The 72,089-nt window shown below is 33.1% G+C and overlaps 4 protein-coding genes, 2 long non-coding RNA genes and 1 other non-coding gene across 10 annotated transcripts; 3 read left to right on the forward strand and 4 right to left on the reverse strand.

Moving 5' to 3' along the window:
- Window positions 1–1,079: 1,079 nt before the first annotated feature.
- Window positions 1,080–3,443, reverse strand: LOC112746865 (uncharacterized). 3 transcript variants are annotated; one of them, XR_011873114.1, is made up of 3 exons: window positions 3,264–3,443; window positions 3,049–3,149; window positions 1,080–1,226 (listed from the first exon to the last, which is right to left on the reverse strand). It is a non-coding gene; the product is annotated as an uncharacterized lncRNA (long non-coding RNA). The 3 variants fall into 3 exon arrangements; XR_003174651.3 differs by lacking the exon at window positions 1,080–1,226 and adding an exon at window positions 2,613–2,746; XR_011873113.1 differs by lacking the exon at window positions 1,080–1,226 and adding an exon at window positions 2,685–2,822.
- A 904-nt stretch (window positions 3,444–4,347) lies between these two features.
- LOC112748635 (mitogen-activated protein kinase kinase kinase 20-like) lies at window positions 4,348–5,754 on the reverse strand. Its single transcript, XM_025796863.3, has one exon. It carries the CDS (start codon window positions 5,664–5,666, stop codon window positions 4,488–4,490), a length of 1,179 nt encoding a protein of 392 aa, XP_025652648.1. The 5' UTR covers window positions 5,667–5,754; the 3' UTR covers window positions 4,348–4,487.
- A 6,253-nt stretch (window positions 5,755–12,007) lies between these two features.
- Window positions 12,008–13,412, reverse strand: LOC112748637 (mitogen-activated protein kinase kinase kinase 20). Its single transcript, XM_025796865.3, has one exon. The coding sequence runs from the start codon at window positions 13,212–13,214 to the stop codon at window positions 12,165–12,167; it is 1,050 nt and encodes a 349-aa protein (XP_025652650.1). The 5' UTR covers window positions 13,215–13,412; the 3' UTR covers window positions 12,008–12,164.
- Window positions 13,413–29,070: 15,658 nt separating this feature from the next.
- Window positions 29,071–34,923, forward strand: LOC140179465 (uncharacterized). Of its 2 annotated transcripts, none has more exons than XM_072218368.1 (6): window positions 29,071–29,453; window positions 32,833–32,919; window positions 33,005–33,270; window positions 33,357–33,724; window positions 33,807–33,926; window positions 34,035–34,923. In XM_072218368.1, exons 3-6 carry the CDS (start codon window positions 33,180–33,182, stop codon window positions 34,233–34,235), a joined length of 780 nt encoding a protein of 259 aa, XP_072074469.1. In that variant the 5' UTR covers window positions 29,071–29,453; window positions 32,833–32,919; window positions 33,005–33,179; the 3' UTR covers window positions 34,236–34,923. The 2 variants fall into 2 exon arrangements, with proteins under 2 accessions (XP_072074469.1, XP_072074470.1); XM_072218369.1 differs by having other exon boundaries at window positions 29,099–29,453; window positions 33,372–33,724.
- Window positions 34,924–41,493: 6,570 nt separating this feature from the next.
- LOC112747824 (protein FAR-RED IMPAIRED RESPONSE 1-like) lies at window positions 41,494–53,777 on the reverse strand. The gene is made up of 4 exons (XM_025796020.1): window positions 53,487–53,777; window positions 42,658–42,708; window positions 41,822–42,558; window positions 41,494–41,728 (listed from the first exon to the last, which is right to left on the reverse strand). Exons 1-4 carry the CDS (start codon window positions 53,775–53,777, stop codon window positions 41,494–41,496), a joined length of 1,314 nt encoding a protein of 437 aa, XP_025651805.1.
- Window positions 48,804–48,911, forward strand: LOC112752913 (small nucleolar RNA R71). Its single transcript, XR_003177321.1, has one exon. It is a non-coding gene; the product is annotated as a small nucleolar RNA R71 (small nucleolar RNA).
- Window positions 53,778–59,511: 5,734 nt separating the features above from the next.
- LOC140179466 (uncharacterized) lies at window positions 59,512–61,053 on the forward strand. Its single transcript, XR_011872937.1, has 2 exons — window positions 59,512–59,833; window positions 60,731–61,053. It is a non-coding gene; the product is annotated as an uncharacterized lncRNA (long non-coding RNA).
- Window positions 61,054–72,089: the final 11,036 nt, after the last annotated feature.

The following is a 72,089-nucleotide window of genomic DNA, read 5'->3' on the forward strand; positions in this document are numbered from 1 at the left end:
CCCGAGTAGTATACTCGAACCCAAATCTTAAAGAGAAATTGGGCTCGAGTAGGGGCACTGTTCATACCCTGGCCCAACGATTAAGGCCCAGGGTCCAAGTAAAAAGGCCCAACCCAAAAGGGTTGACCTCACCTTTCACCAGATCAGCCACTACGAAGTCGGTGCTCGTCACGACTTGCTTTAAGGAAGTCGGGAACGAGGGTTAACTAGCAGATAAGCACTCATTTGAATGAGTAACTGCCCCTAGAATCTCTCTAACCATTTCCACAAGTCATATCTTAACTTCCCTAAGATAAAGGGGCGGTTAACTCCCTAAAAAAGTGGCACTACTCCAACGGTGGTTATTGGCTCACTACTATAAATACCCTGACACCCCTCAGGTATCTCTAAGTCCCAATACTCTCTAGACCTGCTAATACCCTTGCTGACTTAGGCATCAGAGTGTCCTTACAGGTACCACCCCCCACTCATTCATACTCGCAAGTCGGACGGAGGCCCTCGAGGCGAAGACCCTTTCAAAGGCTTCCTCCCTCAGACGATTGGGCCAACCAACGCCATCCAGCCCATTAATCTCTGGTTATCCATCGTAACACCTTTCTTGTGGATTTGTGATTGAGTAATCTGTAATCGTGTAGTCAACATATTATTTTAAATTTTATCGATTTTGTTAGAAAATTATTTTTTTTAAAAACAACAATCAAATAATAAAATAGTGAAGAAATAAATATTAAAACAGAAAAAATATTAACTGTTATTGATTGTAAAACCTTTTTTTCATAATATTTTTTCTTATTCTATTTGCATGGAACGCTATACTGCCTGTGCATTTTTTTTTAAGTGTATTTTGCTAAATAATATAGCAACTTCAAACACTTTTTTGTTTCTTTGTTTTTATGGTTTAGTTACGGACAAAATATGTTTAGCTAACTATCTCATGCAATCATTATTTCGCATTTGGCACGTTGTTCAATTTATCAAATTAAAACGGTAAAATTACTTCAAAAGAATGCGTTGAGATTGGACAAGGGAATCACTTGTTTTCTTTTTAACGTTCTTTGCTTTTTTTTTTGGATGGGTACCTTCTTTTAATTTCTTTTGGTCCTGGAATCGTTTGTCTTTCTGGGATCCAAGTTTTGGGTCGACAGTAAGCTTATGCTGATTTCACAGAGTCGATGTATAAAAAACCTTAGCTTTGGGCCTGGCCCAATTGAACATGGACTGCCATACTGCATCAAAACACACACACACAAATGAAATAGGATATGGACACTTTACCAAGAAAACAAAAAGGATATGGACAAAACGAATCTCTTACAAATTGTTTAAATATGAAATGTACTAGAAAGATGAGGATAGCTGCAAAGAGACCAAGAAAGGGTGGCAGCCGAGGCCTGGATCTAGTGGCAGAATCTACTGCCTCACGAGGAGCTGCACAAGGGTTCGAACCCTGACAAAGCTCAGGAGGTTATAGAACCCATAATATTATAGTTTTGCAACAAGCTTTTCATGCTCTAAACCTAAACCAAGTCAGAGGATCACATGATTTGGCCAACAAGCAGACTAGAGTAGAATTTTCTTGAAGTGGTTATGAAGGCGAGGGATTTGATGTGAAATGGACCAAATTGACTATGGAAGAAGAAGTATACCAACTCATACAGTCTCATGTCAAATGGTTAATCTAGAGATGTCTGGAATTACATACGGTCATCAAGTGCCTATATAGACAAGAGTAAATATAGAAAAAAATTTGGGAATCCCAACTTGGGACAATCCAGGGACGTACTTGGGTCAACCAGCAAGATGAAGGCAGAAAGAAAATCCTAATTAAAGCAGTTATCCAAGCCATTCCTTCTTATGCAATGAGTATTTGAAAAACTAAGTGTTAAAATTACCAAATTATGATGGAGAGTATTTGAAAAGGAAAAAGAGATCTATTGAAAAAGTTGGGAGAAAATGTGCATAAGCAAGAAAGAAGGGAACTAGGCTTTAAAGATTTTGAACACTAGAATATAGCACAACTGGCTAAGCAAGCATGGAGAGTCATGCAAGATCAAGAAGCACTATGGTCTATGGGTAATTCTGAAGGCTTTCTACTTTTTCGATAATATTTTTGGGAAGTACCAAGTCACACAAAAGGAAGTTGGGTGTGGAAAAGCCTTATTCAGATCTTAATTTCATCAAAAGAAATGAAAATGGTGCTTGAGCAAAGAAAACAAAGTGGATATATGGCAAGATAATTGGATCTATGAGATGAACAACTCATTAGGAAGAAACAATCCAAGACCCCAAGAAGTTGGAGAAATTATTACAAGACAAGGAAAGTGGCATAAAACTATTATTCAAGAGAAATTTCTCCCACTAGTGGCTGACCTGCTTTTTCAAACCCCAATAAGTAAATTTGTAGGTGAAGATGTGTTAGTTAATTTGGCCTTTTTTTTTTTTTCAAAAGATAGAGATTACTCAGTCAAATCAGATTGTCATGTAGTAAAAGGAGAGAAAAGTGCAAGAAAAGGAATGCACCAAACAACAAGTAATAATTATAGGTAGTTATGGAAAGGAAATTGGGGGATGAAGGCTCCACAAAAAAAAATAAAATATTCATGTGAAAAGTTGTCTACAACATAATCCCAATAAGGATAAACCTTGTAAAGAAAAGAATAATCATTAATCCTATTTGTCCTGTTTGTATGCTGTAAGAAGAAGCAGTGGGGCATGCGCTATTTCTTTGTGAATGGACCAGAGTTTCCTGGTTTGGATCACAAATCCAGTGCATAAATACAGCTGAGTCAGTCAGGTCATTAGAGAATTGGTCACAGAAAATTCTACAGAGAATTAAAAAACAACCAGAGGAAGAAAGTGAGAACTACTGGAGCAGAGTAGGACAACTACTATGGACAATTTGGAAGTCCGAAAAACAAGACAACATTACAGCACAAACAACCAGATCTTAGTACAAGAATTCTCAATGCTAAGATTCAAGAAAGGAGTACAACAAGATTGTCAATTCAAATGTCATATGTAAACAAGCCAGGACCAGGAATAAATTACCTATAACGTGGCGAGTTCCTCTAGAGGATTGGATTAAGGTCAATGTGGAATTGTGGATACACATTCTCGGACATAATCAAATCAAGAGCAACAACAGTAGTCTTCAAAGATTCATAGGGTCGATTGTTAGCAGGACTAACAGAAAAAGTTAAAGCAAGTTTAAGCTTAACGACAGAAGCTTTAACAACAAAAAGGCTCTAATTTTAGTAAAGAACCTGGACGTGGGAAGAATCATCATCTAGTCAGATTGTCTATCTTTGATCGAAGCGCTAAAGAGTAGAGAAAACCTGTGGAAAATCCAACCAATTCTCCAACACAGAAGAAAAATTAGAAAAAGTCTCCCGAATTGTGGATTCACATGGATGTCCAAAACCTAACTTAAAAAAATGAGACATATCAAAAATCATAAAAAAAATCCAAAACCTAAAAGAAAGACATATATAAAAATGTACAAAATATATAAAAAAAGACATCTCTAAAATTTAAGAGAAAGAAACATCTAAAACAAATAATAAGAATTATCTAAAATTTATAATAAGAAGAAAAAAAATACTGTTGTAAAAAAATATCCAAAACCTAATAAAAAAAACATCTGAAATGTAACAAAAAAAAATTTTTTAAATTTAACAAAAATGAGATATTCAAAATCATTAAAAATATTCGAAACTAAGTAAGAAAACATCTAAAATTATTAAAACATTCAAAACATATCGGTTACAAAAAAAAACATTCAAAATATAAGAAAAAAACATCTAAATCTAAAAAAAGAACCATCTAAAACTAGTAAAAAAATATCCAAAATAAAAAAGAAAAAGATGATGATGATTTTCTCACCAAAATTCTACCACCAATCCTTTTCTTATTAATGTTTTTAAATTAGGATTGTTAGTCATTCTAGCTTGAGGAGGGTGTTACCTAAATTATTTTTGTACCAATAGTAAATATAGACTTATTTGTTATATTTTTTTGTGGAAGTACATAAGGAGTACATAGTATATAAAATATATTAACTGAACAGATTTAAAAAAAAAATTCATTCTTTTAATATTGAGAATAACTTATTTTTTTTCCTTTCTTAATCCTTTGTGGTTCATGAAAATATCAATATCACAGCTTGAACAACTTAAAATATAAAATCTTTTTTATCCAAAAAAATAATTCATTCTCCAATAATTAATATTCTTTTCAATTCTAAATTGGCACATCTTTTCTATGATGTGGTTGTCTAATTCTATCCCACCCAATATTTTCCACCCCTCCCTCTCATTTTTTAAGGCATCAATTACGAACAAAATTGCATTTGCAAAATGAATCTCTATACACTCGAGACGATTTCATGAATAATTGATTATTAACAAACAATTAAAAGATTGTGAATCATATCATATCCGCTGAAAATTAGTTTCAATGACCAAATCTAAACAAAAAAAATCTTCTAATTAAGATCCCACTACCAACGAAGCTTCCAGGATAACTCTTCTCCGAACACTTATCCAGCCCTCGAATTCTGACCAATCTGGCAATCCCTGCTCCGTCACTAGCCGCGGTAGCCAATCCCCCGGCGACAAAACAGTGGTGACAGCAGAATCAGTCACCGTGGAAGTGAAATCCCAATCAGGAAAGTCAAAGTTACTTTTGGGCGAGATTTCGTTATGGATCAAAGCATCATGGTTGTCTTCATCGGCGAGAAACGGGTGGTTGACGAGCATCTCCGCCGTCCACCTCTCCCTGGGATCCTTAACGAAACACTTTCTCAAAAAGTCTTTCCCCTGTTCGGACAAGTCCTCCGGAATCACCGGAATTTCTTCACCAACTCCAATCCGAATTAGCAGCGACCACATGTTGGACCCACTCTTAACATTCCACGCTGGCTTTCCGGTGAGCATCTCCACGGCAGCGCATCCAAGGGCCCATATATCCGCGGGAGACTCGTACTCGTTATCATTCACCGACTCAGGGGACATGTAGAGAGGCGTTCCCCTGCACTCCCACTTCTTGTCTCCACGCTGCACTGCACCTTTCTCCTTCGCGAGCCCGAAATCCGAGATCTTCACCTCGCCATCTTCGAACACAAGCATGTTATGAAGCTTAATATCGCAGTGAATGAACCCATTCTCGTGAATGTGTTTCAACCCTTCCATGACGGACCTCACGTACCTTCTTACTTGTTTCTCATCGAACATCCCACCTTGATTCTTCTTCATCTGATCAGCGAGTGTACCGTTCGAAGCGTATTCGAGGAAGATGTTGTAAAACGACTCACCGTTTTCGACGGTGGTGTCGTGGCCCAAGCACTTAACGATTCGAGGACAAGAAGAACCGAGGCGGTTAAGGACGTGTTCCTCATTAACGAGGAGGGAGGAGGTGAAACGATCGGAGGACTTAACGGCAACCGGAATGTGGAACGGAAGGGAAGGGTTTTTGGGTGTGGCTAAACTGACGGTGGCGAAGCTTCCACTGCCGAGGGTTGGTCCTCGAATCCAGTCCATGATTGTGAAGAATAAGAATGTATATGTGTTTACAGTTAAGGAATTGAATGAGGTTAACTGTGTTGGTGTGTGTTTATAGCGTTTGGAGAAGGAGGGAAGGCTTCTCAACAATTGCGTCGTTCTGCACATTAAGAAAATGTTGGTTGTCACTGATTGATTCAACGAATGAAATCAACAATGAATGAAGAACAATTCGGCGCGTGTGACTCAGGATATTGCATTGCATTTATATAAGGTAATGACGCGTGACTTGATATTTATTTTTTAAATATTTTTTTATATAAATTATAAAAGTATAGATTCTTTTATCTTGATTTCAATTTTCATACAGACAATTGATGGTATTTTATTATATCAATAAAAATAATTAATTTTTAAATTTATTATTTAAAAAATTTAAATACATAAAACTAATCAGATGATTACATAAAATATTGTGTAAAGTAATAATTAAATTTTTGAAAATTTTGACTTATGATTAATTAGACTTTGAAAATAAATAGAGTACTAATTAAATCTTTTAAGATAATAAGGATTTGTTTATTTGGATGCAATTTTTAAAAAATATTTTTTTAATGTTATTTTTTTTAAAAGATTTCTTACAAAAATAAAAATAATTTTATGTTTGGATATCTCATATAAAAAGATCTTTTTATTTATCAATTACGTTTGGATAAAATAAGATAAAAATATTTTTTTGTTTATTTATTATATAAAAAACATTTTTTTAAAAAGAAACTTTTAAAAAAATTTAAATTATAGTTTCTCAAAAAAGATGTATTTTTTATTTTTCTAATACTTTTATTTTTATTATTAGAAATTTACCAAACATAATAAAAAATAAAAAAAATTATTTTTTTCATTGAAAAAAATATCGTTTTTTTATCGATTTAATGGCGCCCAAACAAGCACTAAATAGTAGACATGTATGTCTTTCCATCAATTAGGGCTGGCAATGAGTAGAGTATGATAGGTTTGGGCTCTACCATAACCCTACTTGCACTCTAAAGTTTTAAATCCTATAGACAACCATATTCGAACGGATTGGTTCGGGTTGGGTATTCGTGAATAGAATATAGATTGCCAGTCCTACCGTTAATAGATAGTGCAAAACAAAATTGAATTATCCATGTATTTCATTATCTACAATGGTGTGTGTTTTGTTATTGTACATGAGTATAAAAATAATATAGTTTTGGACAGTAAAACATTCATTATCTATTGAGTTTTTACATAACCCTTATTAACTGTTCTATTTATTAACAAATTCTACTAAAACAGATAAAGTTTTGTTCTAAAAATTATTATCTCCATAACAATTTTTTATAAATAGATATATCATAATAGTTGACAGTATATATAAGGACTACTTTTTAAATTTTTTTAGAGATTAATTTAATTAATCTAAAATTAAAATCTTTAAAGACTTAATGGTCACTTAATTTAAAAATATTTTAATAAATCAAAATTAAAATTATATACATAGGAGATATTGACTACTCGTGCGCATTTGTTATCCGATTCTTGATTAGATTATATTGAATTCTCTTAGGTTTCGTATAGATTTTTTATTAGACGATTCCCTGCAGTGTGACTAGCACTACCTCCTTCCTCTTTCTTGACTTTTCATCTAAAATCTGGTTCTTATACTTTATAGTTTTATTGTTGACCCAATTTAATAGAAAAAGTACCCAATGAAATTCAAATAAAAGAGACTGCCAGCATAGACGTAGCCGTAGGACTTTATATAAGAAAAGTTGCAAAGTAAAGAATTATTAAGAATGCATGAAAGAAGAGAATTTGTTACCTGATGAGAGAGGTCAAAGAGATTGTTATATAGAATGGAGAGTTAGTGAAGAGGAGTATAATGAATTTTGCATATTGTAATTGTATGTTGAGAGTAAATTTTTTCACTCAAACAAGGAAATTAGTTACTCATACACTTAAATTTTTTTTACATAATTCTATAGTCATTATCTCATACAATATCATCTCTATTTGATAATTGATTTTGTTATTTAATTTTGTTACTGGCCTTGCTATTTTGAGATAGGTGATCCAACATCTCACTAGTTTATTAAACAAATATCGGAAATTTTAATATCACTTTGTGTATGTAGTAGTTTATTGGCCAACGACAAATTCTTAAATAGAATTTCAATCTACGAAGAATAATTCTTGACTTACCAAATTAGAAAAAACTAAAAAACAAAAACAATATATTTTTTATAAATTCGAATTTACTAGTTTAGATGTCTATTCCAATATAGGTATGCAAAAACTTTTAATCTTATATATTGATATAATAACAGATCTTTAGATATTTGACACTTAAATCACATATAGTTTAGTTACTAAATCCCTTTTAAAACGGAAAGATATGACAATTTTATTGTTAAGCTAGCTCTTTTAATTTGGGACACTGTTGAAAGGTGTTAGCGAATTGATTGTAATATAAAAGGATAGTCAAAAGAGTTTTGAGACCCAAAATGTACTACTCCTCAAGCAAAACTTTTAGGATTGGAATTATTGACCATGATGGTAAAATTCTCCCCGAATTAATCCAACTTTCACTAAGCGGGCTCTAATTAAGTAGCAAAATATATCTTTTTTTCCCGATAAACTAGCAAAATGTATCTATTTTTATTTGGGACAGAAACACACAACAAAAAATTTAGATTATGCATTTTTTATTATATCCTTTTATGATAGATTATATATTTTGACGTCAAACTTGCTTTTGTGACGTATTTTGATATCAATTTATATTTTTTTATCAAATATTTTTTAAAAATATTATATAATCAATAATACAAAAAATTAAAATTTAATGATTATTTATTTTAAAAATTATAAATAATTTTAATATTCTATTTCAAATATTTTTAGTAATTATTATTATAATTTTTTTTATATTTTCGCGAGTTAATTATCAGTAATCAATAATACTAATTCTATAACGAATTACATTTTAACGCTAAATATGCTGATATGGTATATTCTGATGTTAATTTGCATATTTCTCTTAACTATTTTTTAGGAAATTAGTATGTAATTAATAATACGCAAACTAATATAAAAATTATATTCATATTTGTTAATAATTCAAATATTTTATTTCATATCTTTTTATTAGTAATTATCATGCTTTTTTCTTATATTTTTATAAATTAATAATTTAAATATTTTATTTTATATTCTTTTAAAATTAAATTTATCATGATTCTCTTTTATATTTCTTTAAATATTATATATAGTGTTTTGTTTACCATTTATGAATATAAGCTATGATGTATGAATATTGACACAGACACAGATATGATGCGACACAGGACATATAGACACACAAATTTTAAATTTTTATAAGACACGCGGACACCACATATATATATATAAAATATAGAGTTTTTTAGATAATTATAATAATATTTTAATATTTTATTGATGTTAAAATATAAATTAATATTTTTAATATCTTTTTTTAAATATATAAAGTATTTAAAATATTCTTTTGTTTTAATAGATCTATTTCTAAACTCATTTCAAGAATACAAGTTAAGAATAAACTTGAACACACTAGCACGTAAAGATATTTAGGAGGTGTATGTAACTGTTTTCAAAAAATAATTTTATTTTTTAATAAGATACAGTTAGACACAGAAGATATGTGTCGGACAAGTATCGATGAGTGTTATATTTAAAATGTGTCCAATACTCAGTGAAGTGTTCATACTTCATAAAACGTAAGTTTTAGAATTAAATATATATATATATATATATATGATGATGATGATGATCGATATGGCACGTTCTAGTATCAGTCTACATATTAATGCTATTTTTTAAAAAATATTATATTTAATGATTAATTATTACAATAAAATTTATCAATAATTATAATATTCTATATCATATCGTTTTAATAATTACCTTATTTCTCTATATTTCTTGAAATTCTATAAATCTTTTTAATAATTATTTATTCTTTTTTATAATATTTTGAATATAGTATTTTTTTATTTTTATCTATATATTTAGAGAATTATTTGATAATTTTTTAATAATATATTATTATTTTTACTACTCAAATCAATTTTTTGTTATTATTATTACTACTACTATTATTATTATTATTATTAATTTGACAATATTTAGTAAATATATAAAACCCACTTTAAAATATTTTAGTTTATTTTTCTCATAGATATTGAAATATTTGTTTACTGTGTACTACATTTTTTTTTATTAAATATAATTACTTTGTGAATTTATTTATTTTAATAATTATTATTTGGTATTAGTATAAATAATAAAAAAGTTATTTTATATAAGTTAAATATATTCATGAATAATTTATTTTAAAAATATATTTTGATATAAATATAAAAAATAGACATATTTTGGGTATACACTAATTATTCAAGAAAACATAGTTCTAACAGAATCTATGAAAAAATTAAAATAAGATACAGGAAGACAAAGAAACAAATATATATGACAACTACATAATATCTAGGGCAATTTACGTAAATAAAATATTTGGATTTTAATTTTATGCAAATACAACTTTTAAAATACGAAAACGTAAATGCATTTTTTCATATTTTTATAGAAATTACTACTGGTAGCAGCGGTTTATAGAAGAACATAATCTGCTATAAGTAGTCGCATATTACGTGATTAGGGTACAACACAGAAATCACTATAGGCAGCAGCAGTTTCTGTTGATAGAGAATGTGCATAAACCGCTAGTGGCAGTAGTGGTTTACGTTGAGGGTGATTGTCTATGTAACTGATTTTATATTTCAATCCCGCTACATTACCAATAGCATTTTTGCTAACTTCTTCCAACTCTGATTTATAACGGTATTTAATGGAAGTGTCTTTGTGGATGTGTTTAATAAAAATAATTATTTTTATAGCTGTGTATAATGGAAATGTCTTTATAGATGTATTTTCTGGATGTGTCTCTTTATACATGTTTTTAAAATAAATAATTAATTATTGTTGGTAATAAGTTGGCAGATAGTATATTGGTACCCTATACTTTTCCTTAAGCAAGCAAGCATATAATGGAACGTTAAGCCCACTCAGAATCTTGTAGATGATGGTTATAAGCAGTTTTCTATGATCATTCACTCTTCATCAAGAAACAATCCGAAATTTTTACTGTCATTCTAGTATATGTTGATGACTTAGTTTTGACTGGAAATGACATTTGGCGAAATCAATACCATCAGGCAAAATTTAGATGACAAATTCAAAATGAGGGATGATAGGGGGTCAGCAATTTTGGTGTTTTATAACCATCAATTGGCCATCAATAGTATTTTTAATGGTATGAGATTACATCTAATGGTAGGAGATCACTCACTTTTGTTTTAATGGTTAAGTGCTGGTCAGAAAACACAAAAGTTGCTGCCCCTAGACTTTTCCATTCAAAATAAAGGATTTTGGTGATCTCAAGTACTTCTTAGAAACTCTCTTGTTAGCTGTAAGAGTAAGAAGCAAACCACAAACAACTCCTCTGCAAAAGCTGAATATAATCTCTTACTGTTATCACTTGTGAAGTTAGTTGGTTATTTTTTTTAATGAATTTCATTAGTTTGTTGCTTCAAAAGTCTATCACTCTGTGACAACCAGCCATTCACATTCTCAATAATCCTATTTCTCATGAAAGAACCACGTAAAAAGCCATTTGTCTGGTCATCTGATATCAGTTCATTCCAAAGACAAATTTGGTGATTTTCTCACCAAAACTCGCCATCGCATCCTTTTCTTACTAATGTTTCTAAGCTAGGATTGTTACCCATTCCAGCTTGCTGGAGGGTATTACCTAAATTATTTTTGTATCAATAGTAGATGTAGGCTTATTTGTTATTTTTTTTATGGGAGTACATAATAAGTACATGGTATATAAAGTGTAATAACTGAACAGATTTAAAAAAAAAATTAATTCTCTTTAACAATGAAAATAATTTATTTTTCTTTCTCTCTTAATCCCTTCTAATTCATCAATCTATCAATATCACAGTTTGAACAACTTAAAACATGAAATTTTCTTCATCCACAAAAATTAAAAATAATTCACTCTCCAATAATTAATACTCTTTTCAATTCTAAATTGGCACATCTTTTCTATGATGCGGTTGTCTAATTCTATCCCACCCAATATTTTTTACCCCTCCCTCTCATTTTTGTTAATAATCAATTTTTATTCTCTTTAACGACGAGAATAATTTATTTTTCTTTCTCTTTTGATCCATTTTAGTTCATCAAACTATCAATATCATAATTTGAACAACTTAAAACATAAAATTTTCTTCATCCACAAAATTAAAAATAATTCACTCTCCAATAATTAATATTCTTTCCAATTCTAAATTGGCACATCTTTTTTATAATGTGGTTGTCCAATTCTATCCCACCCAATATTTTTCACTCATCCCTCTCATTTTTGAAGGCATCAATTACGAACAAAATTGCATTTGCAAAATGAATCTCTCTACACTCGAGACGGTTACATGAATAATTGATTATTAACAAACAATTAAATGATTGTGAATCATATCATATCCGCTGAAAATGAGTTTCAATGACCAAATCTAAACAAAAAAAATCTTCTAACTAAGATCCCACTGCTAACGAAGCTTCCAGGATAACTCTTCTCCGAACACTTATCCAGCCCTCCGATTCTGACCAATCCGGCGATCTCTGCTCCGTCACTAGCCGTGGTAGCCAATCCCCCGGCGACGAAACAGTGGTGACAGCAGAATCAGTCACCGTCGAAGTGGAATCCCAATCAGGAAAGTCAAAGTTACTTCTGGGCGAGATTTCGTTATGAATCAAAGCATCATGGCTGTCTTCGGCGAGAAACGGGTGGTTGAGGAGCATCTCTGCCGTCCACCTCTCCCTGGGATCCTTAACGAAACACTTTCTCAAAAAGTCCTTCCCCTGTTCGGACAAGTCCTCCGGAATCACCGGAATTTCTTCACCGACTCCAATCCGAATTAGCAGCGACCACATGTTGGACCCACTCTTAACATTCCACGCTGGCTTTCCGGTGAGCATCTCCACGGCGGCGCATCCAACGGCCCATATATCCGCCGGAGACTCGTACTCGTTATCATTCACCGACTCAGGGGACATGTAGAGAGGCGTTCCCCTGCACTCCCACTTCTTGTCTCCACGCTGCACTGTCGCACCTTTCTCCTTCGCGAGCCCGAAATCCGAGATCTTCACCTCGCCATCTTCGAACACAAGCATGTTCTGAAGCTTAATATCGCAGTGAATGAACCCATTCTCGTGAATGTGCTTCAACCCTTCCATGACGGACCTCGCGTACCTTCTTACTTGTTTCTCATCGAACCTCCCACCTTGATTCTTCTTCATCTGATCAGCGAGCGTACCGTTGGAAGCATATTCGAGGAAGATGTTGTAAAACGACTCACCGTTTTCGACCGTAGTGTCGTGACCCAAGCACTTAACGATTCGAGGACAAGAAGAACCGAGGCGGTTAAGGACGTGTTCCTCGTTAACAAGGAGGAAGGAGGTGAAACGATCGGAGGACTTAACGGCAACCGGAATGTGGAACGGAAGGGAAGGGTTCTTGGGTGTGGCTAAACTGACGGTGGCGAAGCTTCCACTGCCGAGGGTTGGTCCTCGAATCCAGTCCATGATTCTGAAGAACAAGAATGTGTATGTGTTTGCGGTTAAGGAATTGAATGAAGTTAACTATGTTGGTGTGTGTGTTTATAGCGTTTAGAGAAGAAGAGAAGGCTTCTCAACAATTGCGTCGTTCTGCACATTAAGAAAGTGTTGGTTGTCACTGATTGATTCAACGAATGAAATCAACAATAAATGAAGAACAATTTGGCGCGTGTGACACAGGATATTGCATTGCATTTATATAAGGTAATGACGCGTGACTTGATATTTATTTTTTAATATTTTTTTATATAAATTATAAAAGTATAGATTCTTTTATCTTGATTTCAATTTTCATACAAGACAACTGATCGTGTTTTATTATATCAATAAAAATAATTAATTTTTAAATTTATTATTTAAAAAAATTAAATACATAAAACTAATAAGATGATTACGTAAAATATTGAGTAAAGTAATAAATAGATTTTTGATAATTTTGACTTAGGATTAATTAGTCTTTAAAAAAAAAATAGAGTATTAATTAAATCTTCTAAGATAATAAGGACTTGTGTTATTTGGATGTAATTTTTAAAAAAGATATTTTTTAATGTTATTTTTTTTAAAGATCTCTTACAAAAATAAAAATAATTTTATGTTTTGATATCTCATAAAAATATTTTTTTATTTATCAATTATATTTGGATAAAATAAAATAAAAATATTTTTTGTTTATTTATTATATGAAAAATATTTTTAAAAAAATTTTTAAAAAAAATGTAAATTATAGTTTCTCAAAAAAGATTTATTTTTTATTTTTTTAGTACTTTTACTTTTATTATTAGAAATTTACCAAACATACTAAAAAAAAATTTTTTTCTTTGAAAAAATATCTTGGCGCCCAAACAAGCACTAAATAGTGCACATGTATGTCTTTCCGTCAATTAGGACTGGCAGTGGGTAGAGTAGGGTAGGGTTTGAACTCTACCCGTTACTTTACCCGCACCCTAAAGTTTTAAACCCTATCCTACCTGACCGTACCCAAAAAATAAAAAATAAAAAAATTTCAAGCAAATATAAAATTCAACCATTCCAAATTTTATACATATTAGTAAAATAGAAAATAAAAAGCTAAGTTCAAATTAAAAATATAAAATCTTAAAAAAATCTAATATAAAATTACAAATAATGTAATCATCAACTAGTTTAGTGGCTATTTCAAGTTTTTATGAAAAAAATTGTGGATTTAGCACTCACATTCTTTACTACATACATAATTTTTACATATATATTATATAATATATTAAGAATATGAATAGGATAGGATAAAGTATACTCTAAACCCGTACCCTACCCTACCCACAGGCGAACTCACACCGCATCTTACCCTAAACAACACGATCGTGAGGATCAAATCAATACTTTTTTTAATTTTTTTTAAGAGACTAATTTAATTAATCTAAAATTAAAATCTTTAAAGACTTAATTGTCACTTAATTTTAAAATATTTTAATAAATCAAAATTAAAATTATATACATAGGAGATATTGACTACTCGTGCGCATTTGTTATACGATTCTTGAATTCTCTTAGGTTTCGTATAGATTTTTTATTAGACGATTCCCAGCAGTGTGACTAGTACTACCTCCTTCCTCTTTCTTGACTTTTCATCTAAACTCTGGTTCTTATACTTTTTAGTTTTATTGTTGACCCAATTTAATAGAAAAAGTACCCAATGAAATTCAAATAGGTACACTATTGCAATAGTAATATTCAGTTTAAATTAAATTAGATTGGTAGTTATTTTATAATATAAATTAAGATAATAAAAATCTAAATCAATAAATATTAGAAGAAGAGATTGTTGAAATTTTTTCAATTCAAAGATTATCTATGTTAAATCATTAAGAAAGAAAATATTAGATGCGGAAGCGTACCTGAATTCATAAACATGAATCATGATTGGAAGAGTTTGAATTTTGTGGTTCTTTCAATCTTTCTCAACTAAAACTTTCTGTATCTCTAGGAGGTTGAATTGTGACTCTTCTAACGGGAAAGAGCGACAAAGGCGGCTTTGATATATTGGGAACCGAAACTCTGAAGGCACTATTTATATTTGAGCATAGCATCCATTATATCTTAAAGTCCAAATAAAATAGTATCTAAAGTCCAAAAGATAATATATCTAAAATCTAAAAGATAATTATCTAAAAAACAAAAGATAATATATAATTTTATTCTTATTTAATTCCAAATCAAAAGTAATAATAACTTATTCAATTTAGTATTTATAACAATAAATAAAATTACTATTATATAAGTCATTTAATTTAAAATAATATAATTTGTGATTATAATTAATATATATATTACTTACAAATAAATTAAAAAATTAAAATAATTTTCTAACCGAGATCGGCCCAAACGACCTAAAGAAGTTCAACATAGAAGATTAAGAAGATTGCCAGCATAGACGTAGCCGTAGAACTTTATATAAGAAAAGTTGCAAAGTAAAGAATTATTAAGAATGCTTGAAAGAAGAGAATTTGTTAAGTGATGAGAATGGAGAGTCAGTGAAGAGGAATATAATGAATTTTGCATATTGTAATTGTTGAGAGTAAATTTTTTCACTCAAACAAGGAAATTAGTTACTCACACACTTACTTTTTTTTTACATAATTCTATAGTCATTATCTCATATAATATCATCTCTATTTGATAATTGATTTTGTTATTTAATTTTATTACTGCATTATTACTGGCCTTGCTATTTTGAGATAGGTGATCCAACATCTCACTAGTTTATTAAATAAATATAGGATATTTTAATATCACTTTATATATGTAGTAATTTATTAACCAATGACAAACTCTTAAATAGAATTTTAATCTATGATAAATTAATTCTTGACCTACCAGATTAAAAAATACCAAAAAACAAAAAAATATATATTCTTTGTAAATTCGAATTTACTATTTTAGATGTCTATTCCAATATAGGTATGCAAAACCTTTTAAATTATATATTGATATAATAACAGATCTTTAGATATTTGAGACTTAAATCACATATAGTTTAGTTACTAAATCCCTTTTAAAAACGAAAAGATATGACAATTTTATTGTTGAGCTCTTTTAATTTGGGACACTGTTGAAAGGTGTTAGCGAAGATATATGTTGATTGTAATATAAAAGGATAGTCAAAAGAGTTTTGAGACCCAAAATGTACTACTCCTCAAGCAAAATTTTTAGGATTGGAATTGTTGACCATGATAGTAAAATTCTTCCCGAATTAATCCAACTTTCACTAAGCGGGCTCTAATTAAGTAGCAAAATATATCTTCTTTTTTTTTTTCGATAAACTAGCAAAATGTATCTATTTTTTATAAATAACGGGACATAAACACACAACAAAAAATTTAGATTATGCATTTATTATTATATTCTTTTATGATAGATTATATATTTTGACGTCAAACTTGTTTATGTGACATATTTTAGTATCAATTTATATTTTTTTCTCAATCATTTTTTAAAAATATTATATAATCAATAATACCAAAAATTAAATTTAATGATTATTTATTTTAAAAATTATAAATAATTTTAATATTCTATTTCATATATTTTTAGTAATTATTATTATGATTTTTCTTTATATTTTCGTGAGTTAATTATCAATAATCAATAATACTAATTCTATAACGAGTTACATTTTAACCTAACTATGCTAATATGGTATATTTTGGTGTTAATTTGCATATTTCTCTTAACTAATTTTTAGGAAATTATTATGTAATTAATAATACGCAAACTAATATCAAATAATTAAATATATTCATATTTGTTAATAATTCAAATATTTTATTTTATATCTATTTATTAGTAATTATCATGATTCTTTCTTATATTTTTATAAATTAATAATTTAAATATTTTATTTTATATTCTTTTAAAATTAAATTTATCATGATTCTTTTTTATATTTCTTTAAATATTATATATAGTGTTTTGTTTTACCATTTATGAGTGTAAGCTATGATGCATGAACATTGACACGGATACAGATACGACGCGACACAGGACACGCAGACACACAAATTTTAAATTTTTATAAGACACGTGGACACCACATATATATAAAATATAGAGTTTTTTTTAGATAATTATAATAATATTTTAATATTTTATTGATATTAAAATATAAATTAATATTTTTAATATATTTTTTAATTATATAAAGTATTTAAAATATTCTTTTGTTTTAATAAATCTATTTCTAAACTCATTTCAAGAATACAAGTTAAGAATAAACCCGAACACACTAACACGTAAAGATATTTGGGAGGTGTATCTAAGTGTTTTCAAAAAATAATTTTATTTTTTAATAAGATACGGTTAGACACAGAAGATACGTGTGTCGGACACGTGTGTCGGACAAGTATCGATGAGTTTTGTATTTAAAATGTGTCCAATATGCGGATACAGTAATTCAGTGAAGTGTTCATGCTTCATAAAGCGTAAGTTTTAGAGTTAAATATATATATATATATATATAGGGGTGGCAACACTACCCGAACCCGGGCGTACCCACCCCGCCCCCGCACCGGAGCGGGTTTTAACGGGTGGGTTCTTGGGCGGGGCGGGGCGGGGTCGGGTTTAAGTTAAACTTGCCCCTACCCGCTCCGGTATATATAATATATAATATATGTAACATATATAAAATAATTAGTAAAATGATTAATAATATTATATCATATATAAATTTTTACTTTAATTTATGTTATGTATGTAAATGGTGGTTATATAATTTTTAAAATTTTATTTTATTTGTTGGATTTAATAATTATAGGGGCGGGTAATGGCGTGTTTAACATTTTACTACCCGCAAGTAGGGCGGGACGGGTTTCATGCGGGTTTTTTCTAGGGCGGGGCGGGGTCGGGTAGAGCAAAAACCCGCCCCTACCCGCCCAGTTGCCAACCCTATATATATGATGATCGATATGGCACGTTCTAGTATCAGTCTACATATTAATACTATTTTTAAAAAATATTATATATTAAATAATTAAATTTATTAACATTTAATGATTAATTACAATAAAATTTATCAATAATTATAATATTCTATATCATATCGTTTTAATAATTACCTTATTTTTCTGTATCTCTTGAAATTCTATAAATCCTTTTAATAATTCTTGATTATTTTTTATAATATTTTGAATATAGTATTTTTTTTATCTATATATTTAGAGAATTATTTGATGATTTTTTAATAATATATTATTATTTTTTACTACTCAAATCAATTTTCTGTTATTATTGTTACTACTACTACTATTATTATTAATTTGACAATATTTAGTAAATATATAAAACCCACTTTAAAATATTTTAGTTTATTTTTCTCATAGATATTGAAGTATTTGTTTACTGTGTACTACATTTTTTCTTTATTAAATATAATTACTTTGTGAAGTTATTTATTTTAATGATTATTATTTGGTATTAGTATAAATAATAAAAAAGTTATTTTATATAAGTTAAATATATTCATGAATAATTTATTTTAGAAATATATTTTGATATAAATATAAAGAAATAGACATATTTTCGGTATACACTAATTATTCAAGAAAACATAATTCTAACAGAATCTATGAAGAAATTAAAATAAGATACAGTAGGAAGACAAAGAAACAAATATATATGACATGACAACTACATAATATCTATTATCTTTAGTAGATAGTATCTCGTATCTCGAAAAACAAATACATTTTTAAATGTAATTACTTTCAGTCACTAATAAAGTACAATCATTAATTCATTATCTGGTACTTATATAATCTATTATGGAATATCAAAGTTCTTCATTCTGAAACACTTTTCTTCATTTTTGAAATGATTTCTTAAAAAAAAAGTATAGTAATATATATCTCTCTGCAATTTTAAAAATTATCATATTGATTGACTGTTACGGATTTTCTATTTTATGTATATATAATTTCAAGAATTAAGAACAAAAATTTCTAAAATTATCTATAAAGTATTTTGTCTGGTACATATCAAATACAAATATAGGACAACTACTTTATTTAAATTATCGGTGCAACATAATTTATGAAAGACAATGTTATTTGTTAGTAATTAATCGTATGAAAATATTTTCATGTAAAAATTATTAAAAGTGGAGAAATAAAAATAATTAAATGATTTAATATATTTGAATAAATTATTTAATATAATACGTGTTAATATTTAAATTATCATTATTTTCAAATAAAAATATTTTTATGTGAGAAAATTTCTAAACTTGCGAAATTTAACGAGATAACTTGAGAGAAGGAAACCAATTTGCTTGTTGTTATATATATATTTTTAAAATATATTACATAATCATTTATTATATTTTCTAATTAGTATATATAACCTAAAATATTAAATGAAATATTATTTCCGTATTTATTTAATTTTTATTTTATATTCATTTTTTTAAATTCATTATATTTTTAATTTATAAAATTATTAAAATAAACATTAATTTTTATTAAGCATCTATAAAAATGAACAATATACTTTTATTAACCATAAAGTATATTATTAATAAAATTAAATATTTAGAGTAAATATAAAATAAATAATTAAATAAATATAAAATAATATTTAATTAAATATTTAATATTATATATATTAATTAAAAAATATAATATATGATTATATAATATATTTTAAAAATATAATATATAACAAGAAGTAGCTAGTCTGATTTAGTGGTAGCCAAGTTATTTTTCATCCTTCAAGTCTCTGATCTTGTTCGATTTTCCATGATGCATGCAGTATTTTTAACTAGAGAATTAACTTTCTTTAACCAATATCAAAAAAATTTTTAAAACTAGTTTTTTTTTTTCAAATTTTTAACTTAAATTTTAAATTTTAAATTCTAAATCTTTTAACAAGTGAGAGTTAAAAATAATTTTATAATAATAAAAAGTTAATTAATATTAAATAATTAAAAGTTGGTTCGTGCTCTATAATTATTCTTAACAAAAACAGTTTACAACGTGACTTGGTTGTAACGAAATATTTAAGTGAAGATGTGAATAAATAAAAAAATCACAATCTCTTTAATTCAGTTTATTAGAAGAAAAAAAGAACTTCGCTAACTTCTATTGAAATGTCATAATTAATTACATTTGATCAAATCACCCACGCCGTCTTCCCCCTTCCTTCCTTCCTTCCCCATTTTCCATCACAAATTCACAATGAACCTCCACTCATCCTCTTCCTTCTGGAGTTAATTGAAGTTACTACTATTATTTTGAATATATTATTATTACGCACGATGACTTGACCTATTATATATACTAATCCAAATTAAGCCCACAAGAATAGTCTTGGTCAGAGTTCACACCTTGTCACGAAGATTTGTAATTTTTAATTTTGTCATGTGGGTTTGAAAATTGCACGTGAGGTTCGATACGTGGAAAAAATCACCACAACAACCTATGACTAATTGACTATCGTCTCTTACTTTGAACTTTAATTTTTGCGACATGGACTCAATTCCCTACAGTAGTCTACCCTACCCTGTGACGTCAGCAATAATTCTTCCACGTTGTTAATATAGGCAGACGCGGCTCAAAATGCATGCATGTCAAATATAGGCTGATTTTTTTGTTAAAAAAAAAATGTTGGTATTGTACAATGAAATGGATATATAGACAAAATTTTTATGACTCTAGTGTCAGTTCAAAATGTAATTTACGGTTTATTCTTTTTTTCATTTTTTTTCAGGAAATTAAACAAATGCAGCTTGCGTTTGTTTTTTTGCAAGGTTTTCAATTTTTTTTCTATTTTGTTTTAACCTAAACGCAGCCTAACTGCGTTTAGTATTGGATAGTATTTTTTTTAAAATAACAAAACGCAGCTTGTATTTTACTTTTTGTGTCAGTTTTTCTTTTGAAAGCAAAATGTAGGTTGTGTTTTATGAACTGCTAGATTTTTTTTAGGAAGACAAAATACAGGTTGCGTTTTGTTTAAAGAAAAATATTTTAATCGAGAGTCTTATCTATAAATACGAAGCAAAACTCATTTAATTTGCCTCACTCTACTTCTACTCATCCTATTATTCTTTCTTGCACATATGCCGTAGTTCGTAGTTTTTTTTGGCGGTTAGGTGTGTCAAAAAAGTCGAATTAGGTGAGGTTGAAGTTATGAAAAATATTGTAAATTTGTGAGTATATTATAACGGTGAGGTTATACCAAACACACATGAAGGAGTGACTTATGTTTGTAAATTTTCGTTGTCATTTGCTATTCCATGTACCATGAGTTTTGTAGAGTTACAAAATGGGCTTTGTAATAACATTCAAAGCCACATTTCGAAAATGGTGAGCAACATTTTATACAGAAATCCTGTACAAGTATTTGGTGGGCTGATACAGTTTCAAATAATGCCCATCACTGACGATGCCAGTATGCAACAGATGTTATGTATTTATCAACAAATCCGATTTCACGTGCCAATGATAGGGCTATACGTTGAGTTTGAATAGCAGTCGGGGTTGGGCGCGGTTGGCGAGTAGGTCAGTGTTAATGAGCTTGGGGATATAGATTGGGAAGAAGATAATAATGACAGTGAAGAGGAGTTCGAATCCAACTATGAAGTCGATAATGAAAACGATGACGGAGACTTAGCAGGCAATCCGACAGTGCAAAATGAAGCACATGCGATTATAAGCCAGCACCCGTTTGGTGTTCCGTCTTTTATGCGGACTCTAGATCTCGAAACCATGCATGCTCTGAAATTTCTTGAGTATGCAAATATGGGTGTGTCAGGATTATTAATTAAAGTTACCTATAGTGTTTATTTTATTTGCCTTGTCTGACTAATGGTGGTGCGCATGTCGTAGGTGCAGGCAACGCTGTGGCGGAAGATAGTGATTTTAATGTCGGAATGGAATTTGGTTCGAGAGAGTCGGTGATATTTGCAATCAAAAGCTACAGTATCTCTAGAGGAGTTGATTACACTGTGTATGAGTCTGAGCCGCAGACATTCTATGCAAAATGCAAGGGTTATGGTGCAGGATGCGATTGGCTTATCCGAGCTATCTTGATTCGAAAGAAAGTTTGTTGGGAGGTCAGAAGATACAATGGCAAACACATGTGCACCATGGGCACGATTTAACAAGATCATGCCAAGTTGGACTCAGACACAATTGCAGAGGCTATTAGGCCGTTGGTCGAAGCAGACCCGTCGATAAAGGTGAAGTCTATTATTGTAGAGAAGTTCAATCCAGGTTCAACTACACTTTAAGTTACCACAAGGCTTGGTTGGCAAACTATAAATCTGTCTCAAAAGTTTTCGGTGATTGAGAAGTTTCTTACCAGACTCTGCCAGTATGGTTGAAAGCAATGACTGCGAAGATGCCAAGGTCTCGTGTGTAAATTAAAATGCTCCCCGTTTACCGTGAAAGTGAGGAGGTTCAAGGTGTAAGAGTACTGCACGGCATTTTTTGGAGTTTCTATCCGTGTATTGTAGCATTCAGACACTGCAAGCTACTGGTGCAGCTTGATGGCACACACTTGTACGGTAAATATAAAGGTGCACTTCTGCGTGTCACACGGCTCGGTGTCTCTGCACCGCTGGAATCATGCCAGATTAACCTTACCCAATATGTGATCTTGCGGACCGAGCTCCCGACCAAAACACGCGATGCAGTTCTCCACCAAAAACTGGTGACGGCTGTCTAATCTACCCGTAACGGGCTCCCCATTAACCGGGAGGCCAAGAATATATGTCACATCTTCCAGCGTCACCGTCACTTCACCGACTGAAAGATGAAATGTGTGGTTTTTCGGCCTCCATCGTTCCACCAAGGTACTTAAAAGTGTCGAATGACCTCTCATTTCGCCTACTCACGAAACGTGTTGAAACCCAATAAATACTAGTGAGCTGCAACTACCTCGTTAAAAGTTTCTGACGAATCTAATTTTCTAGACAATAAATTTCTAATAGCCTGCAAAAAAAATATATAATAATTATAATAATCACAACAACATTACTCATGATAATAATTATATAACAAGGTTACTAATAATACTAATAACAATATAATAATAATGATATAATAATAATAATAATAACAATGCAATTGATAATAATAATAATAACAATAATAATAAAAATGACGTTACTCATGATAACAATAATAATAATAATAAAATTATTAAACACTCTTCTTTATTTTAATTAGTATTGTATTATTATCATAACAGTTAATAATAATTTATTAAGAATTAATAAAAAATTGTTAAACATTATTCTTTATTTTAATTTATTACACAGAAATGTTAATCACATAAAAATTAATACTAAATTATTAAAAAATAATAAAAAACTTTTAAACAGTATGTATTATTATAATTTATTACACAGTATGGTTATTATCATAAAAATTAATAATAAATTCTTAAAAAAATAAAAAATTATTAAAAAATAATACAAAAAATATAAAACAGTATTATTTATTATTAGAAAATAATTATTATAATAATTTATTATTATTGTCCTCTACAGTATTTTACAAAATTAACAATACAGTAATCATCATAATATTTTCTTCCCCGAGAGTTTATCTTAATACTAATAATATGTCACTACTATTACTACTACTACTACTACTACTAATAATAATAATAATAATAATAATAATAATAATAATAATAATGATAGTTAAAATATAAATACATAAAATATAAAAAAAATTGTTACCCATTAAGGATGATTCAGATATTTAATAATGTGTTCTTCCAGTTTGGTAAAATTCCGAACCATTTTTTCTTCTTTTATCGTATACTTCTTCTTCTCCCACACTTGCTTCTTCAATTTTTTAATTCTTGCTTCCTCACTCTCGTTTCACTCTTCTTCAGTAAGGTTTTGGATTTTATAAACTGGATTCACCATCCTCCATGACACGTGTCGCGCATGCAGCTAGGGAGGCTGCCAAACACAACCTGCGCTTTGCTCTGCACGGCTGACAAATGCAACCTGCGTTTTGGCTTCTCCAATGTTGGTCAACAACTGCTCCTGTCTGCATGCAAGGGACACCGGAGCACGTTTCGTCACTTGGTTGCTGCCCTTCCCATCGCAGGCTGCGTTTTGCAGCATGCTAAACTTTCTTAGTCTTTGTCTCACCTAAAACATAGTCTGCGTTTTGTGGTTTCTGACAATAGCAGCTCTACATTTGTGCATAACACACCATGCATCCATTTTTCAGCATTTCACCATTTTTTTTATCCATTTACAAATTAATTTCTGTCAAATATTACTCCAAAAATGAAGTTCACTCCAAGTTTAATTTCCTTGCATCATTCAATATTAGAATATTAACGTATAGTATAGAAAAAGAAAAAGTCTATGGGCCCGCAGTTTTATTAAAATTTGGCCAATATTTAACCAGCAAAAGGAAAGTAAACAATTTTATACTATTAGATGTAATTTCACATCATTAAAAATACTAATAATAACTAATTGATGACTACAAATTATAAAATTTACTGACCTCTTTACACTTTTTCATAAAATTAAAAAAAAATTATCACATGTACTCTGACACAATGCAGAACATCATGTTCACTTGTACGAAAAGGTAGCCCCATGAAAAGCTGTCATTTTGTGGACAAAAAAATGACGAGATAAACTTTATTTAAAGTGTGAAAATAACAATAATGGGTAGTTTAAAAAGTATGTAGTCGAGTAGTTCTTGAATGATAGAGCAAATAGGTTCTGGGTTTTGGAATTGGCCCATGTGAGTTTGTTTGAAGTCACAAAAAGTAGATTAATTACTTCTAGGGTATCTATTGGTGGCGGGGTGGTGATGGAGGGAGGTGGAGTGTATTGAAGGTGAGAATAAGTTAACAATGGGTGTCAATGGGTGGAAGAAGGTCCGATTATCGTCAGAAGATTCACATGGATGGCAGTATAAACTATCGACGGAAGAGTCAGTAACCAAGTCGAAAAAGAGCATGGCAATGTAGTGTGCTGGAGCTGTTTCGATCTATTTGAAAGCCATTGGAGTAGTGATTCTGCGGCTGATTCTAGTGTTGTTTCGACTTATCGCACATGTGGAGGGAGAAGTCGATTTGTTTAATTTGAATGATAACTCTGTCATGTTTGAATATTGGCTAGTGTTGATAAGGTGTATGAACAACAGAAGCATTCATGATAAAGTGTTGTTCCCACGTAGAAATTAAGTGTCGATTGATAGGAGTGGTGAAGAATAGTAATGGGTAGAAAGAATTAAACTGCTCAAACTGCTCCATCAAAACTGATACCCATGTTGTTGTGCCTGCTCACAAGTTTTAGCTTTTAGGAAATTCTTCCAAGATTATTAAAACTTATATCTTCGGCACTCACACCTGAACCATTCACACTCAAGACCCTAAATGCATACTGCGTTTTAGTCCTTTCATATGAGAATTTTTGAGGGGTTTATTGTTGAATTAAGACAAGATTTTGACTCAAGATTTTGAGGGGTTTATTGTTGTTTAAAAATAATTTAGATACTAAAATCCTGTATGTTTTGGAATCAATATATAATATATTATTATATAAAATCTGTAGATATTTTCCTAGTAAGCTTTAACATTTGCTTTTTTGAGACACATTGATGACTATGTGGCTTCAAACAGATAATCTAATTTATGTAGACTTTTAATAGTGCTAACTTGATGGCGTGGTTAGAAGAGAATCTTAAGTTGATCGTTGTTGGAGATTGAGACAATAAAAACTCGGCATTGTTATACATTGATTTTTTTTTGTACATTGTTGGTTGCAGGATTTCAAAGTTTTGTAGGATAATCAGTGTCTAGCAAGTGTGTTGTTTGAAATGTTGATGTTATTATATATGGTTGACACAAAGGTAAGGCGTTCAATAAAGTTATTGCTAGATGATGGAATTTGTGACGCATTGCAAAATAATAATAATAATAATAATAACACTGGTAGAAGGTGTTATATTAGTTGTTGTGAGTTTAATTTATTTAACTTTTCTAATGTCTTATGCGGGCTCTGTTGAACATGCAGATGAGTGAGGGGTAAGGGACCCAATTGCGGTTCGGACAAAAGGGACTGGGCGAGGCAACGATCCCCTGGGTACTTGTGGTGTTAAGAGGTGGAAATTTAGCACATGCGGAATTACCGATCATAGGAGGACACGTTGCCCAAACCCAATGTGAGATATGAACCAACTTTTTAGACGAGCAATTTGTCATTTGTTGATACTCAGCCTTGATGCATAATGCATATTGTGGCATTGTATTGTTGGTCTTTTTTTCCCATGAGAGATGCAGTATAACGTGATTCGGTTCATAACTAAGAAACGTCATGCTTTGGCAAGATTTGTTGGGAGAAGAACGAAGTCAAATGTTCGACTACACCCCAGACTTAACGGAGATGTATTAGGATCACATGCATGGAAATGGTGCTGTTAATGGAGGGTCATGGTATTATATTGATGTCATTTACATAGTAATATCCTCATTTGAGTAACTATTATGTGTCATGACTTTGGTGGAATCTTGCCCTGGTTTATTTGAAGCAATATTTTTTTACTTTTGCTTTCAATTCTTACCATTAAGAATTGATTGAAAGATTTATTTTCTCAATTATTTTTCTTCACTTTGCTCGTCTTTTCTACATACACAACTATCTTCATTTTGTTCCACAATTATCATTCTTTACCTTTTTTATCATCCATCTTCATTTTATTTCACCTTCCATCTTCATTAAATTAGTGTTATATTTATATTCTTATGTTGTAGTGCACTTTTGTATTTTATGCTCTTATTGTTACTTTTTGTTTAATTTTATAAACTTGTTTGGCATTTATCATTATTGTTCATGATTATTAGACATTGTCAATTATGTGTATATATATCTGATATTATGTGTAATTTATTATAATATATATAATATTTAAGATAATATCTTATATAATATTAATATATAATAATTTAAAATACTTATTAAAAATAATAATATTAAAAGTTTAATCTAATCTTTACTCTTTTAGTAATTTCACATCTAAAAATAATTTTTGTCATTATTATCCAAAAATATTTTATCAATTATAATTACTTTTGAATCAAAATATTCAAACATAAACTATGTTTAAAAAAAATTCAATTTTAATCAAGTTGAATTCAACTCCAATTTACAAAGGTTAAACCAAACATATACTTAGTTGTACTCACTATATTTTCCCAAAATAATAATAATAATAAATAAATAAGTGTATGTGAGATTTTCTTGTCCACCATATATCCAATTTATTCTTCCAAATGAAATGTCACCAATGTACTGCATCACTGCACATTAGTTAAATATTTTGTGAGTGAACCACTTCCATTAATGTTTTTAAATAATAATAATAATAAATAAATAAGTGTATATTGAGATTTTCTTGTCATCATATATCAATTTTATTCTCCCAAATGAAATGTCACCAATGTGCTGCATCACTGCGGGTTAGTTTACTATTTTGTGAGTGAACCATTTCCATTACTATTTTTAAATTTAATTTTCACAATATTTATACCGTTTCTTTCATGAAATTTGACATATTTTTCGATCATATTACTCCTAAATCAAAACACACAGCTTCATCTTAAACCTTCGTGCCACAATCTTTTTATCTGATATACACCGTACAGTTATAACCCTAAGTCCTCAAACCCTACTGAATCTATACTCTTTTCAAAATCAAAAGGTATGTACCTATGATAGGGGATGACAACACTACCCGAATATGCGGATATCCATCCCACCTTACCTATTCGGGGCGGGTTTTTTGCGGAACGGAGTCTTGGGAGGGGCGGGGTTGTGTTTAGGTAATACCCGCTCCTACCCGCCTCGATATATATAATATATGTAATATAATAATGTATCATATTTAAATTTTTATCTTAATTTATGGTATGTATGTAACGATAGCTATATAAATTTTAAAATTTTATTTTATTTGTTACATTTTAATAATTATATGGCCGGGTAGGGGCGGGATGGATTTGGGTTCAACTTTTTACTACCCATAGGTAAGAGTGAAACGGGTTCTATGCGGGTTATTATAGGACGGAACAGGATCGGGTAGAACAAAAATCCGCCCTTGTCCACCCCATTGCCACCCATATGCCTATCTCATAGGCATAGCTAATCATATCAATTTTGTTAGCACAACACGTGTACACTATCTACGAGGCATATCTCACCAAATCTAGGTGTATCAACTTCATATTTCTTGATTACAATGACACAAACCAAACCATAGATGTGACAGTCTCATTGGTCTAGTCACAACAATATTATTCCCCTTTTATAACTTGCAACAATGCCCCTTCAATCTAAAAGCTTAAACCTTCCATTTCTTAAATTTCTTTACGAAATAAATTTATTTTTCATGAATCTCATCCAACACAAACTTCATTATTTCATGTACCATTATGAAAATATTGGCTTCCTAAACTAATTCATTATTATTTCATATCAATTACGATCACAAATAATAATGTGAAACACAACCCATGTTTTACCTTTTTAACATAGTTATCTTCACTAGTTGATCATGGGTGAATTTCTCATTTACATGAAGCCCATAAAATCTAGTTACTTCAATGGTAACCTCCCTTTCCCAAAAACCAATATCAAAAACCACCCAACTTCAATTGGTCACATTGTTCGCTCACCGCAATCAAATTTCAATAAAAGAATCAGATTTCCTCTACGTGGGGTCCACTTTACTAACAACAAATAAAACCCTGCCCATCCTGCCTCCCTTAAAGGAATTTGTTTATAACAGGGTAGCCACATACCATCCTTTATAAACACTCATTCTGCACCATTCACTCTTGTGTGTTGAACAACTCACAAAAATCATACGGACAAAAAACACTCCTCGGACTTCTACTACATCTTTAGAGGCTGGTTCCTGGGGATCTATACCACCATCGAAGACGTTTAGGAGCATACACATGACTATGAGGACCACCTACGGTGCAGATACGACACTCTTGATGAAGCATATCACGCTTGGCTACTATACTTAGGGATTGAAAATCGTGAGAGAGGCATCAGACGCATCAACAAGGGAGATGCGCCGGTACTTATCTAGCCGGACTACCATCGGGAAGCAAAACGGCTAGCGCTCCGAGCACTGCAGGATTGTTACAAAAGCAAGCAACAAGCTCCAACCATTCGTCACATCTGTAAGTAACCATGCACTTAATTGTCACTCTTTTAACACCCCTTATTTTCTTGGACCTTACATTCAATTTAATAACACTTCCCTATGAATACAACTGCCAACCTTGTCCCAGAGAAGCCAGATATCGCACCGTTGGTTTATGTTAGCATGCCAACCTGGCTATCCAAGGCTTGTGACTCCCTAGACGTACCATAACCCATCTACTGTAGCCTCATACATATTAACTACAAAGATGGACACAGATTATAACATCCTACCATACAAAACCTTACGCTTAAGTCGTAAAGCAGAGATGACGAGATATTACGACCTTTAAAAGTAAAATACGTACATAAATATAGTTGGAAGAAATCATATCTAGGAGCCTTGAAGAAGAATCTAAGCAAAAGCGAAAACAGAAAATTGTGTCACACTCGCATGGAAAATCGTAAAACGGATAGGTAAGATCAAAAGAAGGCTAAAAATATAATATACAGGTCAGTGTTCCAAAACACAGATATCAAGCTCCAGACTCGACCTGCGAAGCTAAGGCTGGCCAGAGTATGTATATATATATATATATATATACAACCCAGAATAAAACTCAAACTACAGAATAAACACTTGTTTCTACAAGTCAACCTCTAGGAGGGACAAAATAAAATATACATGTGGAGACTCTATATATATATATATATATATATATATATATATATATATATATGGATCCCGCTAGGGAGATAATGAAATATCTATATAATGTTTACAATGGGCTTTTTTATTAGGCCTAATTGAAATTAAAACAGAAAATTAACCCTAATCCTAATATGGTTGTTTACTTTAGCAAACCACCATACTTTTGTTATTTCTAATTTTTCCCCAAATCCCAATCCTTTTTGTTTTGCCCTTTCTCTTCACCCACTCAAACCCTTCCAATTGGTAGCAGAGAGCCGTGACGGCGCTAGAAACCTGAGCCCCGCAACCTGCAAGCAAGCGACCTGTTCGCTGCCCTCCAGCACGGCGCCGTCGCTGAACATCCGGCATTCGCGTCGAAGATCAGAACAGCTGCCGGCCGAGAAGCAAGCAACCCATCTACCGGGCGAGAAGCCATCGATCAGAACAGCCGCGTCGGAGATCTCACCGCCGAACTAAACATCTTCCGAGTATTCCGCGACCGGGCCCCGTTCTCTCTAAGCATAGAAGCAGCCCACCTTCGAGAAATAGCCACCTGCTACTGAACAGGTCACTGGAAAGACATCCACCATCTTGACTGGAAGAATCCTAACCATCCAAGGTAAGTGGGTGAGGTGGTTCAGTTTCTGATTAGTAATCGCGGTTGCATGTTAGATTGTAGATGGATTTTGTTGATGAAATGCGTGATTAGCCATGCTGGAATAGCGGTAGGAGCCATTTTTGTAGTTAGTTTAGTTTGTTGAAGTTCTTCATGATTTTATTTTAGCGCGGGAAAGGTCGGAAAAGTTTGGGATCGTGTTTAAATATGAATTAAGTTTGAAACTTATTTGTCTTTTTTCGTGTAGACCATGTGCATGCAACGTGACGTGTAATGGCTGACCTTCGTTGAAAATTGGTTGATATTTGTTGGATGGTTACTTTACTAGGAAATTGGATGGTTAGTTTTGCGAATTTTTTCCTTTCTCAACAAATCATAATTCCGGCTATGTTGCTCTTGCCACTGCAGCCAAATAGTTACCTGAACTAGTTGTTATTGGTTTGTAATAAATTTAAAATTATTTTCATCTCAGGGCTGGACCGTTAAGATTTTTAAACCCGGACGGTAAAATTGCATTTCGGGATAAAAAATATTTGTGATGAATAATACAAATTGTCTCTACGGATTATATAGTAGTGGTGTTCATATATTAGTTAGTTTTGTTTTAATTGATTTAATTGGGGTTTTTTTTATTTTTAATTTTGTGTTCGCTTGCAGATTAGTGAGTGTTTTTGTGTTTCAGATGGATTGATTATTATTGTTACAAAGAGCAGTATTTTGTAGTTGATATGTTTTAGCTTAATCTCCAGGCTTTCAAAAATTGGATCCCAATTTGTTAGTTGTAACCCACTTTGATTATTGTGCCCTCTTTGTTCTTTATCTCACTGATCTCTATCATTTTCTCTCTAGTTTCTAAATCAATAAAATGGTGTGCCATATACTAGCCTTGTATCTAGAGAATCCAGCAATATAGAATCATTCATTAGTGTTTTGGAGATTTTGCTTTTCTTTTTTTAATGTTTTGTGAATTGTGGGTGCTTTGTGATAAGGATAGTTGTGGTTAAACGAGGTCTGATCAAGCACTTCCAAACTGACATAATATGATGGGAGTTTGTTGTATATATATATATATAATATATCTCTGTGTGTGTGTGTGTGTGTGTGGAGTTATGGAATGATATATCAGCCCATTGATTTTTGTTGCTCATGATTCATTGCCGGCACTATATACCAGTACTACTACTTCTTGAGAGTCATTTTTGATCATGTGTGGTGTATATGTTTAGTGTATAGTTGCTCCTTCATATTACCTAAACTTATTTCTATGATCATTTTGTCTGCTAGTGGTCTTATTTATTTATTTATTTGTTTATTTATTTTTTCATATTTATTGGTCCTGGGTATTAGATAAAATTAATTTGGCTAACCTTATTACTCACTTTGGATGAATAATCATTGTGTGATCTTATTACATGGCAAATTTGGTAGAATGTTTTCTACAGTGTGAATTTAGCATGACAGAGCACTGCTAGATGCTGCTATATTAAATTACACGGCTTGCATTATAAACAAAATTGTCTTCTTTTCTGCAATACAAAAAATTATATATGTGTTTCTTTTGTGGCTTCCTGAAGTTAAGTTTTTTATCCGGGAATCTATAAGTATGTTGGTGTGCTTGATATAATTAATGATCAGTCCATGCATAAATTTAACCAGTTTTATCCATATATGCCACTATACCAAACATTTAGAGAATGTCTACCACTTCAGTATGCTTGGAATTTGGTTATCTCTGTATCAGGACTTCACATTTCTTAGTTCACTCCTTATATACAATGTTCTTAATTCGGTTATCCTTATTACATGGTGACTTTGGTAGAATTTTTTCTAATGGAATTCTATTAATTGTGGAACTTTAATCATATAAAACAGGTTGAATGTTTAATATCATTTGGTCCATAAAATAATTGAGTGGTCGTCTTTGAATTTTTTATGTCACTATATATATAGTATTAAACCATTTTTTATTGTTAACTGCCCCTGGAATTGAATTTGAGACCATCTTGGATTGTTGCTCGAATTGAGGGTAGAATGAGAGTCGAGTGTTAGAAGTGAGGGGATTTTGTTTTATTTCTTTTCCGGTAAGTAATTAGTGATTGCAATAATGCAGCTAGTTGAAAACAGCAATTATAGCAGACCAAGCAAAAGACAAGCCTATCTCTAAACCGGCCGAAGACAAAACTAGATGGGTAAAAAGGTATCCCGTTGATTACATGAGTAAATGAACATATCTAGGTATTTATTACCACCTTCTGCTGATCCATATTTGTTTTGCTCAACAGAAACTAGTGGAGACGCGTTGCTTACCTTGCTACATTAACAACTTATTTACCCACTTGGAATGACATAATAAGCAAGGTAAGTTGGCTGAGATTGAGGCCATTGGATTTGATTTCCTGCGCCGGGTACCACAATGGCATGTGAAGCAGAGTATCATGCTCCAATTAGCAAGGGCCTATGACGTGGACACATACTCTCAGGGTCGACACCGGGGACATTCGCATTACTGCAGAACTTATCGGTAAGGTATTCGGCATACCTTCTCGAGGTTAGTGTAAATTATGTTAGGTGTAAAGCTTTTGCTGTGTGGTAATGCTTGTTCCAATGTTGACACGTAGTGATAGTGGTAAACAGTTTTGTTTCGCGCAGGGGACCCAATTCCCGAGCTGCAGAAAAAAGATAAATCACATTTGGCAATTAAGAGACAATTTCAGAAGAAAACTACAATCCAACTGCGGGACTTTCTATTTGCTTGTCCAATGGAGACTGAGCAACAGAGGATGACATTTAGAAGGTACTTCATCATAGTTGTTTTGAAGATGTTTCTGAACCCCACAAGCCAGCAGACTATTTCTCCGTGGCACCTCCCTCCAATATTGGATGTCTCGAACCCTAGAAGGTTTCATTGGCCATATCACATATTAAATTGGCTGCGAGCAGCAATAAGAAAATTCCAAGACGAGAATCGGGAAACATGCGGGGGGTGCATGTTCGTGTTGTTGGTAATGGCAATAAATAAATTAAATTTAAAACCAATGTACGATTGTAGGTTTATTTCCTAACATGTAAGATATTTCTGTATAGGTTTTGTACTTTCACCGATTAAAGCATGGTCCGTTGCATGCATGTCGAGTACCCGAGCCTTGGATTGTTGAATGGATCACTAATGAACTTGATCAGAAGGCCAACTATGTTATCTCACAGGTTCAAACTCTAATAATGTATTTTTCATAATCTAGTTGATCAAAAAATGTAATTGGCTATTCACCGTGATTTTTTTCATCTATATATTGCCCAATGTTGAACACACAGGGCTGCATAGTCAACAATGCAAGGAACCGGAGAAGAAAGAACAAGCATTCTTCGAGTGAAGCAGTTAACGAGAGAGGACGGTTGACAAACCCTATTTTGACGGTTTATCTTGTATTGATTTTAAGGGATTTTATCACCTTTTACCCACATGTATTCAATGAAATGGCATGGTTTTGTGATTGTCTCCTTATTTGTACCTAGATGTGAAAACATGCTTTTAGACCCTTAATTTGATGGTTTTTCATTCACCTTTGATTCCATAAGATGCCTTGATATATTTGTTAGTGATTTCAGATTGAAAAGGCTAGGAATGGATCAAAGGAGTGAAGAGGAAAGCATACAAAGTGGAGAAATCATGAAAAGTCAAAGAAGTTGAACTCGCCCATGGACGCGCGCGCACACCTGGCGCTTGCGCGCACCTGCGAATCACCCCATGGACGCGTACGCGTGCTGTGCGCGTACGCGTCGGTGCTGGTTTATGATTTTTTAATGAAAACGTGACCAACGAATTCTCAAGGGTTATGGGGCCCAATCCCAACCAACTTTGGCGCCAAAGATGCTATTTAAAGCCAAGGATTGAAGAGCAAGGGGGATTCCAATCATACACATTCATCAAAATTAGTTTAGAGTTAGTTTCTAGAGAGAGAAGCTCTCTCTTCTCTCTAGAATTAGGATTAGGATTAAATATTGTTGTTAATCTTAGATCTAGGTTTTAATCTTTGCTTTCTTCTACTCCTACCTTTCAATTCTTTGTTGTTACATTCACCATTCTTCCATTCTTTTGTTGAAATTCCCTTTATGTTGTTCTTATGTTTTGTTGTAGATCTACTATTGTTCATTCCATTTTCTTTCAATTCAATAAGAGGTAATTCATGTAGATCTTGTTTCCTTTAATTGTTGTTGTTAATTCTTTACATTTGATTGTAGTTAGAATTAATTCTTGTTGTTGATTTACTATGTTTTCCTTTTATGCCTTCCAAGTGTTTGATGAAATGCTTGGTTGGATTTTAGAGTAGAGTTTTATGTTCTTGGCTTGGAAAGGTAACTTAGGAACTCTTGAGTTACTAATGTCCAAGTAATTGATGATTGGGATCCATTAACTCTAGTTCTCACTAATTGAATTAGTGGAGAGTTAGGACTTATGGACTAGGATTGATATAGCTCATTTGACTTTCCTTTACTACTAGTTAGAGGATGATTTAATGAGATTAATCCTTGCCAATTCTCATATTGTGGTTAGTGATTAGGATAGAGATTCTTGACCACCAACCCTTGCCAAGACCTTTTTAGGCCTTAGTTTACTTTCTTGCCATTTATCTTTCATGTTTCTTATTAAAACCCCAAAAATAACTCACAACCAATAACAAAATACTTCATTGTAATTCCTAGGGAGAACGACCCGAGGTTTAAATACTTCGGTTTATAGATTTTAGGGGTTTGTTTTAGTGACAAACAACTTTTTGTATGAAAGGATTAGTGATTGGTTTAGAAACTATACTTGCAACGAGAATTCATTTGTGAAATTCTATACCATCAAAAATCCAATCATCAACAGTGTAAAAGGACACGGACGGACACTGACCAATCACCGTCTACCCAAGGGAAGACTACACCTCATCCAAGCTACAAGAAGGCGAAAAAGGTGATTTGCTTTGCTTATGATAGCTCGTGAGCTCAATTACTTGTGTGGTAGGATGCTTGATCCTTATCATATAATCCGCGATTACAAAATTCTAAATTTACTTCCTTATGTGGCTGCATGGCCTATTTTGATACATGGTGGTTATAAATGAACGTTTGGCAGAGCTGAATTCAATGCCCGTGAATGATATTTACATGCTCTTATGTTGAAAGCTTGTTTGAATACAGTTGCTATGTCTTATTTTTAATAAGCGTTAATTTGATTTGATTTTGTTAATTAAATAGATGGATTTAGCATACTCAAATTAAGTTATAATCTGAACTAGATAGATAACTTATGATATCTTTATTTGGATGGCTTCTCATGTATGAAACAGTTGCTTTACGGGGCTGCCTAGTTGGTTGACTGTATTTGAGGATGTTCATTGTAGTAGGGTTATTGATGTTCACTGTAGTATGGCTTTAGATGGTTAATTTTGATGAACGATTGTCTGTTTGTTCTGTTTTCTTATCGCATTAAAGTTCACATTATTTTTTTCCATATGTTTGTTGTCCCATGTTGAACACACAGGGTTTCCTAGTCAACAATCCAATGAACGAGAAAAAATATAAGAAACAGTCTTCAACTAAAGCAGTTAATGAGAAAGCAGGGTGTAAGATGCCTTGCAAGGACATTGACCAATCTCCGTCTATCTAATGCAAGACTACATCTCAGCCAAGATATAAGGAGTCAGATAAGGTGATATGCTTTCTTTATGATAGGTCATGTTATAAATTGAATTGGATGTTCACTTCCTAATTTCTGATTAATTTTTTTAAATATCTTCATGCATCCTTCTTAATATTTTCATAAATCCTTCGTAATCTTCATTGGCTGGTGTGCAACATGCTGTGATCTGCATGTAGTTGTAAACCAGAATAACTTGCGTTATTATCATGTTTGTTTATTTCTGCATTCAAATGACAATATCTATGATGAAGAGTTTCAGTATTTTATATGCAAGTGACGACTTACATGAATTTACCCCACAGGAATCCAAGACAGGCACGAGGAGAAAGGTTCATGTCCACAAAAGTCATTCTAGACGCTGCACCAAAAAAGCAATTGGAAGAGAAAATTTAGCAAGAAGCAATCCTGCACCATTGGTAGTCCCAGATTCTGATGATGATGACGACGTGCCGCTTGCTAGAAGGATTCAGTTATTCCAACGGCAGCCTCCGCCACATGATGTGAAACAAGCAGATCCCGTGTTCAAGGGCAATCATAATAGTCCTCAGGAAGCAAACACTGACAAAAAAAAGGGATCTCCACGCACACCGCCAGCAGCACTTGTCCAGCTCAGTGACTATGATTTTGATCGGTTAGTGGTTTATAGATTACATTTCTGTATGCTTCTCTTCTTTATATTTCATACCCATGCCATGTGATTACCTGTCTAGCTAGGCATAACTTGTAATTTTAGCTAACTACATGTCGCATTCGTTTGCAGCGAGTTCGACATCTCGATCGTTCAGTATCCTGAATTTGAGCAAGTACTCAATAGTGTTGAGCAGGGGCGCGAAACTAATGCCATCATCATGCAGCCCCTGCAAACGGTCTTGCCAAACAAATCAAGCTACCATACACCGAGTCCAGGGAGACCGAGCTTTTCACTTGGTTTAACACAGTTTGAGAAGACTCCTACCCCTTCCCCGTTACATTCAATTCATCCAACCCTGAAAAATATAAAGTTGGGGGAGACTAAGGAGGAACAAATCAGAACATGGATAGTTAGCTCGTCCTTGGACGAAAATCAAGAATTAGCTAAGTATGAAGGGCGGGAGTACATGGTATTACAAAGGAAGGACTTCTGGACCTTGAAACCCCACAGTTGGGTCAACAGCTGCGTAAGTACATTAACTTAATCATGCGTTCATTAACTTAATCATGCGTTTTTATTCACTATCTGTATATCGGGTGCAGCTTTCACTAGCTAAATAAATTGTGTAGGTAATTCAATGGATGTGCTACTCTTTTAACGACATTGACTCGTCTAGATTCAAGCGAGACTTCTATTGTGTGTGTCCAGGAATATTGGTAATTACATTCTTCTCGTTACAGTTTCAAAGAGATTTGATCGGGATTCTTACTATGTGTGTGGATTCGCAGGAATTCGTCACACGAGATAATAATGTTGCTTCATTTATTGACGGTGTGACACCAATTTATGCTGGTCTTAGTCCAAGCTTTGGTGAGGATAATAGGTTCTTTGATAAGACAGTAGCAGCAAAGAGAAATTGGGTAAGTTGCTGTTTTGCTTTGAACTGTTTATATCCTCATTGAACCCGGTATTGGTTTATGCGACTTGTTTATTAATTTACTGCGAATTCTTTCCTATCCCTAACCCGGGTTTTCTAATTCAACCAATACTTACATGTTTAAATCTGGAACGGGGGGTCACTGTGACCAATTTTTCTTATGTGTGTTTTTATTTCCATATTTTGGTATTGGGTTTTCCCATGTTATTATGTTGATTGACTTTAGCATACTATGATGTTAGAATGAGGTTGTCATATAATTCGAGAATGTTTGGTTATTGAATGCTGTTTGGAGATCAATTAGTTTTTTTGGGGTTTTCCTTTTGTTTACTCACGAGACAAACTCAATCATATGTACTGTTTGCTGTAGTGGTTATTTCCTTATTGTTGGAGGGGCCATTGGTGGGTATATGCATTTGAGGTGAATGCGAAGCGCATAGTTATACTCGACAGTTTGCATTCTGCACCAGAAGATGACAAACGAGATAAACTTGATGCATATGTGGTAACATACTATACTTCTTTTATTCAATATATAGCTATGTTATTTAATTCAATAGGATGTTGTTCCACTATGTTCATTCTATGATTTTCAGGGGAGACTGTGTGAGGATATGGCAAGCATTGCTATACTTGGATTCGTTCGGACTCCGTACGGCCCAGCTCGTTCCTACGCTAGGTTCCAAAGCAATCGAACAAGTGAGATGAAAATATAACCCACTTTTTTGCCTTCTTTAGATTTCTTTCAATAATTGGGTATAGCATGTTAAAAGTTTTTCTCAACCTAATTGCAAAGTAATTCTGTTTTCCTGTAGCTTTGACTGTGGCATGTGCGTTATTAAGTTCACTGAAAGTTGGAAAGAAGATCGTGAGCTTTACGAATGGGACGAGGTTTGTTATCATAAACACTTTCGTCATTCTAATTATTCGTGCTGTACAAAAAAACACGGTAATGATTCTTAACACTTGGTTGCCTGATAAATCTACGCACAGGATTCACTCAGTTCATACCGGATGGAGTTGATGCTAGACATAATTTGTGGCCCACACAATGCAATGGTTCATCAGCTTGTTTCATTATTGAGTGAAACGGTTAAACCTGTTCGTCGTAATGCACCACGAAACAAGAAGAAGGACGTTAGTTCACCATACACTGCACCTAGCACACGGTCATTGATTGAACGTGCAGAGGGATTACCGAATGGGGCAATGCGCAAAGGCAGGAAGAAGTTGCTTACTTAGGATTAGTTGCAATGAATTGAAATACCACATTATACTGAGTTTACCTACTGCTGAGATGCTTAGGGATTTGTTTTTGTCACATTAGAAAGACTTGATTCCAGGGCATCTTTTGTTTTTCTCCAGTACAATGATTTATTGGTTATGTTACCTCAAAATTATCTATGTTTTTTTATATGTTAGAATCCCGGATTTATCAAGGTTGTTTGGTAAAGTTGCCATATTTGTGCATGTTGATATAGGTGACCACTAAACATCCACCAATATAGCTAAACTGAACATCTGATACCTTATTATAATGAACATCCAGTTAACTAGATCAAAATCAAAACATAAAAACCAAGTACAACACACACGAGTACTAGCGGGTAACCATCCATGCTTCGAGTGAAAATGAACATCCACTTTTGGTCATTAAAAATATGTGTAAACAGTGTCTATAACGAAAAGTTACGTACCAAAAAACTATACAGTGAGGCATGTAGAAATCAGGAACAACTTTATTAAACTATCTCGTAGATTATAGAATAACCACCAAATATACTCATTATGCATTAAGTCTACACGAAATAAAAATAGTAAAACGGTTCGTTCTAACTAATGGAAAAAGGGTTCTTGCAATTAATAACATATGGACCTTTGCAACAGTTGCCTTAGATCCTTGAAACTAACATAAATCCTATAAACACAGAGATGAGAAAATATACACTATCACAACCTCGTCTAACTAATCCCATTTTTTGTTGAAGGAGCTTAACAAAGACATGAAACCACCAGCTTGTTCGGGAACATTCAGGCCAGAAACAACATAATGGTTTATATCTTGAAATGTGTGCAGACGAACCACCTGCCAAAAAAAAAGGAAAAAGTCCAATAGTTATGTTCTAGGATAGTACTATACCAAATAAACATACAAAGTTGATATTAAGCCAAACATATACCGGGGGTGAATTCTTTTGTTTTCTCCGTCTTGAATTCTTGATGGACTTCTCAAGGGCAGAGCCGAGCCTCTTACTTTTTGGCCTGCCCTTTGTGGTGACCTTCGATGGGCCTTGGATGTCATCAACACCGACATCGTTCGAGCTCTGTGAGCCAATGTTGGTCTGAGTCTCTGCCACGCTCTCGGACCTCTTTTTGGCACGGTGCGCAGCCAACTTGGCCCTTGTTTCTTCCAAAACAACATGCAGCAATGCTGTTTCTTCATCGTCAGTGACGAACTCTTGAGCAACATTATAGAAGTGTGCACACAGTCTCCTGAATGCAACATGACTCTTATCTGACCGACTGACATCATGGCTACTTTTGACATACGTATGCTTGCGCTTTATCTTCTTGCTCCATCGAGGAAGAACATAACAGGAATGTACTTTGTACACTTTATACGAATGAAAAACTTCAAAGCAGTGACAGCACAACACACCTGAACTCAAAAAGATTGCACTCACAATGAAGCTCCTGTGTGGAACGGTCAAAGTGAACATCGTACGGAACGCATAGAATAGTATCGTTGAGTAGTTTCTCCTCTTCCACCTTCACGCAAACCAATGGACCCTGTTCATCAACTGTAGAAACTCTGCAGTTAGCCTTCTTCACAAACTCAATTTGAACATCCCTAAAAATGCTCGTGGTATACTCTTTCTGAAACTGTTTCTCCATAGGCGAGGTCGTTGCACAAGGGATAACCCCCCTCGAGTCTGCAGCATCATCCTCAAGTTCCCTCTGCTCCTTGACTCCAAGCACATTGTCATATTCATGAACAAATTGGACCAAGCTAGTTTTATTGTGTAAGTATCCACCGTAGAATGCGTGCATGCTCTCACTCCTTTGCGTACTCTGCATTGCTGTCCAAAACTCACCTTTGAAGTATATTGGGACCCACATGCGTCGGTCATCATACAGATCTACAAGAAATAAATAATCCCAAATTAAGTATAGAAAGCTTAAACCAAACATATTACTGCACCTTAGAAATGACCATCCACAATCACTGATATATTAAACATCCAAATGTTTACTATAATGAACATCCAACTAATTGTCATCCAAAATTACTGATAAACTAAACATTCAGATGCCGACCAATTGCAATTAAAGCATGAGAAGTAATCGTACAGTAATAAACCTGACAGCCATGTGTTGTTATGTAAGTTGTACTCATCTATAAAATCAGCCCAGTCATCTTCAAATGACTCCTCCGTCCGAGAGTTCCACACAATGTCGTTTAGGTCACCATACAAAGCTCCGTATCGGCGGTAACCCCCAAGCTTGGAAGGTAGCTTATTCATAATATGCCAAATGCACCACCGGTGGCGTGTGTCGGGTTTTTGATCGCACGGTAAAGGGATCGACATTGATCGGTTATGATAGACTTTGGAGCAGTTCCCATGCACTTCACCCATTGGCTAAAAACCCACTCATAACTTCCGATTTCTTCATTCCCCAACAAAGCACAACCGAGGTGGGTCGACTTACGATGGTGGTTGACCCCAACGAACGACACAAACGGTAATCCGTGCCTGCCAGAAAAACCAAACAGAAGTAAGAAATGCCAATCACGATCGAATAGCGTTTTATCAAGAGAAGGAAAAAACAACTTAACTACTACGTACCTATTTGTACTATATGTGCTATCAACTGACACGACGTCTCCATAGTATTCATACGACGCCCTACACCTTGCATCAACCCATACTGCACTCTTAAATTTACACTCCTCGTCCAACTTCACCGCGTAAAAGAAGTTCGGATTGATGTCCTTCATTCTCATGAAGTAGCTCATCATCTCCCTGACATCCGCATTCACGTTGCTATTACGGAGCCTTGCTGTTATATAGTTTCTTAAATCCTTCTCTGAGAATCCCAAGTTAGAGGGGCTACCAGCCTCATTTGACAAAGCAAGGAATGTCTTATTTGGACGAATCTCAGCCTCATCATTATCCTCGATCACGCACTTCGAATGCATGATCAGCTGCCTATACTCATGGTAGTGCAATGCCTTTCTCGGTGAACAGGGGTGTGAGTGCGTCAAGTCAACCTTGAACAAAACCCAGTCTTGCACATCTTTATCAAACTTTACATATATCCTTGCCTTGCACCCAGCAGCTGAAATCGTATTCTTCCGCGTTGGTGCTTTAACACGAGACTCGCGGATCCCGTCGTGATTACAGTGTATAGCATGATTAATGGGAGCCTTCGTGATCTTGTCAAATGTTGTCGTCCTTATCTTAGTTGCAAATCCAGCTTTCTTTGCATAGGACACATAAAAGTCATGCGCCATCTGTAACTGAGCAAACCGCATTCCAACTCTTGGTATCTCGTCTTCTTGTAGGTTACCATGATCTGGTAACTGTATTTTATATTAATCCAAAAGAAAAATTAATTACCATTAGTTATCAAATCAAACATGAACATTATGACTAAACAAAAGTAAGCTAAACTCCAGTACCTCATCACCAGGCTCCATCTCTTCACTTCCAACATCCATAACATCCGACAACTGCATAGCCGATAATTCCAAAACAAACAGAGTAACCAAAAGGAGGAAGATCCTTATCAAAACTCATTTAAATAAAATCTCTAAAACAATCACCGAAAACACATCAACAGCTACAAATCAAACAATGAGAATTATTTTTTTCATTTCATGTATTATTTAATTAAATTCCACCCTTTAGTTGTTTTTTTTTTTTCATTCAATGAAAATTATGTAAAATTATTTATTCCATTTTGGCTATTATTTAAGGGCCTTAATCTACCTTGAGTGGCTTCTTTTTTCACTCCATGAAAAAAATTCTTTTCCTATATATTTAGATACACACACTCTTTTCTTTAGGTGCAGGAAGAACATAAGCACACCATTCATTATAAACCACTCAGATAACTTCATAATTGGTTAATCTATGCAAATGTATGATACACATAACGTTATATTCCTATAAGCATGAAAAATATTAAAATAATATGCAAAAAGCATATGAGCATATAACGTTACAAATATGCAATGAGCATATAAGCATACCATTACAAGATTAAAACACTCATATAAGCATATCATGGTTAGCATGTTGCAAATACAAATAGCTGGTGCACGAAATTGTGTTGTCCAGGCTCGAACAATCCCTGGTAATGGCTCCAAAGCTTGGTGCTTCGATCTTAATTTATAGTTGACACAACTTCGATACAACTAACCAGCAAGTGCACTGGGTCGTCCAAGTAATACCTTACGTGAGTAAGGGTCGAATCCCACGGAGATTGTTGGTATGAAGCAAGCTATGGTCACCTTGCGAATCTCAGTTAAGTTGACTCATATGGGCTACAATATATTATGTGAATAAAACATAAAGAATAGGGATAGAGATACTTATGTAGATTCATTGGCAGGGATTTCAGATAAGCGAATGGAGATGCTTCTCGTTCCTCTGAACCTCTGCTTTCCTGCTATCTTCATCCAATCAGTCTTACTCCTTTCCATGGCTGGCTGTATGCAAGGGCATCACCGTTGTCAGTGGCTACATCCCCTCCTCTCAGTGAATCATATGCTCACGCACCCTGTCACGGCACGGCTATTCATCTGTCGGTTCTCGATCATGCTGGAATAGGATTTACTATCCTTTTGCGTCTGTCACTAACGCCCAGCACTCGCGAGTTTGAAGCTCGTCACAGTCATTCAATCATTGAATCCTACTCAGAATACCACAGACAAGGTTTAGACCTTCCGGATTCTCTTGAATGCCGCCATCATTCTAGCTTACGCCACGAAGATTCTGGTTAGGAGATCTAAGAGATACTCATTCTAGCTTAATTCATGTAGAACAGAAGTGTTTGTCAGGCACGCGTTCATAAGGGAGAAGGATGATGAGTGTCACACATAATCATCACCTTCATCACGTTCTTGGGTGCGAATGGATATCTTAGAAGCGAAATAAGAAGAATTGAATAGAAAACAGTAGTACTTTGCATTAATCTTTGAGGAACAACAGAGCTCCACACCTTAATCTATGGAGTGTAGAAACTCTACCGTTAAAAATACATAAGTGAAAGGTCCAGGCATGGCCGAGAGGCCAGCCCCTCTGATCTAAGAACCAGGCGTCCAAAGATGATCCTAAGATCCTAAGATGATCAAAAGATGCCCTATACAATAGTAAAGGGTCCTATTTATAATAAACTAGTCACTAGGGTTTACATGAGTAAGTAATTGATGTATAAATCCACTTCCGGGGCCCACTTGGTGTGTGCTTGGGCTTGGGCTTGAGTGTTACACGTGCAGAGGCCATTTGTGGAGTTGAACGCCAGTTTCTGTGCCAGTTTGGGCGTTCAACTCTGGTTCTGGATCCTTTTCTGGCGCTGGACTCCAGATTTGGGCAAAAGGCTGGCGTTGAACGCCAGTTTACGTCATCAATTCTTGGCCAAAGTATGGACTATTATATATTGCTGGAAAGTCCTGGATGTCTACTTTCCAACGCAATTGGAAGCGCGCCATTTCGAGTTCTGTAGCTCCAGAAAACCCACTTTGAGTGCAGGGAGGTCAGAATCCAACAGCATCAGCAGTCCTTTTTCAACCTCTGAATCTGATTTCTGCTCAAGTCCCTCAATTTCAGCCAGAAAATACCTGAAATCACAGAAAAACACACAAACTCATAGTAAAGTCCAGAAATGTGAATTTAACATAAAAACTAATGAAAACATCCCTAAAAGTAACTAGATCCTACTAAAAACATACTAAAAACAATGTCAAAAAGCGTATAAATTATCCGCTCATCACAACACCAAACTTAAATTGTTGCTTGTCCCCAAGCAACTGAAAATCAAACAGGATAAGAAGAAGAGAATATACTATAAATTCCAAACTATCAATGAAGCAGAGCTTCAATCATATGAGCGGGACTTATAGCTTTTTGCCTCTTGAATAGTTTTGGCATCTCACTTTATCCATTGAAGTTCAGAATGATTGGCTTCTATAGGAACTTCAGATTTCGAATAGTGTTATTGACTCTCCTAGTTCAGTATGATGATTCTTGAACACAGCTTCTTTATGAGTCTTGGCCGTGGCCCTAAGCACTTTGTTTTCCAGTATTACCACCGGATACATAAATGCCACAGACACATAATTGGGTGAACCTTTTCAGATTGTGACTCAGCTTTGCTAAAGTCCCCAATTAGAGGTGTCCAGGGTTCTTAAGCACACTCTTTTTTTGCTTTGGACCTTGACTTTAACCGCTCAGTCTCAAGTTTTCACTTGACACCTACACGCCACAAGCACATGGTTAGGGACAGCTTGGTTTAGCCGCTTAGACCAGGATTTTATTCCTTTAGGCCCTCCTATCCACTGATGCTCAAAGCCTTGGGATCCTTTTTATTTGCCCTTGCCTTTTGGTTTTAAGGGTTATTGGCTTTTTCTGCTTGCTTTTTCTTTTTCTTTCTATTTTTTTTTCTATATATATTTTTTTTTCGCCCTTTTTTTTTTTTTTTTTTTTTGCAAGCTTTGTTCTTTGCTGCTTTTTCTTGCTTCAAGAATCATTTTTATGATTTTTCAGATTATCAAATAACATGTCTCCTAGTCATCATTCTTTCAAGAGCCAACATATTTAACATTCTTAAACAACAACTTCAAAAGACATATGCACTGTTCAAGCATACATTCAGAAAACAAGAAGCATTGTCACCACATCAATATAATTAAGCTAAGTTCAAGGATAAATTCGAAATTCATGTACTTCTTGTTCTTTTGAATTAAAACATTTTTCATTTAAGAGAGGTGATGGATTCATAGGACATTCATATCTTTAAGACAAAGTTACTAACTACTAATGATCATGTAATGAAGACACAAACACAGATAAGCACATAGAAAACGAAAAAACAGAGAAAGTAAGAACAAGGAATGAGTCCACCTTGGTGATGTCCTTGAGCTCTTCTATGTCTCTTCCTTGTCTTTGCTGCTCCTCCTTCATTGCTTTTAGATCTTCTCTGATTTCATGAAGGATGATGGAGTGCTCTTAATGTTCCACCCTTAGTTGCTTCCAATAATTGTGTGGAAGAAGATGTATCCCCTGAGGTATCTCAGGGATCTCTTGATTTGCAGTCAAATGTTCTACCACTGAGCTATAGACCCTTGATGGAAGCTTTTGTCTTCCCTTTTCTTCTTTCTAGAGGCTTCTCTGGCCTTAGGTGCCATCAATGGTTATGGAAAAAAAACAAAAAAGCTATGCTTTTTACCACACCAAACTTAGAATGTTGCTCGCCCTCGAGCAAAAGAAGAAAGACTGAAGAATAAGAAGAAGATATGGAGGAGATGGATGGGAGTGTGTGTTCGGCCATATGGGTGGGATTGGGTGGGAGAGAGATGTTGAGTTTTGAAGGTAGTGGGTGTATGGATGTGAGTGGTAATTGGAAAGTAGAAGGGATGATCATGAATGGGAAGAGAGAAGATGAGGTAGGTAGGGATCCTGTGGGGTCCACAGATCCTGAGGTGATCCTGTGAGGTCCACAGATCTTGAGGTGTCAAGGCATTTACATCCCTGCACCAATTTAGGCATGCAAAATGCCCTTGCACACAACTCTGGGTGTTCAGCGCCAGGTTGGTGCCCATTTTGGGCGTTCAACGCCCATTTGCTGCCATGTCTGGCGTTGAACGCCAGAACCATGCTTGTTCTGGGCGTTCAGCGCCAGGATGCTCCCATTCTGGGCGTTCAGCGCCAGAACTATGCTCTGTTCTGGCGTTTGAACGCCAGACAGATGCTCCTCCAGGGTGTGATTTTTCTTCTGCTGTTTTTGATTCCGTTTTCAATTTTTATATTTATTTTGTGACTCCACATGATCATGAACCTAAGAAAACATGAAAAACAATAAAAATAAGAATTAGATAAACATTGGGTTGCCTCCCAACAAGCGCTTCTTTAATGTCAATAGCTTGACAGTGGGCTCTCATGGAGCCTCACAGATGTGCAGAGCTTTGTTGAGACTCTCCAACACCAAACTTAGAGTTTGGATATGGGAGTTCATCACCAAACTTAGAGTTTGACTGTGGGGGCACTGGTTGACTCTGCTTGGAGAGAAGCTTTTTCTGCTTCCTCTCCATGGTTGCAGAGGGAGATCCTTGAGTTTTGAATACAAGGGAGTTCTCATTCCATTGAAGGACTATTTCACCTCTGTCAACATCAATCACAGCTCTTGCTGTGGCCAGGAAAGGTCTTCCTAGGATGATGGATTCATCCTCTTCCTTTCCAGTATCCAGGACTATGAATTCAGTAGGTATGTAAAGGCCCTCAAGCTTTACTAATACATCTTCTACTTGTCCATAAGCCTGTCTTCTTGAGCTGTATGCCATCTCTAGTGAGATTTTAGCAGCTTGCACCCCATAGATTCCCAGTTTCTCTATTACAGAGAGGGGCATGAGGTTTATTCCTGAACCAAGGTCACACAGAGCCTTAAAGATCATGGTGCCTATGGTACAGGGTATTATGAACTTTCCAGGATCCTGTCTCTTCTGAGGCAATGTCAGTTGATCCAGATCACTTAGTTCATTGATGAACAAGGGAGGTTCAACTTCCCAAGTATCAATGCCAAATAATTTGGCATTTAGCTTCATGATTGCACCAAGAAACTTGGCAGTTTGCTCTTCAGTAACATCCTCATTCTCTTCAGAAGAGGAATACTCTTCAGAGCTCATGAAGGGCATAAGGAGGTTCAATGGAATCTCTATGGTCTCTAGATGAGCCTCAGAGTCCTTTGGTTCCCCAGAGGGAAGCTCCTTATTGATCACTGGACGTCCCAGGAGGTCTTCCTCCTTGGGATTCACGTCCTCTCCTCTCCTCTCCTCACAGGTTCGGCCAGGGCACTTATGTCAATGGCCTTGCACTCTCCTTTTGGGTTCTCTTCTGTATTGCTTGGGAGAGTACTAGGAGGGATTTCAGTGATCCTTTTACTCAGCTGGCCCACTTGTGCTTCCAGATTTCTAATGGAAGACCTTGTTTCATTCATGAAACTTACAGTGGCCTTAGATAGATCAGAGACTAGATTTGCTAAATTAGAAGCATTTTGTTCAGAGTTCTCTGTCTGTTGCTGAGTTGATGATGGAAAAGGTTTGCTATTGCTAAACCTGTTTCTTCCACCATTATTAAAGCCTTGTTGAGGCTTTTGATCCTTCCATGAGAAATTTGGATGATTTCTCCATGTTGAGTCATAGGTGTTTCCATAAGGTTCACCTAAGTAATTTACCTCTGCTATTGCAGGGTTCTCAGGATCATAGGCTTCTTCTTCAGAAGATGCCTCTTGAGTACTGTTGGATGCAGCTTGCATTCCATGCAGACTCTGAGAGATCATATTGACTTGCTGAGTCAATATTTTATTCTGAGCCAATATGGCATTCAGAGTATCAACTTCAAGAACTCCCTTCTTCATAGGCGTCCCATTATTCACAGGATTCCTTTCAGAAGTGTACATGAACTGGTTATTAGCAACCATGTCAATGAGTTCTTGAGCTTCTGCAAGCGTTTTCTTTAGGTGAATGGATCCACCTGCAGAAGCGTCCAGTGACATCTTTGATAGCTCAGACAGACCATCATAGAATATATCCAGAATGGTCCATTCTGAAAGCATGTCAGAAGGACACTTTTTGGTCAACTGTTTGTATCTTTCCCAAGCTTCATAGAGAGATTCACCTTCTTTCTGTCTGAAAGTTTGAACATCAGCTCTAAGCTTGCTCAGCTTTTGAGGAGGAAAGTACTTGGCTAAGAAAGCCGTGACCAGCTTATCCCAAGAGTTCAGGCTGTCTTTAGGTTGAGAATCCAACCATAATCTAGCTCTGTCTCTTACAGTAAAAGGGAAAAGCATGAGCCTGTAGACTTCAGGATCTATTCCATTAGTCTTAACAGTATCACATATCTGCAAGAATTCAGTTAAGAACTGAAAAGGATCTTCAGATGGAAGTCCATGAAACTTGCAGTTCTGCTGCATTAGAGAAACTAATTGAGGTTTAAGCTCAAAATTGTTTGCTCCAATGGCAGGAATGGAGATGCTTCTTCCATGTAAATTGGAATTAGGTGCAGTAAAGTCACCAAGCATTCTCCTTGCATTGTTGTTGGGTTCAGCTGCCATCTCCTTTACTTGTTCGAAATTTTCAATCAAGTTGTCTCTGGATTGTTGTAATTTAGCTTCTCTTAATTTTCTCTTCAGAGTCCTTTCAGGTTCTGGATCAGCTTCAACAAGAATGCCTTTTTCTCTGTCCCTGCTCATAAGAAAGAGGAGAACAAAAGAAAAGAAGAGGAATCCTCTATGTCACAGTAAAGAGGATCCTTATTGTTAGTAGAAGAAAAGAAGAAGAAATTCGAACACAGATAGAGTAGGGGGTTCGAATTTGGTGATGATGTGAGGAAGTAATGTTAGTTAATGAATGAATAAATAGAATAGGATGAGAGAGAGGGGGGAATTTTCGAAAATTATTTTTGAAAAGGAGTTAGTGATTTTTGAAAATTGGTTTTTGAAAGTTGTTAGTATTTTTTTTTTTCGAAATTTTTGAAATTAAAAATAAAAAAAATAAAAATAATTAGTTAATTAAAAATAAATTTTTGAAAAAGGGGAAGATATTTTCGAAAATTAGAGAGAGAGAGTTAGTTAGGTGGTTTTGAAGAAGTTAAGAAACAAACAAAAAGTTAGTTAGTTAGTTGAAACAAATTTTTGAAAAGATAAGAGGTTAGGAAGTTAGAAAAGATATTTTGAAAAGATATTTTTGAAAAAGATAAGATAAGAAGATATTTTTGAAAAGATATGATAGAAATTAGTTTTGAAAAAGATTTTATTTTTAAAATCACAATTAATGACTTGATTCATAAGAAATCACAAGATATGATTCTAGAACTTAAAGTTTGAATCTTTCTTAACAAGCAAGTAACAAACTTCAAATTTTTGAATCAAAACATTAATTGATTATGTTATTTTCGAAAATTAGTGATAAAAATAAGAAAAAAAATTTTGAAAATTTTTTTTGAAATTTTCGAAAATAACCAAAAAATTTTGAAAAAGATTTGATTTTTGAAAAAGATTTTGAAAAAGATAAGATTTTCAAATTGAAAATTTGATTTGACTCATGAGAAATAATTTGATTTTAAAAATTTTTGAAAAAGTCAATCCAAATTTTCGAATTTGATGAGAGAAAAAGGGAAAGATATTATTTTTTTTTATTTTTGAAATTTTTATGAAAAACATGAAAATTATGCAATGCATGAGATTTTTAGATCAAAACATGTGATGCATGCAAGAATGCTATGAATGTCAAGATGAACACCAAGAACACTTTGAATGTCATGATGAACATCAAGAACATATTTTTGAAAAATTTTAATGCAAAGAAAACATGCAAGACACCAAACTTAGAATTCTTTAATGCTTAGACACTAAGAATTCAAGAATGCATATGAAAAACATGAAAAGACACAAAACAAAAAATCATCAAGATCAAACAAGAAGACTTACCAAGAACAACTTGAAGATCATGAGGAACACTATGAATGCATGATATTTTCGAAAAATGCAAGATGCATATGCAAGTGACACCAAACTTATAATGTGACTCAAGACTCAAACAAGAAACAGAAAATATTTTTTATTTTTATGATTTTCTAATTTTTTTGGATTTTTATTTATATTTTTCGAAAATTAATTGAAAAAGAAAAATAAGGATTCAAAATTTTTAATATGAATTCCAGGAATCTTATGCTCTTTAGTCTAAAGCTCCAATCAAAGGGTCAGGCATGGCTTAATAGCCAGCCAAGCTTTAGTATGCAATTACATCCATTGAGGTGATTAGTTGAAGACCAATCCCAAAGGGGTTTGGATATGGCTTTACAGCCAGACAGGATTCAACATGTTACCATGAAACACTAGAATTCATTCTTAAAAATTTTGAAGCCATAGAATAATTTATTTTTGAAAATATTTTTTTTTTTTTCGAAAACAAAGGAAGAATTTTTGAAAGATTTTTGAAAATTTTTTTTGAAAACAAGACAAAAAGAAAATTACCTAATCTGAGCAACAAGATGAACCGTCAGTTGTCCAAACTCGAACAATCCCCGGCAACGGCGCCAAAAACTTGGTGCACGAAATTGTGTTGTCCAGGCTCGAACAATCCCTGGTAATGGCTCCAAAGCTTGGTGCTTCGATCTTAATTTATAGTTGACACAACTTCGATACAACTAACCAGCAAGTGCACTGGGTCGTCCAAGTAATACCTTACGTGAGTAAGGGTCGAATCCCACGGAGATTGTTGGTATGAAGCAAGCTATGGTCACCTTGCGAATCTCAGTTAAGTTGACTCATATGGGCTACAATATATTATGTGAATAAAACATAAAGAATAGGGATAGAGATACTTATGTAGATTCATTGGCAGGGATTTCAGATAAGCGAATGGAGATGCTTCTCGTTCCTCTGAACCTCTGCTTTCCTGCTATCTTCATCCAATCAGTCTTACTCCTTTCCATGGCTGGCTGTATGCAAGGGCATCACCGTTGTCAGTGGCTACATCCCCTCCTCTCAGTGAATCATATGCTCACGCACCCTGTCACGGCACGGCTATTCATCTGTCGGTTCTCGATCATGCTGGAATAGGATTTACTATCCTTTTGCGTCTGTCACTAACGCCCAGCACTCGCGAGTTTGAAGCTCGTCACAGTCATTCAATCATTGAATCCTACTCAGAATACCACAGACAAGGTTTAGACCTTCCGGATTCTCTTGAATGCCGCCATCATTCTAGCTTACGCCACGAAGATTCTGGTTAGGAGATCTAAGAGATACTCATTCTAGCTTAATTCATGTAGAACAGAAGTGTTTGTCAGGCACGCGTTCATAAGGGAGAAGGATGATGAGCGTCACACATAATCATCACCTTCATCACGTTCTTGGGTGCGAATGGATATCTTAGAAGCGAAATAAGAAGAATTGAATAGAAAACAGTAGTACTTTGCATTAATCTTTGAGGAACAGCAGAGCTCCACACCTTAATCTATGGAGTGTAGAAACTCTACCGTTAAAAATACATAAGTGAAAGGTCCAGGCATGGCCGAGAGGCCAGCCCCTCTGATCTAAGAACCAGGCGTCCAAAGATGATCCTAAGATCCTAAGATGATTAAAAGATGCCCTATACAATAGTAAAGGGTCCTATTTATAATAAACTAGTCACTAGGGTTTACATGAGTAAGTAATTGATGCATAAATCCACTTCCGGGGCCCACTTGGTGTGTGCTTGGGCTTGGACTTGAGTGTTACACGTGCAGAGGCCATTTGTGGAGTTGAACGCCAGTTTCTGTGCCAGTTTGGGCGTTCAACTCTGGTTCTGGATCCTTTTCTGGCGCTGGACTCCAGATTTGGGCAAAAGGCTGGCGTTGAACGCCAGTTTACGTCATCAATTCTTGGCCAAAGTATGGACTATTATATATTGATGGAAATCCCTGGATGTCTACTTTCCAACGCAATTGAAAGCGCGCCATTTCGAGTTCTGTAGCTCCAGAAAATCCACTTTGAGTGCAGGGAGGTCAGAATCCAACAGCATCAGCAGTCCTTTTTCAACCTCTGAATCTGATTTCTGCTCAAGTCCCTCAATTTCAGCCAGAAAATACCTGAAATTACAGAAAAACACACAAACTCATAGTAAAGTCCAGAAATGTGAATTTAACATAAAAACTAATGAAAACATCCCCAAAAGTAACTAGATCCTACTAAAAACATACTAAAAACAATGTCAAAAAGCGTATAAATTATCCGCTCATCAATAGCATTTCCTTCAATTCAGTAAACAAGTTCAGCCACTGCATCACACTATAGTTATCTATTTTACACACTTGCATGATCATCATGTAGAGATAATATACACACACCGTAGATAAAAATAAATTCATATAAGTATACCAAAAAATTAAACTATTCTATCCCATCATCCATATAGGCACATAAGTCCATAATAGGATGATTAGCAAATAAAGATGCCATTTAACATGATGACAGCATAAATTCACATACAAAAACACGTAAGAAAATATACTTCCTGGATATAATCATATAACCATAAAATGATTACTTAATTTCAGCCAATCATCAATGCATATAATCATACTATTAAAAATAAAACAAACATAACTTTAGTTGAATCTCAACTCATCGATTACAATTGCATGTTTCAATAAGCATACAATCAAAGAACTCATTTATATTGTGACTAAACATAAAAATTAAACGCGAAATAAACATCCATGGCAGAATTTGAGGATCCTAATTGCTCACCTTATTCGACTTGTGACCGTGCTCTGCGACATCGGGGGCTAAGTTTTCTTGTTCGTATGATAAATTTTCAGAAACTTCAGAGGCAACACAAACTAACGGTTCAACTATATCAACCTCCATTAATGAATTTCGGCTAGGTGATGTGCATAAAGGAGGACCCTCACTTGCAACACGTTCTTCTTGCGATCCTGCCATTCTGAAGGAGTGAACACCGGCTGCGTTGTGTGCAGATGAGAGTGCGGCGCTGTCGATCGTAGATGAGAGGGCGGCTGCGTTGGAAAGATCCTGCATGGGGCAGCCGTGCTGCGTTGTGTGCAGATGAGAGGGCGGCGCTGTCGATCGTAGATGAGAGGGCAGCTGCGTTGGAAAGATCCTGCATGGGGCAGCCGTGTGATCGTTGATGAGATGACGCGGCGTTTTAACCTAATTAATTGATTAGAATCCATAATTAATAATAATACTAAATGGTTTCAAATTTCAAATTAGAAATAATACAAAATTAATTGATAACCCATTATTTAATTTAAATTTCAATTAAACCCCCATTGTATGCATTGTACAATAAGTCTATTGTTTCCTCATACTTTTCCTATATATATATATATAGCCTAAAACAAAATATAATAGCCTAAAAGATAGTTCTTCGCTTGTAAGAAAAATCTCCAAACGCTCAACAAGGTGACTTTCGACCTGCATATGAAAACAATAGAAATATGTATAGAATGAAAACCGAGGGTGCTCAGCATGGTAAAGGTGCCAACGTACATAATATATAAGGTCCCGGAAAAGCCAGACGTAATTCTAGAACTTCGATACCCAGATTCAAAACTTAGAGTTATACTTTAAATCATAAATCATTTAAACTATCTAAGGTACTCAAGTTCTATTCCAAATATAACTTAACACTTCAATTTCACTCTCCTCCAGTCATTCAAATCACCAGTGGAACAACCCTCAGCGTCACCTCAGCCAATATGAGGGGTCTCTCAGTTACATAGACATACAATACATATAAAGAAAACACAAATAGAATGCAGTTACAGCAAGTAAATCAGATAGCAGTTAGTCACAGGCAAGCATTTAGGCAATCCAAAACAAATACATACATAAACAAGTCATACAAATGCATATGATGCATGTCTGTCCTATGGCTAATGAGTTCATTTGTCGGTTATATAGCCAAACCTGATATGTCCGTTAGCTAATCCGCACACTGTCTCTCTGTTACGGAATAATACCATTAGAGAAAATACGTGTCCTGTCACCATTAGAGGTATTATGTGCCCTGTCACGATTAGAGGAAATATGTGCCCTATCACCATTAGAGAGAATAAGTGTCTTGTCACTCTTACAACCAGAGAGAAAACACACATATACTCATTATCAATCAACCACAATCATGCCTCGTTTATCATATTCATTCAATTTCATAATTCAAACTCAGTTTTCATCATTCTTCTTCCTCATCTTTTTTCTGGAGCAAGTGGACAATACCACTACCTCTTTCCCAGGGTCACATATCTCATTCATTTACATATTTCTCGAACTAACTTTAAAACCGTTTTGGAATTTAAACTCTTTTCAAAAGACAGGGGAAAACTATTTATTAGTTAAACTCCTCGACAAGGCCTCTAGACTTTAGGGGAGCGACAACCATTCTCATTTCAAAACCAAATCATTTAAACTCAAACATAATTCATTTTTTTCTTAAATAAATCAAAATCAAATAAAACAATTCTTTCAATCCAAATTAACCAAAATAAAATCTCTCATAATTCTTCTAAAAATTTCGACAGCACCTCCCCTAAAATTCAAACTTCTACCACCCTTCAAGGATCCTAACCATCAAACCAAACACCTCTCAGTCATTCAGATCATTCCTAGTATCAAATTATTTCAAAATCAAACAAATTTCAACAATAAATTTTTTTCCAAAACCAACCAACTCCAATAACAAACTGTTTATAAAATTGAATCATACATCTCTCAACCAATCCATTCAGTTCAATTTCACAAACTGACTATCAATTCTCAACACATCAACATTCATGTTTATTTTATACTCATCAAAGTCACAATCCAACACATACAAATTTATTTATCCTTTATACATCGTATACCATATATCTAATCCATCAATAATTCATTCATTCATTTCATTCCTATCTTATGGTCTTCTAGCGTAAGTTTTCATGTTACATTATATTTTATCTACGAAAAACTAAAACCATACCTTGGAAGATTTTTTCCTAAGCTCGAAACACCTCAAAAACCTCTCCTTTCACAAGTTCCAAGCTTCCAAACATCAATTCCTCAAGCTTAATCACCCGGGTTTCGTTTCAAATAGCCAATTGAACTCCAAATCAACAAGAACACAATCTAATTTCACATAATATCACTATAATCATCACAGGATTCACTAATTTAATAATTCATAAGAGTTCAATAGTTCCTTACCTTACCCATAAATCAATTGGACAAAACACAGTGATTATTTGCTGCTAGAGTTCGCCTAAATCTTCAATATCATATAATTCTTCAATACCTAAATTCCCAATTTTTGAAACTAAATAGAGAAGGTATGGGTGAGAAAACGCAAAGTCCTTACCAAATTATTCGATGGGTTTTGTAGAGAATTCTAAGACGAACGCGTAGCCGCTGATGGCTCGACAATCAGAGCTCTGGATTAAAAGTTATGGACGATTGAATTCCGATGGTGAGGGTTGGGGTTTTTGGACGCCGGTTTCTCTCTTCTTTGGTGTAACTTTGTTTCAATAGGGAAAGGAAGCCAAGTTTTAGGCTTTTATATAATGGACCTTGGGCCCGGATCAACCGGCTTAGCCCGTTCGGTCCAATTTTGGGCCAAAACCTTTAAAATTAATGTCAAAATTCATATTTTAATTATTTCTACTTCATTAAACTATAAAATTTAATTTTTTAATTTCTTTAAATAATGATTAATTTATTGGTTAATTATTTACTAATTAGTTGAGGTTTACACAAATCTTATCGTCACCTTGTTGCAATAGCACCACCGTAGTCTTCCGATGCATTGGTTATCCCAGTCCATATAGCCTTCAATCCCAACACAAGCGTAGAAGATGCGTTGTGCCTCTGCCTCCAAAGATTGTGTTGCGTCCAAGACACCTACGTCGATGACCACAACTATGATCTTGTCCAGAGGTGGAAGCATAAATATGCTGAGCTTGCGCAGGAGATGTGTGCACTAGAAGACAAGCTGAAATATGTGACAGAGTGCCCTGCATGAATGAATGTTTACCCTTGACCACTTTAGACATGGCAGCGGCAATGGTCGTAAAGCATAAACTCATACACATATTCTATTAGTGGTTTCCAGATTTCCTTTAATCATGTCTGTCTTGGCTTCAAATTCCACCTTCTTATGTTTGTTGTTTACTATTCCTCTATGTTAGGTGTCTTAGCTTGACGTGTTCCCACACATTCATCCACCCCAACATACAACCACTTTAATGTTCCTAACCATGTCATACATATTCTCTCTTGAGTTAAAACCATTTGTCATTGTCTTCATCTCGTCTCACCTAAACTGCTTGTGATGTTTATATTAGATATTGCTTAAAACTTCACTTTAGAAAAAGTTAACAGAAGTAATATTTCTTGTTATCACATAATAACTTGCTCAATTAAAATAAATTGGACCTCTTAAAACATATGCCCACAAGTAACATATTACATTAACATTTACTAAACAATAAATCAGAAACCAAAAAACAATATGGAAAGCAGTTCGATCGTGTTTCGATCTCACTTATCTACGTCGCAAATATCTTAAAATATGTCAATTCCATTGGAGTTAAAGAGTAACAAACAAAAAGCCCAATGCATTTTCCATTGACAAAATAATATGTAAATTCTCAATGCCATTAACTAATGATAGTTTTCTATTTTTTTCACCCAATGGCTCGATGATTCTTTCTTTCTTTTTTTTTTTTTTTTGGAATAAATCCCACCAGTCTATATAATAAAGTGAGACACTAACCAAAAAGATAAATTAAATCATCAATGCCAAAAAAAAGCTCATTCGGTTACATTGTCAACCCAAAACTAACAACATGATTTGGCTTCACTTTAGCTTGACATAGCCACATCACAATGTACATGGACAGCATCAAAATACGTCCCCATTCTTAATTGTAACGGCAGAACCGGTCTTGGCTCTACTATGATGCCAACACCTACAACATCACTCAAACAAAACTCACAATATTCTCACCATTAGCATTATTTATATTAAATCTGAAGGGTACACATGAACAAGTAAACCACTTCCATAGTATAATATGTTACATATTACTAGTCAATTCCCACATCTGGCAATAGACCAAAATATATATTATCAGCGGACAAAGGTCAAATTTGATGGCTGGCATCAAATCACTGGTTGCTAGCTATTTTGGGACAATAATAATAGAAACAAGTATGTGTGTGTGTGTTTACATCTATACTATTAAACAACAACTAATTTTTTGGCAGACAAATTTATAATGAATTTTCTGTCGATAATGAGCAAGGTGAAATTTTCACAAAATTTTTTAATTGATACAAGAGTCAGTTGATGATTTTGTCGATAAAATTCGATTATTTTGGTGAAAATTTATTGTAAACAGATAATCCTTTGAATAAATGCTAATTACCGACTAAAATTCTGTAAAAAATATTATGATTTTGGCTAAATTTATAAATTAATTATCAATTTGGTAACAAAAAGATTAGTATAGGGAGTCAACTATAGTAAAAGCCAACTCAGCCAACTCTCCTATAATTCTAATTTTAAAATTAAAAAAAAAATCATTTTTGCATCCTCTCCATAGCCGCGTCGTACAACCTTAAACTACAAACTACTCTATATGCGCGCACTCTCTCTCTCTCTCTCTCTCTCTCTCTCTCTCTCATCCACGATACCTTTGATGACTGCCTCCTCTTGCACCGTCGAGCCGCCATCGTGTCTCCATTGTGTCACCCTTGTCACTCAAATCAGCCCCCGTTCTGACAAATGCGACTCCCTCCCTTGCATCGCGCAGCCTAGCCAACCACCACGGCTCCCTCCTCGCATCGCGCACCCCGCTGAACATCGCATCTCCCTCCGTCACGATGTGCACTAGAGCCCTCCCTCCTTCATTTCTTCTTCTTCTCTTTGGATATTTTTTATCATAAGTTTCAGACGATTTTTTCTTATATTTTGGATATTTTTGTTTTTGGATTTTGGATGATTTTTTTAGTAGTTTTAGATGTTTCTTGCTTAGTTTTTAGTTTGTTTTTTTTTTTCCAATTTTTTTGGATGTTTACTTTTATTAGGTTTCAGAATTTTTAAAACAATTTTGAATATCTTGTTTTTGTTTCGTTTTATATGTTTATTTTAATTAAGAATTTTTAAAATAAATTTTGAAATTTTTAAAATAAATTTTTAGAATATTTAAAATAATTTCACAATGAATTTTGGATATTTGTTATTATTTGATTTTACATATTTTTTTTAGATTTTAAATTTTTTCATTAGATTTTGGATGTTCTCATGATAATTTGAATTGATGTTCCCTCCCAACAAATTTAAAAAAGTTTTTGGATATCTCATTTTTTGCTAAGTTTTGTTATATTTCGGATATTTCTTTTTCTTTTGTTTGATTTTGAATGATTCTTTTTACTGATTTTGAATATTTCTTTCTCCTAAGTTTTGAATGTTTCTTTTTCTTATGTTTCAGATGTTTCTTTATTTTGGGGGTTGAATGATTTTTTAAATAGTTTGTCTTTTAGATGTTTCTCTTCTTAGTTTTCGGATGTTCTTTTTTCAATATTGACTGCAAAAAAAATGTTGAATTCCATCGAATTTATCGTCAGAGGTTAGAGGCGGGTTTAATGGTGGATTTAGCAATGAATTTATCAGGTAAAACAATTACCATCAGATTCAATTTTTTGAGAGTAATAATTAGGGAACCCTAATTTAGAGACCCTCATTTATTAAGAACCCTCACTTCCTCATCAATTAGTCTCTCACACTCCTTCTCACTTTCAGTTTCTCACCCTAAGCTAAGCTCGCACTCTCAACAATAGAGGCTAAGCTCGCACCTTCACCAATGATGCCTTCATCACCTCCCCGTTAGCCTCCCTTCCGTTCGCACTCGCGTCTACCACCGTCGACCTCTTTTACATCGTTGTTCATGTTTGTCTGTGTCATTCTCCTCTATCGTGCCGCCTCTAGTCTTGCCTCCAGTTGTGTTGCCTCTAGTCGCGATTTGTCCCTCCACCGAGCTCAACCTTGGTCACCTCCTGCCATTATTTCTCTACCAAGCCTTGCTCGCTTCTGTTAGGTACATGACTCTTTTTTTTTTAAATTTTGATTTTTGAGAACACATTTTGTTGATGATTGCCTAGCTACTATGTTGTGAAACTGTGGAAGGTTGTTCTTGCTTCTTTATTGTTTTCTTTTTTGTTAGTTTTATTTAATTGTTCAGTTGTGTTGTGTTCTTGGTTTCTTTATTGTTTTTGCTCTTTATTATTCTTAGTGCTATGTCTACATAGTGAGTCCATGATCTGTGTGTGAAGTGAATCATTGAAATTTGATCAATTCTTGCAATTTATTATGGTGGAGGTTTGGAAAATTTTGGTTTTGATAATTTGGTTGTGATATTCAATTTTACAATTAAGTGAGCATGCCAATTATCAAGTTTGATACATGTCTGCTGAATCAAAATTTAAGACTTCCTGAGAAATTTGGTGGCATTTTTCTTTAGATTTTTTTTAATTGAATTTGTTGAGTTAATGATCATATTAATGGTTTGGAATTTGAAAATTTTGTGACATGAATTGAAGCTAATGCTTTCTTTGTACTAAATTATGATTTGTTGCTTTGTTTTTTGTTGTGCTGACAAAAATTGTGCTAAAATTTTGATAATTCTTGTTAATCTTTGAAAAAATTTGTTACTCTTTGTTAAAGATGTGCCAAAACTTTATTAGATTGGTTAGCTTTGATTCAATGTATGCTAACAGCTCGTGAATTGGCCTCTTAAATCTCTTAGATCTTTCAGTTGCCATAGGAATTTTATGTTGTTTAAAGTTGATCTGTTGATGTTCTTTCACTCTTTGTCCCATGATTTATGTAATTGGCATTGAACAAAATTCTATAATTTTTATTAATTTGTAGAATTCTTGCTATGATATTGAACTGACTTGTTGAATATTTGTTGTTTTACATTTTTTCTAAACAGAAATGGCACCGAGTCAAGCTAATGCAAGTGAAAATCCAACTCCTGATAATGAATATGGCAATGTGGAAGCTTCTGAAACTCGTCAAGATTTTTCGATAGATGAAGATTAGGATGATTATTAAATAACTTATTCAAATTTTAGTTAATTAGTTGTTCATTGCAGTAGTTTAGTTGTTTTATTTAGGGATAAGTATTATTTTGGTCCCTAACGTTTAGGGTCAAAATCAAAACCATCCCCAACGTAATTTTTGATTAAGAATCATTCTTAATATTTTATTTCGTATTAAAATCGTCCTTAAGTATTGTGACTTTTGACTTGTAAATTTGTGTCCTCAGAATTTTTATAATTTTTTATTTTTTATATTTTACAAGTCACGTTTATGGCTTAAGATATTGTAAAACTTTGAATTTTGTTAATTTAAAAATTATTAAATTTAAATATTTAAAATTATATATTGAATTTACAAACAATTTTAAAAAAAAAATAAAAAATTTAAGTTTGCCGACGAATTTATTGGAGAATAATTCAACGGTAACAAGCTCCATAATTAAGTTTATATCCACCAATAATTAGCGGGGGACGAAAAAATCTATCGGTAAACAGTTACCGACGAGGTTTATACCATCAGATTTATTCTGGCACTAAATCCAATAGTAAGCATGTTACCGGCAAATTTTTTTGGTAAATCCACTAGTAAATTCGACGGTATCCGACGACTTTCTTGTAGTAATTTTTTGGATGTCTCGTTTTGTTATGTTTTGGAATTTTTTAAAAAATTTTGAAAATCTTTTTTTAGGTTTTGGATGTTTCTTTTTATTACATTCTAGATGTTTCTTTTTATTCACAATTTTTAAAATAATTTTAGAATTTTAAAGTAAATTTTAGAATTTCTAAAATAATTTTGAATGTTGAAAATAAATTTTGAAATTTTTAAAATAATTTTATAATAATTTTGGACATTTGTTATTATTTGAATTTAGATATTTCTTTTAGATTTTGGATGTCTTTTTATTAGATTTTAGATGTTTCTCATGATCATTTAGATTTACGTTCTCTAAAAAAAATAAAAAAATTGCTAATTGATTTTACCGTTGTTGGTTTTCTAGTGAAATTGTAAAAGGTATTAATTAATAAATATTATATTTTTTATAAGAAACAAAAAAATTTCGTATTAACAAACGACTATTTAATCTATTTTTTTGCCAATATTTGAATAAATATTTAGATGATACAAAAAAAAATTTAGAACAAAATTTGATCTCTAGATTTTTTTTTCAAAAAATTTAGTCATTTACAATAAAAAATTTACTTGACATAAAGTTACAAAATTTAAAAAATTAAAAGATTATATTTTTCCAAACATACCAGTAAAAAATTATATCAAAATATAAATTTTAAATTTTTTAAAAAAATATATAATTTTTTTTAAGAAAAATAAAATATAATTTTTATTTTTTTTAAATTATATCAAAATTTTATCTTTAATAAAATTTAAAGTTATTTTTGGAGTTATTTTTGTTGATAGGAAAAGAATTTGTCGGTGATATATTGATAGAAAACAAAATCTCTCAGGACAAAGCTTTTATTAACGAAAATATGTGTGGCTAATTAGATATGTATGTTATAAAAAATCTGTCAAACGTATGTTGTTTGTTAGTGCTATTATATAATTTTACTTTGTCAGCGCAAGTAATCATCAAACTTACTGCAAATTTGCAACAAGGCCTTACTAATCACAGGATTAGCACCTTAGCTCACATCCACAGGTAAGAAATTGTATTACCGAGATCATCAACTTCCTCTCAGCTCTTCTAACCTATATGACAGGCTCCAACTTTAATAGTGTTTTTATGTGTATTTAAGGAATACGTATTAACAGTAAAAAAGAGAGTACATAGTAGATATGATTGATTTATGGATTAAGTTATAAAATTTTAGATATCTAAGTTCATCGATTGTAGTTGGTCTTAACGTTTTTTTTTTTTTTTTATGTTTGGTCGGATGGATTTTTCAATTTTAAATAAGAACTTTAGATCATTTAAAAAAAAATTATGGACTCAACATGAATTCAGCCATAATTGACAAGAAATAACTACTTGAAGTTGAAAATTCAAGTGCAGTCGACTTTACGTGAAGTTGATACTTGGGAGCCTTTAGATAATTTGACTTATTTGACTAAATTTTTATCTAATGACTCTCAGTTATCAATTTTACGTAAAGTTGACTGTACCTAAATTTTTACCATATTTAAAACTAAAAAAATTTAAAACTAAAAAAAATAATAAATTAAGTAAAATTAATTTATAATTTAAAATTTAAAATTAAGAATTAAGGTGGCTGGAGGAGGTGAGAAGTGGGTAGTGGAAAGAGGTAAAGACATAGTGTTGGGACTAGGAGTAGATTCACTGACCCACACCACACTCACACATAGTATTAAAGATTTTATCCACTACTTAGCATCTAGACCAAAGTACGAATAATTTCCAAACAATGACAAATGAGTGAGTTTATTTGGCAGTAGCTCCTCCGTGAACTTGTTTTGCTTACGGGTCTGAAGACTCTTTTTGGTAGTGGGGTCTTAGATTAACTTTTGTTTTTGTACTTCTCAAATTAACTTTCTTAACATTAAAAACAAATGATAGCAGCTCAAACTAATCCTAACTTTACTGGGCCGAATACCTTTTTTTTGTATGAGGGCCAAGTCTTTGATATCCTTAAAATTTACTAAAATTCCAATCCAAAAACAATAAACCAAAAACATCTCTTGAATATGACAACTGGGCTATGTTATCTTACTGGTGATCCGCGTATCCCAATAATTGAGCCTGTACAAAAGATATATATAGAGCAGGCTTACGTAGTCTGGAGAGTTAAAAGTCAGTAAATAATTGTATAACAAGGAAAAAAAAATCCATAAATAATTATATTTAAAATATAAGTTCAACATATATATATATATATATATATATATATATATATATATATATAAGTTCAACAAAAAAATACTTAAAAAATATCAAATTATTAATAATATAATATTTTAAAAATATAAAATTTTAACATTTTAAACGAGATATGTATAGAAAAGTACAATTAAAGAAATGTTGTTGATAGAAATAGATTTTTTTTTTAAATTATTCCAACACATTTAATGCATTAAACTCTGGAAATATTTTTTTTTCCTACTAAAACTTGATATTCCTATTGAAGTCACTTGTTATAGAAAAATCAAAACAGAAACCTTTTACTAGTTTTATTTTCTCAATGAAACCCTATTTTAAAATGACAGTAAATAACAAGTATACTATTAAATACTACACAGACAAACTCTCATTTGCTTGAATTAAAGGGCGAGCAAAGGGAAGCACGGATGTCGCATATGAGAAGTAGTGGTGACTGCCCATTGGCTTTGTAACTTAATAGTGATTGCATTAATAATTGTTCCGAGCAGTTGGAGTAGTTGGTTTTCATTGAAGGTTTATACTATATTTTATATAGGGTAAAGTATACTTTTTGTCTCTGAAGTTTGATAAAAGTTTCAAAAATACCCCTAAGTTTTATTTTGTTTCAATTTTGTTTCAAAAGTTTTCGATTTGCATCAAATATACCCCTACCGGCTAAATTTTCAAAAAAATTAAGACCAATTTAACAATAATGCATGAAAATTATGCTTGATTTGCTTGTGTTGAGGGTTGTTTTTATGAAATTGTTGTTGAATTGGTTTTAAATTTTTTGAAAAATTAGCCGTTAGGGGTATATTTAATACAAATCGAAAATTTCTAGGACAAAATTGAAACAAAATAAAACTTAGGGGTATTTTTAAAATTTTTGTCAAATTTCAGGGACAAAAAGTATACTTTACCCTCTTATATAATAGTACACGCTACCGTGACTGTCAAAATTAAGATCAACTAAGATCTGTGTGCTGTAAGGATCAAATCCTTTTCGTCATAATCTATTGTTTTCGTAATGTTATTTTTTTAGAATTTTTTTAAATAAAATAAAAAATTAATTTCAAACAAAAATTAATCCATAAATTTTTCTTAGAGAAGTTCGCCTAATAAACTTTATCCTCCCATCTTCCTAAAAGTAATAAAATACACCTTATAAATAATAACAGAATATTTTTTTAAATAAAAATATCATCTACCTTTATCATATCTATGATAATTTTTTTATATGTACTATAAATTTTTTTATAATGTATTCTCAACCATTTTTATTTTTTTATTATATTTATCTTTATTCTTCCATTTTATCCTTTATGTTACATTTAAATATTTATTACATTATAAAAAATATTAATGAATATACAACTAATTAATATTAATATTTAATATTTATGAGTACACACTAATATTAATATTTATTACATTATAAAATAATTTATGATTTAACAAATATTATTTATTTTAAATTGAATTAATATTAGTGTACCAATATTAGTGAATAATCATCATATTTAAATATAATATAAAACGAAATAATAAGAATAAACATAATGAAAAAATGTTGAAAATACAGGGTAAAAAATTTTATAATATATGCCAATGATCAACAATACACATAGAAAATAAAAAAAAAAATATTATAAATAATCCACAGAGTTAGATGATATCTTTATTTACAAAAAAATATTATTTTATTATTATAAGTGTATTTAATTATTTTTAGATAGATAAATATGATAAAATTCACCGAGAAATAACTTCTCCCAAAACACACAAAAATTTCTAAAAGATGAGGAGAGATTTTTTTTTAATTAAAAGGTTTTTTTATTTTAAAAAAATTACTATTTTCTTTGATATAGTACGATAAACTGTTAGCCAGGAAGAAAACAAATATATTATACTAATTGTATTGAAGAACTAAACTAAGTCGATTAACATTTGAATACTACATGCAATTTTCGGTATATCATTATTGTTATTTAATTTAAGTTCTCGCCATAAACTTTTGATATTTAACAGAACTTCTCAAACAACATTTGGTTTTGACCTATACTGATTAAAATTGATAAATATACTGATTATTAGGTATTTCTTCATCAATTAGAACTTCTCAAACAACATTTGGCTTTGACCTATACTGATTAAAATTGATAAATATACTGATTATTAGGTATTTCTTCATCAATTACAAGTACCAGAGTCATTTAAGTTTAATCTCCCATAATAATATACCTATACCTAGTATTTTTTTTATTATTTTTATATTTAGGATTAATATATATTACTGTCAAGGTAAAGAATGACTTTTTTTTTTATTTAGATTAGATATATTTTTTTATTAAAAAAAATATAAGAGATTCGGAATTTAAAAAAAACTAAGGATTGGGTTACGCCATACATACGAAAGAGTATACAATAATGAATCTAGATCTTTGGCGCAAGAAGAGGGGTTGATCCGTATCATTTTGCCTTGGTTTTTATCCTTTTCTTTTACAATTGAGTTGAATTCGAGTTAACAGAAACTATTAATGCAGCAAAATTGACACAAATTTGGTCTATAATCGTAAACAACCTAAAAAGAAACAGATAAATTTCAGATTTCTGCTTAGAAATTGAAAATTTTCATGAATTTGATTCATAGTTTACAAAGGAATAAAACACATCCATCATTTCATATCTGCAGCGCATGCAATAAGGTGATGCAACGCAGCTACGGAAGAAAGCCACCTCATAAGTAATAAGACACACTTGGTAACAAAATCATCACTAAATTCCAAAAAAGCCAGATCTAGAATTATAAGTAGAGGTACTGCATAATAAATTAAAGAAACAGAGAACCTACATTGCGATCCTTTATTTGCATATCCAAACAAAGTAGTGTTGTGGAGTAATGGTGAAGAATGCGATTGTTGTCATCTATCTCCTGCAGCGGGTGATGATGGAGCAACCTCTAGTGTAAGGGTGAGCGGGTCCTCTTGCCTTGAAACAGTTGTGTGTGTAGTAAGATCTACCGGATCGTGGTGGACAGGGGATCCTGTTCGCCGAGAGTGCACCGTAAGAGATGTAGTACCTCATCCTCCTCCAGAACAGGGATCGTCGTCCGTTACCACGGCCTCCTTCTACCTCCTCATCTTCGATCTCTTCCTCCACGTCAGCATTGTACAGCGAAGACATGGCCGCCGTTGGCCATTCCAGTGCGTCTGACATCAGATTTAAGCTCGTTTCTTCGATCTGCGCTATGGCCAGCGCGTTCGGGCTCAGAGTAAGGCATAGTAAAAGGAACGAGCAGACCGCAAGGACAATAATCCTGAGAAGAGGGAGAGAAGCTGTAGCCATTGGTGAGAAGAAGAGTGACTAGTAGCAAGAACTGGGAAGTCACAAGTGAAAGAGAGGCAGAGGGCGGTGTTTGATTATTTTATTGGAGTATTATTTTTGTTGAGTAAAGAGGCAGAGGGGTAGTGTTTCAGTGTGACAGAGGGTGGTCACATGGGCATTGGCGCCAAATATGGGACCTAAGAAGCTACTGCCTTACAGCTGTGATTAATGAATGCTTCAATCAACGCTCTCTGTTATGCTGCGCCCCCACACAGATCCCGTGTGTTGCGCTACTTGTCTAGACGTATCCAACGGCTAAGAAGGAGAGTGTGGGAATGATGAGATTCTGGTGCTCATGTACTGTAGGGTTCGAAACATCGATCAGGAGTAATGAGGGTGGAGTAACGGTGTTTATAAATACAAAAAAATACAGAAATGTTCCAAATACGAACAAATCAACATTAATAAATTTATATATATTTATGTTTTATCAAAACTTGTGAATCACTCATTCTCTTCTTCCCTTTAATAGACTCACATGTGCATTGCAATGCAGTAATGAGCTAGATTTTACCTTACATACAGAGTTGCACTGTTCCTATAGAATGAGTATTTTGTGCAACAATGTGTAAGAACATATATAGCTGATTTTTGTTGTTGCTCAAATTTGGTGGTTTGATACGGAGTACCTATCCAACAAGATAGAATTGTGGTGATTGATTTTATTAGGGAACCAAATGTTTTTAACAATAATTGATTATGGAAATAATGAATAAGTAAATGTTAAAAATTTATTTTTCTTTATCTTTATCCTCCAAAAAAATAGGCACCCTTCGTACTCCTTAGAGTCTATCACTTTTTTTTTCTGTCTTAAATCTTTAACTCTATATTTTATTTTTAATAAAATAAAATATTCTCTTTGTTTTAAAAAAATGTTAAAGATTTACATTTTTATTTAGAAAAAAAATTGAAAAAAAATATATGATTAGTAATTAAAAAATATTTATTTTCAATACTTTTTCCATATTTATTTTACTCAACACTCTCATATGATTTTTTTTACTTAAATAGACTTGGATAACTCTCAACTACAAGCATTACAAACTCACCTATGGTACATCCTTTCTTATACAATACTTAAAGAAATTTATTCACTATTTGATTTACAAAAATGAGACTATCACCATCAGTCCAAGTCCTTGCCTGTCCTGCTATCTTTTTAAAAGATAAAGTTGCCGTTTCGGGCTACATATGAATGTCAAAGCTAGAGTTCTGATTTTTGGACAAAAAGCTTTAGTTAATAAGTAAGTATTATATATGGGCTTTTGGTATATACGAGTTTTTGCTTCATTGTGTTTGGCAAGAGAGGCTTCGGTTTTCAAGGTTTCGGTATCAACTCTTCATTCATTTATTCAGTTAAATGAGATCTATTGGGCTTTGGGCCGGTCAATGTTTTTAGCTTGTATCCTATTAACTAATAGAGGTCACGAATGTCAATTTTCCTATATTGGTTCGGAAGTTTTTTTTTGTAAGCACTGCTCAAACTTTTAAAAAGGACTGGAAGACCATAATATTATGACGAAAAACAAATTTATAATTTTACTTCTAGAAATATTAAGGATTAATTTTTTTATAATTTTTGTCATAGCTAATATACACCCCCCACTTACACACTACACTAAAAGCTCTTTTTCAACCACCAGAAATCGAGCTAGGTATGACTATTTAGGAGGCAAATATGTTTGCCACTGGTTAAACCAATGTAAGAAAGAAGGTTGAAATTTAATTAAAAAAAAAAAGACTAAATTGGAAATATCTGGGTCGGGCCAGGCAAGATGTAAGGCTTCTATTATTCGGTTTGTGTTAATTAAATAAAAAATAACTGTCAGATGCCGTACCCTTTGAGTACAGCATCACATCACGCGTTGCATCGATGGATTGAGATTGAAATTGGGCCCCAATTCAGTCATTGTAGTATTGTACCCAGTTTGTACCCAATATCTTTTATACTTTTGAAGAAACAAAAATTGTAGACAATATTTTTGGTAAGGCAACTTTTATCCATCCACCTTATTTTTAAGTAAGGTGTGCTGAGAATTCGTTTTGACCTCAAAACTAAAAGTCCTTCGTTAAGTTAGGGTGTTTAACCTCTTGCTAAGTTTTTGTTCAAATTTGAATGATTTTTTTTTACTTGATAGTCTTTTTTAATGATTTTGACTTTAAAAGCTAAAATAATTTTGGCTTGAGAATACACATGGGGTGGCAATATGTACCTTATTCGCGGGTACTCAATCCGACCCACTCAATTGGGTAGGGTTGTCAACCCGATCCGTAGCGGGTAGGGTAGAGTGCGGGTGGGGTTCTCGTGCGGATCGAATAGGGTGCGGGTTGAGTCTCAACCCTATCCGACCAACCCGCACTCTATATATATTTATGTTATATACTTATATAAAAATATGTTTTAAGTGGATGTTAAATCAAAGACCTCTCACTAAATGCAAAAGATTCTTAACCACTAATTACATAAAAATTAGTTTTATTTTAGATTATTATCAAGTTATATAATAATGTTATATATTTTTTGTAACTCGCGGATAGGATCGGGTACCCGCGAGTTAAGAGCAGGTAGGGTTAGGGTTGGGATATTCTCAACCCGCGTAGAATTAGGATTGTTGGATCTAAACCCTACCCTACCCTACCCTACCATTGCCACCCCTGTACTTTATCTTCTGATAATAATCTGTGTTTGCTATTGGGCCAAAGGTAGAAGTTGGAGAGATGTGTTTTCGGTTAATTTGATTACTACTTTGTTATAAACTACTTGTACATGTATGATGTATCAAGTTGCTTTTGCATACTAAATTGTCATTGGCAGTTTTTCTATTCTCTCATTTTTAAAGTAAATCTCGCTTAATCGATCTAATCCCCATGTTAAAAATGTGCCTACTTTATGTATCACATCTAAACTCATGTATAAATTTAATCATCATCAGTACATAGTGAATAGGAATCAGTTAATTGGTGCTACATAGGGTCCAATATAATTTGTTGGTGTAGTAAGAAACAGCACTTAATTTTAAAGTACAGTGGTAGTTCATTGAAATAACACAACACAATTCTGCATTCAGATTTAATTACTTTTAAGTGTTCAGTTATGGTGAGAATGTGAGATAGATGCCTGCAAGCAGAGGCACAGTAGTCACAGCTATAACAAACCTCACCAGATCAGAAATTAAAGGGTTCCATGTTAATAAATGGTGCACACTGCACAGCTTATCTATAACAAGTAGTTGCCACTTTTAGAAAGAGATCTAGAGAGAGAGAGAGAGAGAAAGAGAGAGAGAGTTGACTCTGCTCTTGATCTTATTAGATGCTATATTTCACGTTTTCACTAAGCCAAAAGGTAACTTATTACTTTGTATTTGTACAAGGTAATGTATATTCTAGCGGGGTAACTGAAATATATGACATCTAATTAATAAGTAATAACTATAATCAACCCTTCCTAAAAGTTTCTGCACATTTCACTATAGTGTAAATTATTAAAGATGAATTGAATTTCACTATAATGTAAATTATTAAAGATGAATTGAATGTATATAGGTAGTGTTTGTTTCCATCATGAAACGGAACTGGAATTGAGAGATTAAAATTTAGTATTGTATTTCATGACTATTAGAATTAAAATTTCAATTTGAGATACAAAATTTTAGTTCTTTTAGTATCTCTAGAAAATGGAGATACAATAAACTGACATTTTTAAAAATAAAAAATAAAATTTTAATATTTTTTTAATAAATATTCTCATTTTATATCCATATTTATCTTGAATTAAATAAAATATCAAGATATAATTATATTCTGAATATTTTATACTACATATTTAAAAATAATACAAAAACTTAATTTAATCTCTATTTTTTAATTCCTATTTTTCAGTGTGAGTCTCTCTTCCAATTCCAAATGAAGTCATAGAGAGTATTACGTATACGACTACCCTCACTTTAATTTCAACTGTTTACCCTCAGTGTCAATTAGAAAAAGTTCTCGTACCTTATATTATGATGTGTTCCTTTCCATATACACTTTTTTCCACAGCTATATCTCAGCATCACTGAAAATGTTTATTACCTACCTTAACTTATTAGTAGCAACGATGGTTAATTCGTGAGAAACGCCCGACAACATGTAAGGTTAGTTCTCCACTTTAGCTGAGGTTTTACGCAATTCCAGTGAAACTGCTTTTAATCTGATTTATATTTATATTTTATATATTATGATATATGATGATAAAAAAAAAAACAAGTAAGGGACCACTTTTTCTGTGCATTACAATTAATCATCTTATCTTATCTTCTCTGCTTTTTTTCATATTAATATAATACTACGATCCAATGCACTCTTGTTTTCTGCGTTTCTTCTATAATTTTTGTTTGCTTCTCACTTAGCTTGTTCTGAAAACACAGCGTTACCTTCCACTACTACTCTCGATTAAATGGGTCCCTGCAACAGAGAAGCTAAGATTATTATAGAGCTAATCACCTTATATTATTAGAGATGCGAATCTTTTGAAAGCCACAGGTGCCTCTAGCCACGTAGCTTTATATATAGTGTAGTGGTTGCCTTTACATAATGCACAGCAAATTCAGAACATCTTTTTTTTTTTTTAATTTGATAAGATTTACACAAATAATAATGGAGAAAGCACATACGTATTGGTATTGGTACAAATGCATACGTATGTTAGTTAATTAATTAATTAATTAATTAATTAATACATACCAAGATTCACGGAGAAATATGATTCATATTTTCAGATTGCATTGTACTTGCAACTGACACAATGTGTTTAAAGATTGGCAACACAAAATTTATTGACTTGCACACGTTCATGATAACTGAAAAGCTACTTCAAAGATGTAAAAGTTGATGCCATTGCTTAGCAGTTTGGAAAATGACAGCTAAAATAAAAAAATAGTTACCACAATAATTTAAAAAAAAAAAAAAAAAGAAAGATGAACAACCAAGCTTGCATGCATGCAGGCAGAGGCAGGGTCTACTGCAGTTATAGGAAGGTACACAATTTATTTAA

The sequence above is a fragment of the Arachis hypogaea genome, chromosome 15 (assembly GCF_003086295.3).
Source record: "Arachis hypogaea cultivar Tifrunner chromosome 15, arahy.Tifrunner.gnm2.J5K5, whole genome shotgun sequence".
NCBI lineage: Eukaryota > Viridiplantae > Streptophyta > Magnoliopsida > Fabales > Fabaceae > Arachis > Arachis hypogaea.

What these genes read in the sequence shown, in the direction of transcription:
- LOC140179465 (XM_072218368.1), top strand. Translation starts at nt 33,180, where the DNA reads ATGACGTGGACACATACTCTCAGGGTCGACACCGGGGACATTCGCATT. An exon ending in GGTGCATGTTCGTGTTGTTG is followed by an intron (nt 33,725 to 33,806) that starts GTAATGGCAATA and finishes ATTTCTGTATAG; the next exon opens with GTTTTGTACTTTCACCGATT. An exon ending in CCAACTATGTTATCTCACAG is followed by an intron (nt 33,927 to 34,034) that starts GTTCAAACTCTA and finishes TTGAACACACAG; the next exon opens with GGCTGCATAGTCAACAATGC.
- LOC112748635 (XM_025796863.3), bottom strand. Translation starts at nt 5,666, where the DNA reads ATGTGCAGAACGACGCAATTGTTGAGAAGCCTTCCCTCCTTCTCCAAA.
- LOC112748637 (XM_025796865.3), bottom strand. Translation starts at nt 13,214, where the DNA reads ATGGACTGGATTCGAGGACCAACCCTCGGCAGTGGAAGCTTCGCCACC.
- LOC112747824 (XM_025796020.1), bottom strand. Translation starts at nt 53,777, where the DNA reads ATGCAGGATCTTTCCAACGCAGCCGCCCTCTCATCTACGATCGACAGC. An exon ending in ACGGTCACAAGTCGAATAAG is followed by an intron (nt 42,709 to 53,486) that starts GTGAGCAATTAG and finishes TCGGCTATGCAG; the next exon opens with TTGTCGGATGTTATGGATGT. An exon ending in AGCACATATAGTACAAATAG is followed by an intron (nt 41,729 to 41,821) that starts GTACGTAGTAGT and finishes TTTTTCTGGCAG; the next exon opens with GCACGGATTACCGTTTGTGT.